The sequence below is a fragment of the Varanus komodoensis genome, unplaced genomic scaffold, assembly GCF_004798865.1.
Source record: "Varanus komodoensis strain SLA01 unplaced genomic scaffold, ASM479886v1 scaffold34_1, whole genome shotgun sequence".
NCBI classification, from domain to species: domain Eukaryota; kingdom Metazoa; phylum Chordata; class Lepidosauria; order Squamata; family Varanidae; genus Varanus; species Varanus komodoensis.
This window is the reverse complement of record NW_025335854.1, coordinates 4,920,361-4,992,449: the sequence shown is the minus strand read 5'-3', so window position 1 is coordinate 4,992,449 and position 72,089 is coordinate 4,920,361. Positions and strand designations below refer to the sequence as shown.

Genomic DNA, 72,089 nt, shown 5'->3' with positions numbered 1-72,089 from the left:
GAAGCTTTGAAGCTGCCTTCAGGTTGCTTAGTGACGTTTCTAAGGCCAGGCGTGAGAATCAGCCTGTTTTGGAAGGGAGAAAAGATTTTTAGGAGGGGTGGGGAGTGTTGCAAGACCTAGTCCTTGACCGCCTGGGGAGGCATCTGAAGACATGAGCTGCTCAGTCGGAGGGGCTTTGCTGTCCAGCAGCAAAAACCACCCTGAGAAACTGAACAAGAGGGAAGTTTCCACTTTGGATTGCACTCTTTCCATGAGCAGAGGCTTCCCTTTTCAGCTTGGGCAGAAGGCTCTTCAGAGCTTAAGCCATTCTGTTACCTGCAAAGTCTCGATAAAAGAACTGCACTATAAAGAATTATTTTGAGTTTTGGAACCAGAAGGAAGGAGGGACGTGACCAGCACACGACAAACCTGTGCCAATAAAATTAAAGTCTTGAAGCTTTTCCGCACTCCCGGCTGGTGATTCGGTCAAAGGCTGTTTCTTAGGCCTGTTTGGTGCAGTGAGGATGAAAAATGAATTCATCTCACAACTTGGAAAACTTCAAAGTGAAACAGATGAGGAAGAGGGTTGCATGATAGTGACCTATATTCAAATATGACATTGTGCTGCCTGCTTAATTCAATTAATACATTCAGCCATGATCCCATTTCCTCATGGTCGTTGGTTTCAGAGATTGGTTGTGCTGAAGGGGCTCTCGTCACGCTTCAGGAAGACGTGGGCTGTATCCTTTGCTTCTTAGCCAGTGTGTGTGTTCTCATTCTCTCCTTTCCTTTTCTCAAATGCTGCTGCTGCCCACGCAAAGTAATCAGAAGGCTGACAAGATGCTTAAAAAGTAGAACAAGAGCTTGAGCTTAATTTCAAATCAAGGAATAATAATTATGCCGAGTGCAAATTCCCCTAGTGACAGGGTTATGGAAGAGGGCAAGAAGCAAGCTTTCCCTCTTCTGCATTGGCTATTTGTAGGACTTGGCTGCAGATGTTTTAAACTACCAGCCTCAGTGGCCCTCATTGGTATGAGCAGCGGTCAGTATTGGTCCTCTCAAACATCTGGAAGGCACTGGGCTCCTTGCCCTGCCTACCCCTCGAGGAAGTGGTCAGAGGACACAGCTGTGAGGGCACTGCTGTAGAAGAGTTTTCTAAACCCCAAAGATGTGCCAGTTGTGCTTCTCAGCCCTCTTAGAGCCAGATGTTGGGGCAGGTGGCTGCTGTGCTGCTCTGGGCATTCTTGGTTGGCACCAAGAATCTCGTTCTCCTTCAGTCTGGGTTCAGGAGCGAGTTTGGCAGCGCCCAAGTTGCTTTGAACTGTCTGGAGTCAAAAATGGATTGGCAGAAGCCCAGTACACTGCAATTCAGTTTTGTCGGGGAAGGTAGCACAGTTGATAGGTGTTTTCAGGGAGTGGTGTTCACTGTTTGGGGTTTTGGGTTGCCTTCTGCTGAGGTGAAGCTCTCAGCCTGAGGATGCTTTTAAATCTGACCTTAATTTGGAGGCTCGGAAGACTTTCTGCCAGCCGTTGGGACTGCTCTTCTTCTGGACAGAGATAGGCTGGGCGTAGTTATCCCTGCTCCATCTCTATCTTGCTTAACTTACTGTAATGTGTTGTCTCTGGGACTGGCTTTGCAACTTACTTGCATTATCACATTTATCAATACAACAGGAACCTTTTTCAGCCTGAAGGTCAAGTTCAGCTTTCTGGGGTAGCGTTCCAAGGGGAAGTGGTGCCAGGCCCAGGGGAGGGACAAACTGCAAAAGAATATCTGCAAATTGCCTGGCAGATATAAAGGCTTACCTGCCAGTAACTAAGCCTTGGGGAAGCGGTTCAGTCTTTTAGCATGGGAGATACTGCCAGGAAACCACTAAACAATGTGGCTTGGGGGACAGAAGCCAGGAAGCCATTAATCAATAGGTGGTTGAAGGAGGAGAGATGGGCCAAATGAGGAATCAGTGTAGGCTACACTGGGGCCCCAGACCTTACAAGACTTTTGTGACACAGCGACACTCAACAGTGCAGAGGCACCCTCACAGAAACATGGACGAAGTGGGTGAGAGAGAACGGAAACACATCACACTAGCGGAAACTGTTCCACCCATGTTCTTGTAGTCCCACCAGCCATACTTGCTGTATGTTGTGAAATGTCTGTCTGTCTGGGAGTATGTCTTTATTTGAGATGCTCCATCCATACATCCATCCAGAGAGTACAGTACTGATGGGATGCTTTCTTGCAAATTTAACTCCTGAACCAGCTTAGCTAGTCCTGGTTTTTCTAATGTAGGTGTTCAGTACAAGTAAGTTAGAGATGTTAAAGGAACTTGCATAAATCCATATCACCGTTTTCTAGTATGCGTCCTTGATTTTCGGTATTGTGTATTTTACTTCACTATAACTAGCCCCATTTTAAATGCTCCTTTTTCTCTTTAAAGGGCCGTGATTACTGTTCAGAAGAAGAGGATATCACATAGTGCTGATTCCGCCGATCAAAACAGGAATGCTACAGTGTAAATATATTACGGTCCAGTTAAGATCTTTTTGGGAAGTCTTCTCCAGTGAACAGCACTACATAACAAAAGATCATTTCCACATTGTATGCTCCATTCAGTTACAGTATTTCTTAATGACCATACAATGAACATTGCTAAAGGAAAGAAGAACAGCTTGTATGGAACTGGCTTTGCTGCTGCTAAGCTGAAACTTACGGCACGTTTTCAATTATCTGGTGTCCAGGAACACGGCGACCCTTTGCCCTAAAACCTAAATGGCACTGTAGAGTTCACTTTGGCGGTTCGCCTATTTTCTGTTGGCCAAGGTAGTATTGTAAAAAAACAAAACCTTCCATAGCTGAGCAGTTGAATCTTCCAGTCGTCCCTGTTGCTCAGCCTGCCAATGGGTTCTGGAGTTCTTGTTAATACTGACAATATAGAGCTTTGGAGTTGCCATGACAGACCTCGTTTCTCTGCTACGAAGAAGTTATCAATTTAAAAAAGCATGTTCTCACACAAATACTGGATTTGGCGATGCAGGAGCAGAAATCTGTTTTTTCTTTTTTTAAACAACAGTTTCTTTGACTAGGTATTCAATCAAGGCATAAGCTTGCAGTACTTGCTTTGCTGATCGCAAATGGAAGTTCTGATTGCAATCAGTTTGACTCCCTCTTTTTTTCTAAGAAATAAACATTTTACTGTTTTTAGGTATTCTTGTCTTCTACCCATTCATACAGTCCAGCATATTAAGAACAATTGGATAAAGGGAGCGGGGCAAGCACCCCTTGGAATTATAATTGGGAGAGAATGTTATTTTAAAGCACCTGTGTGTCAGTCTGGGATGTCTGTAGAGTTTATTTTTCCATATTATAAAAAGATGATACTCTCTCGTCTCAAAGGCAGATGTAATATTTTTAAGAAATATTGTCATGAGTAAAAATAACCCTAAGGTTAACAAAAACACTTTGCATTTATTTTTTAAAACACCTTTTACAGCTCTTCTTCAGACCACTTGGTGACAGATTCTTTGCTGTGTTTCTGAGGGGTTTAACCATATATAAGCATCCCCCTCCCTCTGCAAAAAAGAAAAAAAAAATGCTTTTTGCAGCAGTGAGAACTGGTTTTTCTTTTTTTTTCCCCACCTTTGCCTTATCAGGGTATCAATATGATGTCCCATTGGTAGCACTGTACAAATGGAAAAAGCACTTTTTAGAGCAGTCTGTGGCATATGTAAGATAGTAAAGGTGAAGATTGTGCCCAGGGTCAAGAGAAGCATCACACACCGTCCTTTTGTGCCCAGCTAGTTAAATTAGTCTTTACTAACTTCTGAGAAGTCCTCAGCTTTGCCAAACTTCTATGACTCTGGCCTAATTGGCCTCTGCTTCGTTCCACTGGCACAGCGATTTAAGTACAGTTCTTCTAGCTGTGCATGGCCCTGTTCCATTATCAGCTTTAGGAGATGCCACAGGGCAGGTGGCTGCCAGTCAAACCTTGGCTTTGCGGTTGACCATTCAGGGGCATTTTGATCCCAGGGCCAACATTTCAGAAACTAACTAGTGCAAGCCTTACCTACACGCTACAAATGGCAAGCTTCGAGGTGTTCTTTTGCCAAGAGTTTTGGACACCTTCCACAGGAAATATGTAGCAAGGAAAGACATTCCTGTGGGAGATACACATTCTGTTCTAAAATATATTACAGCACAGAGGTATTTAAGGTGGAATAGATTCCCCCACTGTCCTCTCTTTGTAGGTTGTTCATTCACGTTAAGCTCCTGGGTTGGATTTCTCCAGCAGCTCCCTCTGGCTTCCGTTTTGCCTTCCCTGTGGCTGTCTTGCTTCTGCAGGTTTCAGTCGTCACCTTAGATCCCACCCCACCTTCTTCTAGGGCCTCTCCATGCCTCTCCATTCCCTGCCAAGACATCTTGTGAGAAGAACTGCGTTGCACTGCTTCACTTCTTAGTTCTTAGGATTTCTCTTGATTTCCCACACCCAGGCCTGTTGGCTTGGCACCCCGTTCCCTCTTCATTTCCCCTACTTCCTGGCACTTCCTTTCCTCTGTTGTCTCGTTTCCCACATATTGTAAGATGACAGATGGAGTAATTGATTTGTACAGGCAGAAGTTCGTGCAGGCATATAAACAACATGGGATCTGCCCTGCACGTCTTCCTTGTATCAGCCTCTCGGAAAAGGAGGTCTGAAACATGGCTCGAAGAAGGGTGTTTGGCAACATCTTCGGCCACTGAACTCTGTGCTGCTCCCCATGGAAGAGGCCCAGCTCCTTTCGGGGGCCCAGGATAGTCACCGAGGACTTGATCCCGTGCTGTGAAATGTTTTCCTGTAACAGTGAGGCAGAATACAGAACACGTGGAAGTCACATTCATGTTGCAGAAAGTTCAACGCAATAAGCCATGACCGTGTCTTCCAGCCCTCCATTTTTTAAACATCATCTCTTCCTTTGGGAGGTTTTGTACAGGGAGGGGGATCACCCTGCAAAGCAAAAATAACTGGGTGTGAAATTCATATATGAAATATTCTATACATTCCTGAATATGTGTATAGTCACCTCGGTACAAGTTTCTCCAAATTTATTGGAAGTTAAACTTGTTTTTCTGGGTTTCCTGTGTCTTGTTTGATTAGAATCCAGCTTATCCTGGTTTTTCTCAAGAATTAAAGCAGAGGTTTCTGTTCTCCTATCTGGTGTTGACTTTATTTGACAAGGGATGCCACGGTTGAAGACGGTGGCTTCCCATGCGAAGTGATGATTTTTAATCTGTGGGCAAAACCAGGGGACAGAATCTGCAATCCAAGGAATGCTCAGCCAATCAGGTGAGTGAATGGGCCCTGAGCCCAAAAGTTCTAGAGGGTTCCACTGAAGAGAGACATGTTTGTTTGCATGATTTTACAAAATGAGTAGCATACATTGAGTATTTGGGCCCCCCAAAAGTATGTAGTAGTAGTAGTATAAAGAAAGATGAGGCCCATAAAAGAAGAGCTGCTGTAGCCTAGCCTGGAACAGGAAACTGGTAGTGTTGCTCAGGGCTTGAAGAAGAAGAAGAATTTCCAGGAAGAGGTAAATTCCTCCTGTTTATCACCTGACAAAAAGTTTTCCTCACAGAGTTAAGTAGCACAGTAAGGCCTGATTGCCACATGACATGGTAGGGAAGGTTTCTGAAAAGGAGAAGGGAAGTATGCTTTTTCCTTTTCCTGAATCCTTCCTATGCATACAGCTGGAGATAGTCTCATGGTACAAACCTTGCTCTTCACCCTCTCAGGCAGTGGCTGGGTTGTGACAGCATGACTACATGGTGGCTTTGTACCATTGTTGGTCTGTCATGCTGTCTGAACTCAGCCATAGTGTTTCACCATGGTAAGCTTGGTCTTTAGAAACCACCATTAAAAACAATGGTTTGTTCTATGGTTTCTCCATACCAACTTGGCTTGTCCCGCTCTCCGAATGGCCATGGTTTCCACAGTCTTGGTATGCAACTACCACAGAGTCCCCTGGAAAGAGTAACAAATGCAGGAGGCGCTGCAAGCATCCAGCCTCTGTGTGGACCAATGAGGAAGAGGCATGCGACATAGCCAGGGAGCAATGCACCTTGGGATTGAATTTCAGGCACAGTGACCAATGGGATACATGCCAACAGCAGGAGGACGGAGTGGGGAGGATGGAAACCATGATAATGTAGAAACCACTTGATTGGCAGGTAGATCATGGTAAAAAAACTGAACCATGGTTAACCAGGTAGGATTGTATTTTTGGGTTGTGTGAATGCAGCCAGTTACTAAATTTTGAAGCCATTTATTTCTGTATTGTGCGTGAATGTTGGAAATCCATAAATTTGCAAAATAGCACTGATGGTTTAGAATGGAGGATCTTTTCTCTGTGTCTGTGTTTTCCTGATGGATAGAAGAATTAAACAAACAAGAGGCCACACTCAGGATAAAGAAATAGAACAAAAAATAATTCCAGCTAATTGCAGCTTCTATCTAGATTCTATCTTAAAAGACTGGCAACTGCTTAACAGTATTAAAACACATTTCTAATAATGGTTAAGTTATTCCCAGTATTGTAAGATGTAACTTGGAAGTAGCTGGGAACTACTTCACAGTATTAATCAAGCAGAACTACCTTCTGTTCACAGAACGCAGATCTTGGATCCAGTCCATATTGCATATATGCATTTGATTTGTAGCCAGGGCTTCACCAGGTTCCCAAAACAGCTTTCAGAATGTTAACACAGGCTGCATGTAGCATTCCTGCCCTTGGATCAATCATTTTCTTAGGCATCTGAAGCAACTCGTGTACATATAAAAATCAAATTGGTTGCCCTTTCAAACTCTGTCCAGTTATTTTGGGAAGTTACCATTTCTTTCCAGCTGTTATTTCTGTATAGAGTTATACAAATAGGTAAGAAAAATACAGAGGCTCAGAATAGGTTGCTTGCTAGGTGTACCAAAATAGCAAGAAAAATATTTCACAGGCTTCATAACCTCACCAGTAAGGATTTGATTTTCTATGCTTCGGGGAAAGTATAATCCCACCTGTGTACTTGTATTTTTTCATTATTTATGAACAGGTGGAGACCTGTTTGGGTGGGTGGAACACTGTGGCCAAGGAAGGAAGCATTGGAGGAGCCCATGGAAGAAATGAATAAATATGAGTGTAAAATGTATGATAATATTCAGGATGGCATCCAACTGGAGTGATTATCAACACAATAATCTGGGACCCATAACGTTAAGGCCCGTAAACAAACACCACAGTCATGTAATTGTACTCTCCTTGGAAGTGCACACACAACTGCTTTTCATCAAAGTTAACCTATTTTTATTTCTAGTGGAATCAAAATTCTGCCACCCTGAGGCTGCAGTCATATGTATGCAGCTGGAATTAGTATTGGACACAGTGGGGCTACTTTTGAGTAAAAGTGTATGGTTGTGCTGCAAGTCTAAGTGGACATAATTATAAGGGGCTGGATCCAGACTCGGTCAAGCTTAGGGTCGACCCGTTGGAATCAATGAGACTGGCATTTGCTTGGATTTCTTTTATATCAGCATGTTCTCCTAACAGCTCTAAGCAGGTTGCATAACTTGTCGTGACTTCCTTAGCCCTTTGATTTTATTAAGTCTGCTCTTAGCATGGCTGTGTGTGGCTCTAACCCAAGATATTTACATTGCTTATCGAGCATGTACACAGTAGAGCTGGACTAAACAAAGAGAAGCATCCACCCATAAAAGTCAACACCAGTTGGAGAGTGATGGGTTGAGTCTAAGAATCATGCCTAAGCTCCAGTTGAGTGGGAAGGGGTGTGTGCCCACATCTCTGCAGCTTCCTCTGTGGATGGACTGACCTTCTCCACCTTACAACAATAAATACGTGTTTTTAGCAGAGTTGATGCAGTTACTGCAAAAGATCATGCAAAGTTAGATGCCAAGTAAACCCAAGAAATAAAACTCTTCCCCAGTGACCTTTGTGCAAACCTATATTGTGTACGGGATAGGAAAATATACAGCTATCTAATGTGAAATCTAATTGTTAGTACATCATGCCCAGGGGCAGAGCACGACTCACATCATCCCTCACCATCAGCCATGTTGACTGGGGCTCATGGGAGTTGTAGCCTCATGACATCTGAAGGGCACAGAGTTCCCTATTCTTGCTCTAGTCCAGTATGGCCTCTTGCACCTTAAGGTGGTTCTCCACCGAAGTTACTTCTAATCAAGGATGTTCCACGTGGGATCTTCTGCATAGAAAGTGTACATCTTGCCGTCCAGCTGAGACCTCTCTCTGACAGGTCCACATTAACAGTTTCACAACTGTTCACTCAATTTCCTACAGAACCACTGTTGATCTCCAAAGATCTCCTCAGCTGCCTCTAGGGTGGAAACTGGGCATTTGAATCAACCAGTCCAGGCGCTCTGTTTGCTCAGAAGGCCCTCGTTGTAGGCTGAAAATTAAGGGAGTGGTTGTTTAGTTATGGTGAGTTGCAAAAAAGCCTCAAAATCCTGCTAATAAAAATGCCGCCTGGAAAGCGAATATGAAAGCTACCAAATATGCAAAACGGTTGTGTAAAATTCTAAAGCAATCTGATAAAAATGGCCCCAGGTAAAACAAGTTGCAGAGTACTGTGATGGACACATTTCTAATTTTGACTCCAAGCTGTGACTTGGCATATGTTTCTTCCAAATTCTGGCAAAAACTGCTGATGTGCTTGCTTCGGGTTTGTTGAGGGGCGATACAGCTTTTGTTGGTTTAGCAGTGCTTGGAAGAGCGGTTTTTCTGCCCCGTGAATGCCGATGGAAGCAAATGCTGACAACCATATGTCAGGCCCGCTCAGCTTTGCTCTGAAGCGAGAGTGTCGCTGTTCCACCAAGCAGTTCTTCTTGGCATTTTGGCAGTGGGGAAACCATGGCAGAGATGGGCTGGCAGATAACAAGAGGGAGACTGTTCTGAAGGCAGAGGGAATCCCTTTCACTGGTTACGCAATCACGAATGAGGAGAGATGGGAAGGCAAATGGAAATGTTGTGCCAGATTTTCCAGAAGAAGGCTTTTCTGAGGATACAGGACATGTCGTTTCCCCTCTGTTCCTCACTAGTCGGACTCCATCTATGCAGAAAGTTTAGAAAGGGTCCAGAAGAGGGCAACCAGAATGATCCAGGGTTTGGAAACACTATGAGGAGAGACTGAGAGAACGGGGCATGTTCAACCTTGACAAGAGAAGACTGAGGGGGGACATGATATCCCTCTAGAAGTACTTCAAAGGCTGCCACAAGATCTCTTCTTGCTGATACCAGAGTGTTGGATGGAATAACTCCAGTTGCAACAACCCAGATTCAGGCTGGACGTCAGGAAAAGCTTCCTCACTGTCAGAGCAACATGACCGTGGAACCAGCTGCCTGGAGAGGTGGGGGGGGGGTCCCCCACGCTGGAGGCATTCAAGGCGAAACTGGGCAGCCACCTGAGTGGTAGGGTGTAACGTGGTGTCCTGCAACAGCAGGGGGTTGGACTCGATGGCCTTCTTGGCCCCTTCTAACTCTACTATTCTATGATTTTACGTCTGTGCAGTTATAGACATTAACTCAGTGGCTTCTGGGTGTGTGCGCGTGTTCTTTAACGCAGGAAGTTAAGAAGTTAGCACAAGCACGTTCTTTCAGAACACTCTAATGGCTTTTTGAGCCAGGGAAATGCAATTGTCCCAGAACCTGCTGCGTGAAGATAGCAGTTGGATTTAGCTCACCTTGGCTGAAGCTCTGCAAGAAACAGCAAATGGAAAGCTGGGGCTGATGCCGTGACAGATGTGCTCAGTCATGTTGTGCAAGGTCACACATTGTACTAGGCTACTCATGGGCATGGACCCACTCACAAGAGTTCTTCCAACAATACGGTGAGCTTCGGACGCTTCCTGAGGTGATTCAGGACCTGGACAACATGAAGCCTCTTTGCTGGCCCTCCTCCCATCTGGATTCAGGCCAGAAGAACTAGGAGAAACATGTTGTGAGCAAAGTACAGTGTGGCACTCTGTGATAGTGTTATTGATCCTGAGCCTTAGCTTCTGGTGTCCTGGCTCGGAGATGCTCAAGCCAACATGAGCTTGCGTCAGTTAGAAATTACTTGTTCCTCTCATTTCTATACCACCCCTGGCCCAAGTTCTCTGAGCAGTTTACAGCAGTCCTCAACTCTGGTGGTAAAGTGGCAGGGACCGTCTACCACTGAATACAGAAACTTCTGAAACACTTGACATGTGTGCTTACCCTTCACTAAATCAAAAGCCAAAATAACAGGTTAGGGTAATAACGCTGCTCGGCTGTGCAGCTAACTGTATAAGGGACTGAGTAAGTCCACCTTACTAGGTGGTGCAAAGAGATCAAACCAGTCAGTCCGAGAGGAGATCAACCCTGACTGCTCTTTAGAAGGCCAGATCCTGAAGATGAAACTCAAATGCTTTGGCCACCTAATGAGAAGGAAGGACTCTCTGGAGAAGAGCCTAATGCTGGGGACAATGGATGGCAAAAGGAGGAGGGGACGCAGAGGATGAGGTGGCTGGACGGGGTTACTGGGGCAGTAGGCATGGGCTTGGGTGGACTCCGAGGCACGATGGAGGACAGGAGAGCCTGGAGGAATGTTGTCCATGGGGTCATAATGGGTCAGGCATGACTTTGCAGTTAAACAACAACTAGATGGTAGGCTAAATGGAGAAAATGTTTCATCTGCCACTCTGAGCTCCATGGAGGAAAGGCATGGATGCACATTTAGGTATATTTTTCCCCACTGCTGGACAAACAAGCGCAGCTTCTCGCGCTGGTGGCGTGAGAAGTGCATGCTCAGCCATGGTCTCCATTACTGCACTCGTGGGGGAGAAGCGGGCAGAGGAGGGGAAGTGTTCCGAACAGCCTGAGAAGACGGCGTTCTGCTCGAAAGGACTGCGAATAATTGATTGGCTTCTCTCTTTTTGATAAAATATACATAGGACTTGTCACGGGCAGGACGGCACATGCAGTCTGCTGGCTTCCCTATTTAAATTTAGGGGCCAGAGGGAGGGAACTTGCATCCCTCTGAAGCTGCACCCCATCTATGCATGGCAGGAGGCATGTGGCAGGCAAACAGGCATCCCCTGGATTTCGAACCCAGGACATCTACATGATGGGGGAACACAGGCACACAGAGCAGGGCTCCCTCCTTATAGACCGTTCTCCCACATCCGACCTGGACAGTGGGGCATGACCTTGAGATCTGAAGTGTAGGAAGAAAAAAGCCTGAAACTGGAACGGGCTTAACCATTCCAGTTCAAACTAATTCAATATGGCTTTGGGAATGAATTGTATTTTGACCCAGGCCTAACTGTGGCAGGAAGACCAGTTCTAAACTGCACGGATGCATGCACATGTGAGCACAGATCCTTGATCCATCAGGTAAAGCTTGACCTTGAGTATTTTAAACTGTGCCTATAGGTATATTTTATTGAACCAACTAGCACCAAACATGGTTTAAACTTGCTCTAATATGCAGAAAGCTGGCTTTTATGTATGAGGGATACATGTCCATTTAAAAGATACAGGAATGAACCTACACAGTTAAGCCTTTTGATGTTCCATTCATTTTCATTAGAAGCCCAGAGGGAGGGTGTGTGTGTGTGTACATAGTGGCAACAGGCTGCACCCCACAACTTGTGTGCATTTGTCTGTAGGAAGGTAGGGAAGTTCTAATGAATTAGAGCAGGTGGGTGAACTTGCCTGCCCCACTCATACCTGTTTCTTCTATTCAACCAAAGGCTTCCAAAACAGCATAGTTAAAAATCCATGCTAACCTGCATTATGACTGTCAAAATAAAATCAATTGAAGAATCCACCAACACTATCATTTATAAATATTGGTAGTCAGCAGAAATGACAGAAATCCAGTGGAGATGGTGGTACAGGAGGAGGCACAGAACATCTTCCTTATTAAAAGCTTGAGAGAAAATTATGGCCTTCACCATCCATGAAAACAAAGCAAAGGAGGAAATAGGCGCACCTGTTGGGGGTATTCCATGCAGCAGCAAAACTGCTGGGGGTTAAACAGCCCCCACCCCCAAATGCCAACCTGATCCCCTCCAGCGCCTCCTGCCTTTGCTTTCCATTTGGGGGTTTTTGTGTTTTGGACCTCTGCCTTGTCCTTCCTTTCTTGGTCAAGTTATTTCAGTCCCATCAAATTGCCTTCTGAGAAATTGGTATTTTGTGACCAAACTTACCTGCCCACAGTACACACGACAAATTGGCCATGTGCCCATCTCCCCAGACAAGTTTGGGATCTGTCCTACATACTGATCACCCTGGACTGGGAATCGCTGGAATGCCAGCCTGAGCATGCATTGACTCCACATGGAACACAAGACAGAGCAGGGATAACATATCACACCTGCACTTGGACTGAAATTAATGAAACCTGCAAGGTACAACAGAGGTCCTCAGGCCTTGTTCAGATGGAAAGAGGTTCCTGCCCAGAGACCCAGCTTGTGAGTTCAGGAGTAATGTGAGCCTTCAGTTAACAGCAGCACACCTTGGTCCCTGGTTGCCTTTCTTCCTACACAGCTGAACAACATACCGAGCGATTCCTTGGGCCCCACAGCTCTGAGTTCCCCTTTCTTCTTACCCTCCCATGTCTTGGCAACCAGCCCAGCTGCGAAGGAGAGAACTGGCCTCCACCCACCGTGTCTCTTATCTCAGAATGGCACTGATCCCAGGTGAGAGTGAGAAGCAGTGATGGAAAATGAGTGAGGCCCATCTTCCCTTTGCTTTGCAGTGAGCCCAGGGACTGGTAAGAAAAGAATAATTGTAATTCAACAAGGAGGGGAAGGGCCAAACAGTCCCCTGGTGTCCTGGGAATGCTGCCTCTGACCTGTCCAGGTGGCAGTGGGTTGGGAACTGGCAGCCCCAGACTGGACTTCCCCTCAGGTCAGGAACCTGTTGCATATTCAGCCACCTGCAGGTTCAGCAGAGGTAAGCACTGGGCAGTGGTGGATTTGGTCAGGAGGCTGTTGCTTGCACCTGGGTCTCTGAGAATCCACAAAGAGAGGCTTGGAGCAAAAGGTTAGAGGGCTTACCTACTCACAGACAGTCCATCTGTGACCTGCCAGAAGGAGAGGTGTTGGCAGAGGAAGGAAGGTCCATTGTCCGATGGTTAGCTCAGATGGACAGATGGAAGGAGAGAAGCATCCCTCTTCCCACAAAGCAGGAGCTGGGGATCATGTGACCCTTTTGCTTTTCCAGGTGAGGTGAGAGGAAGAGGAGACAGGAAATACACAGTTCAAGCACAGAGGTCCATCTTTTTTTTTTTTTTGTCTATGGTGTTAACCCTTCCATTCTCTCTCTGGTTAGCCGACAGAACTAGGCAATGTCAATGCAGGCCGTATTCCCAGAACCTCAACTATTTTTCTCAAAGTTGTACTGTTATTATGTGGCAGGCTAAATAAGGAAGCCTGTACACCCCATTTTTTGGTGGAGGGAAAGTTTCTTCTGCAAACTTCAATATGGGAAGAATTCAAAACCTAACTGTATTGTTGTAAGAATTGATTGATCCTGAAGAATTTGTTTGGACAGTGAATGCCAGTCTTGATGGAGCACTTCCAAAATGGTGCATTGATTCATGACTACCACTGGAATTCCCTTTCACCAGCTGCTACAAACTCTGTATAAACAACTGCGAGTTAAGAGGCCTTTTTTGCACAGCCAAATAACTCTGTAAGGCTCTTTTTAATCCATCATACTTTTTTATGGTAAGTTTTATTCAAAATAACCCTAAAACAAAAGAAAACTAAAAACAACATCAGTCATCAGAAACATCGGACCTGCTGGGTCAGCCCCCACATTTTTTTCTATTTATGATAACTCAAAAACATATTTAAATCTATACGAAGTCCCGTTTCTCTAGCCAATAATAAAAAGAGTCCCAAGTTTGATAGAACATCATACTTGATCTTAGGAATGAAGCTGATGGGCAGGACTGAGGGAAGAGAAGAAATCTTTCTATAACATGCGATTCATATGTGGGTGTTCATGCTGAACAATCTGGGAATGGGCAAGATTTGGGATAGCTAAACGCAAAGAATGAACCCAGAATGAAGGGTCATTCAACCGTTAACAGCCAGGCAGGCAGAATTGAACCGCCATGTCCAGAAGCAAGCGACCTGACTATCAAATGCTGGGGAAGACAGAAAAGCAGGTTATGTGCCCCTCAATTCATGAATGACCACACTTCAAAGCAGAATGCTAGGCTTCAGTGTGGTCTAGCCCTGTGATTCTCCCTCCCTCGAGTTCACCAGCATTTAACTCCTGGTCTTTACTGCCATCTACTGCCAGTTTTCCTTAACTCTTCTTTAAAGCAGCAAAACCAGGGTTTAAGGGGATCACTAATCCCAGCTGCTTATTGTAAACAAACAAACAACTCGAGAAACAGCCTCTGTGTCCTGCCCTCCCCCACCCCCCAAAAAAACCCATTATTTTTTTCTTGGCATTTAACGAAGAGTTAAAGCCAGACTGCAGTTGTTTGCCTTGAGGTGCCTATTATTGTAGGCTAATTTACAGTCTGATCTAAGGAGAAAGCAAGCACCCTCCAGACCGGACACTAACGTGTTTCTTTATATTCACCTCATCAATCTGAAACAGAAGCTCTTCTTTGCAGTAGGAAACTCCCTTGTTGGATGTTTCTGCATTCTTTCCCCAAGCCTAGGCATTTCTTGAGGAGTTGAGATTTGACAAGGACTGGAAAAGACATACAGTTGCTTTTCTGGAGAGAAGTTTTCTCTTGGGCGATGGGAAGGAGAAGAAAATAGAAGGAAAGCAAAGTGGGAAGGAACAGAAGAAAGAAAACTGGGAAAGAAGTGACTTCGTTAGTCCATTCCAATTCCAATCCATTTTTGTGTTACCGACCATACAAATTGCTACACTTCAGCTGAAAGCCTTAAAGGGGAGTTTAGCTGTTTGATACTATAGAATCTCAGCTCCAGCAATGTTGGAATTGGTTTCCTGCTACATGAAAACTGCTTCCCTGTAGGTGCTGATATTCTTATGCTTGCTTTACTGATGGATCATCAAGGAGCGGCATCACTCCAATTTTACTGTGCATGCAACATTATCTTGCTTCTTTCCTGGTGTTTCAAGACTTGCCCCATAATTTGCAGACCTCTCCCCTCTCTGTTCTTATGTGCCATCCAGTCACCTCCCACTTATGGCACCATGACAGCCCTGCTCAGCTCTTCTAATTTCAAGGCAGTGGATTCCTTCCTGGAGTTAGTCCATCTCATGGTTGGTCCTCCTTTCCTTCTTCTGCCTTCTGTTTTCCCTAACAGATGGATTGTTTCATTGATTCATTCAGACTTGCTTAAGGCTGCTTGTTAGCATCACATTCTCTTATAGGGTTTTCAAGGTAAGAAAATTAGAAGACATTTTCCGTTTCCTCCTCCTGCGCCGTACTAACCAGCGTTAGCTTGAGCATCACTGCCGTTGTCTGTGGTCTTCACTTCTACCTGCGTTGTCTTCAGCTACGTACCTCTGCTGCCCAGTAGCTGTCCTTCAGGGGTTCCTCTGCCCCCATCACCATCCGAGACATCCTTTCCATCTGTTGATACGACTGCTGCTCCTGAAGAAGCCGGATGCATCGTTGATGCCTCAGCTTTGACCATTCTGTTTGGGTGACCCTGCTGGGAGATTCGCCTAGTGAGAGAGTCTGGCCTCCTGGTGGAATTACTCTCAGCTGCTCTGATGCTTCCAGAGTCACTCACCACATTGAGGTGTGCAGCCAAGAGGGGCACTCTCTGTGTCCTTGCGTGTGTATGGCTCTACCAACCCTGCATGCCCATATTGTGCCTCCCTTAACTCATGCACAATCTCACAGTTGTATTTTATTGCAGACCACAATAAAATGAGGAGCTAAGAAGTTGCATGTCATGCCACAGATGAGAGGGACCTCTCAGCAAGAAACCTCATGACCTCCCCAGCAGATGCTGGTAAACCTCATCATTCGAAGGCTTAAGAGTATCCCGGGGAAAGCAAAAGGTACGGCAGTCCTCTCTGCATACCGCATACCCTGTATTTTTGCCCATCTAGATTTCATGCACAGGAGAGAGACAGTGGGAAGCAGGTGTGAACCAGAATTGGCATAATTCTTGTCCCCTTCCTGCCCCAGTGGGCCCCCTTTTCCTCCCTCCAAGACCCTGCTGCTCTCTTGGGAGAGAGTAACAAGCGTCGTTTCTTCCACAGTGCCTGCATGAGGAAAGAGAGGGGCCCAGCTTTCACTGCACGAGCATCGCACCAAATTACCCTATGGCCTTTCAGAGAAGGTGGGGAGGCCATAGGATTGCGTGAGATCCTTAGTTTTTTAATAGTGGCACAAGGAGTGTTTATAGGGTTTCTAGGTCTTCAACTGATGAAAGAATCAGACTGCTCATCAACAGAAGTGGCACAAGGATTTCTGTCCCTGCTAGTTAAGATTGGGCAGTATCCACCACTGCCTATGTGCTTGTAAGATCCACAGCAAATGCAAGAAGCCAGAAGAATCCTAAGGAACCTAAATTGCTGGTTTGAGGAACTGGGGAAGTCAGCAGAATTCAACACAGAGTCCCTGCGTACTTAAGCATGTCTTTGGAAGATGCTCGCCAGTGGCTGGGTCCATGGATGCAACACAAGAAGCAGGAGTGCTGTGGCAGGACTGGAGGTCGCACTGTTTCAACTTGCAAAATCTAGGTTTGTTGGGGAGCATGATTAATTCTGATGCATCCTAAGATCTCTGCCATTATTACTGCATCTTTTCTGAGACTGGCTTGACCGCCAATGGTGCTCGTGTGCCCCTCTCTCCTGTCTAATTCTGAACTCCGTGGCACACTGCAAACTCAAGTGAACTCGTTTCAGGATGGAATTCTGTAGAGGCTCCTTCGCAAGAAATCGTGTCTCATTAAAATCTGGTGGGTGTTTTTATTCACTCCTTGAGTGGTTGAACAGCTTTTAAATTAATGGATAAAAACTGCAATTAGCATAATGCTTAGGCTGTTCTGCACTGAAGAATTAAGGTAAAAATGGATTGCACCTTTTTCATGACAGCCAGCTCAAAATCCTCAGAGACAAAGAGTTTTAAGAGAATATAAATGGCTGTGAGAAACCAGAGATGGAGGCAGTCAAGAAAACATTCCCTTGCCACAGACTCCTGATAGCCTGGTTATTAATAGCTTCTTTGAATGAGTCACTGGGAGATTTAAGTATTCGGTGTGGCACAGAGACGTGCTACCTAAAATAGCATCTAAGTAATATTTTACGCTACTCTAATGTCAGGGTAGCTCACACACACCTCTTTGTTAAGGTATCTGTCCAGTAGTAGAAACATAGAAACAGAGTGAGTCAGAAGGGGCCTCCTGAGCCATGTAGTCTAACCCCCGGCTCCACCCGGCTCCGCTCATGACATGCCTACCCTGTGCATGCCCAGCCTATCCTTGAACACCCTCACAGACGGGGCTCCAACCACCTCCCCTGGAAGCCCATTCCATACCCTCGGGGTTCTACCCACCAGGAAGTACTTCCTGGCATCCACCCTAAATCTTGGTTCCCTGAGCTTTGCTCCATTGGAACATGTACCTGTAAGTCTCTAACAGGTCCCCTCTGAGTCTCCTCCTCTCGAGGCTGAAAAGACCCAGCTCCCTCAGCCTCTTCTCGTATGGCTATCCTGCAAACCAGCCACCATCCAGTGACCCTAGTAAACAATACTTTGGGTCCAATATCACTGGCATTCCGCTTATATTGGAGGGCTTATTAGCTCCTTTCTTCTGCTGGAGCACAGCGCTTTCTGTGAACAGGAATTGCCAGTCCAGATGCATAACAAAAAGGCTAATGCGGGAACAGCTGTCCATTTCTTTCCAACGTAGTAAAAACTCACTGCTGAATTCACCTCTGCATATGTCATTCATAGTAATCCTCTACTTGTTGACTCTTTATATATTAGCACTGAATCCAAAGCACTTTGATATTCCATGAAGGATGATTTTTAAAAAGCCATGGATATGCAAAGGAAATGTTTTATGCCACAAAAGTAAACCGTTCATAAGTGTTTTAGACTGCATGTAGGTCCTTCTTCAGTTACATCTCTAGAACAATGTATATATTAATATTACAGACTTAAAGAGAACTAAACCACTCAGAAGCGACTTGTCTTCTAAAGAGAACTAAACCACTCAGAAGCGACTTGTCTTGCCAGGAGCAGATTGAGGGCTTTGCAAATTTTGTGAACATTGCCTAAGGTGGAAACAACTTGTAAATCCTGTAGGAAAAATAATATGGTGAGGGACTTTACAATACTCAATACTAAGTATGTGGTATGTGCTATACTTTGTCCTTGCAACAAACTGTACATCAAGAAAATCTCAACAAATCTCAAAATCTGGACTGTGAGAAGACAGTGAGAACCTCATGGAAAATATTGATGCCTCAGAGTCAGGAATCCTTTGAGCAACAGAGATAAATTGCAAAGGTCTTTTGAAAAAAGGAGCAAGGTAGATTTTGAGCTACATTCCATGATTCCCTTTGGCCTTAATCTCTTTACTCTAAAAGATGACTTTTCAGTCAAGATTCATGCATGTTATCAGCCTGATTCAGATTAGCAGAGGGATTGTAGTTAATGAGCAAGAATGAGCTGATTTGATCATACTGAATTAATCTATTTATTCTTGAGATGTGCCATCAATTGATATGTGTTACTGGCTATGCCATTTGGAATGCTGAGGTTTGCTTTGATCAGTTTTTTTTATTTGAGAAAGAACTGGATTGCTGCTGTTTTGGTTATGCTGGAAGCACTTGTTTTTAAATACAGGGGCATGTTTAAAGGCGGCAATGAAGATTTTGTACAGTGTTATTTTTGTTTCCTTGAAGGAGGATTTAAATTTGGTCAGACATGTGTTGAGACCATTTATTTCTGTGAAATAAAACTCCTTTTGCACATCCTGTTGCTTTTTGGCATTCTTTCTGGCCCCATCAGAAAGGAACAGAAGTGGAAGCCACTTTCTCACATCCTATTGCAAAACGGTTGGCCCACACACAAACCCGAGCATTGCTGTATATTGTAGTGGTTTTCTTCCTCCCTTTGTACTGGTGTCTTCCTTTTCCATTGCTTTTGAAACTGACGCAATAGCTCGACCTAACAGATCATTTTGACCTGTAAGTTTCACAGTCCCGTAGTAGATGCCTGATTTCCCACTGAATCTGACTCTGCATCAGAGGTCTAGTGAACTAGCTTATACTTTTCTTTGGCTCTCCTATTAAACAGCATCCTTTTCATTCATTCATTCATTCATTCATTCATTCATTCATTCATTCATTCATATATATATATATATTAATGAGGTGCATTCCATCACTGAAGGAGTCTTACGGCAACAGTTCACATAAACGATGAACAGCGAACTTGTAACAGCTGCACAAACCTGTTTTGTTAAATTAGGCAACCTGGTACATTTTAAAAAACAAAACTGTTTTCAGTGGGTACTGCAGGCAAATACCCCTGGAGGGAGCCTTCCAAAACCTGGTGCTGTAACTGTAAAGCTCTTTTCTCACCTTGGGTGGAAGGAGCACCAGGAAAAGATCCTTTCCAAGATAACCTGAGCACGATTTTTCAGAAAGTTGATTTCCTGCACATTTACGTTGCTCGGAGACTCTTGGAGCAGCCCATGCATCACCGCTAAAACTAGACAATCCGTAACTGCATGCTAAGCAAGGAAAATGGATTAGGAGGAGGAGGACAGCCAAGCCTTTCAGCCTGGTGGCTGGACTGCTTCTGCAGCTCCTTCTCATCTCTACTGTTGGAATGGCTGCTGATAGGAACACTTGGGTGCTCTTCAGCGGGCCTCCAAAATGACTTGGACCAAGGATTTGGCTTCCTTCCAAGAGGATCTTTTCTGGCAGCATGGGAAAGCATTCTTGAGGAAACTTTTTCTACTTAGGCACTTACCGAAATGTCTACTTCCATTTACCTGTAAATGCTGTATGAGCCCTGCTTTCTTTAACAAGCAAAGCTGAATTTCAAACAGCTTTGGAGGTTTTCAGCCAACTGAAGTACAGTTCACTCTTGTGGCACCCTTGCATCAGGCTGACACACAGCGTTTATTGTGGCCTGGCAGAGAGTTAATAGGATTTGAGAGGTTTGAGGAAAGCAGACCAGAGCGAAACACCAAGAAGTGCAATCTTCTTCCTCCGGAGCACAAGTTGTTGAGCAAAGTTTCCTTTGTGGCAGCCTCTTAGATCATGCCAAGTTTGCCCTTGATGGGAGTGCACTGGTTTCTGATTGCGACCTCTGATTATAGACTTAACTTTCAAAGGCAGAGTGCATTCTTAATATTTTGGATTAATTTATCAGTAGGAAGATTAATCTCCCAGGATGGGGTGAGGCAGGGAACTCAGGAACAACAAAGCTTGCTTGTCCACCTCAGTCATTCTCCATAGACAAATAAAATTAGCATTTTGACCAGAATATTTACATGTTTTATTAAATCTTTACAATCAGCAATTATAATCAAATACACAATTTTATGTACAAAGATTATGTACACATTGAGCTCAGACTTTTATCACAGTACATAGTTGCCCTTGGGAATATTGGATACACCTAAAATCACCAGACAGTACAACCCAACTACAGTACTGATAAAGCACCCCTTGAGACTTTTCATAAATTACATCATAAGAAAATATATGGCTGTAAATTGGGCTGGTAAAAAGTCTTATAAAATCTGGATGTATGGTTTGCATTCATAGAATGTTTCCTCTACTGTCCTGCCTGTAAGGTAATACCATCCTTTGGATCTCTGTTGAACCTGCTAAAGGTACAAGAGAAACAGCTTCGAGAAGATCCTGAGTCAAGATGCATCTGCTCTTGTGCCAACTCCGCTTTACCTTCTCCTAAAGAATGGAGGCATGTGTGAACTTAAGACATACACAATTCTCCTAATAGGTACAGGAATGCTTGTCCAAAAAGGGCTTCTGTTATGATATGAAGAAATTCGTAATTTGTAAGTAACCTCTCTCCAAAAAGCATTTTTTCAAATCAAGTTGATAACATGTACACCTCTTATTGTCCAACACACTTATGGCTGTGATGAAAAACTAAGATATATATATATATAAAAAGGGCAACTTATATCTGAGGTAGACGACCACCTTTCAGATGCTCCTTTCTAATGGCAAGGGAGTCTTTCAATATTCCCTGAATCAATAAAGAAAACTCAATCCATTTGCAGATGTTTAATGTCAGACACAACCTAAAATCCATGTTACAAACTATGTACAAGTAGTAACAGGTAGTGCAAACTCTTAATAAATAATTTGTAGGAGAAAATGAAAATTTAGTGGTTGCTGTATGAAGCAGGAATATTTCTGTTCAAAATGTTTCATGAAAATACAATGACTAAAGAATCGATTTACCAGAAACCCAGAATGAGCAATTTATACTGAAGGGCTAGTGAAAATTACAGTTTGATTGGTAAGTTATTCTAGATCAGAGTTCATATAAAGATGTGGGGGGGGGGGTTGTTTATTTTTAATCAGTGGCACTAGTACTCGTGACATGCAGAATATCCATTTACTTTTTACAATTCTAGCTTAAATTTAGTGCATTCTGTAGGCTTGGCCCCAAACTGCTAAAACTCTTTTCTGGGCACAACCAAACACACATTCTCCTCTGGATGAGGGCCAAAGTTACCAAAGGACACTTGAGCTAAGACTCCATTCAGAATCCCTGAAGAAATATTCCGCCCTCCAACAATCAAGACCTAAGCCTAAAGACAACTCAATGCGAGATACTTCACCCAAAAGTTGAAAGCCCCACTTCTAATACTTCATGTGCAAATAAAAACATTTGGGGAAAAAGTTAAAGGACACTTATTATTTATTAGCCTGCTAAGATTTACCACCATGGTTTTCACTCAGTTTCTGCACAATCACATTTTCACCCAGCTAGGATATTCTTAGAAAAATGCCAAGGCCTGTACATTGGAAGGTGCTTTTTGCACTTTCTGGCTTTTTGTATTAGGACCTTTCCACTGTTCAGACTGCAAACACATATAACTGACTCGCTGACTCTTTCTCTGTATATACATACATGAAGGATAAACACAGAAACAGACAACTTCTAACAACTTGTGTCACACCGTTTGACCAAGAAACAATCTAGAAAACAGGAGGGAGGGAGCTAAGCCAGTTCAACGGAGACGCAGAGTGGAAAACAAGGCTGGGGATACCCCACCTACCGCTCGCTTTATTTGCATACTGAGAAACTAATAGTTGCCATTCTCTTCTGCTGGGAAGGCTGGTGCCGCGCTAAGGGTTGCTGCTGATGCCTTTTAAAAACATGGCCTCTGCTCCATCTTGAGATGACCTGACCTCCTCTGACAAGATCCCCCTTTCCAGGTACCATTGCAGTGTGCAACTGGACCCTTCCCGCACACACAACTCTGCACCTCGTTGTGACAGACATTTTATTATTAATTCTCCAACAAAAGTCAGTTATAAAGTGGCTGAACTGAGTGCAGTTTCTTGAAGTTTCTTAAAAGCAAATAAAATAAAAAAATAATTTTTAAAAAACTAGGCAGAAATCAAAACTAACAAGATGAAAGTAATGAAGACTGGATATAAAGAAGTAGTGTATGACAGTCTTGCTTGTATTACTCTTGGAGTGGGAGGTTGGGTTTTTAGAAGATTATCCTCAGTTTCAACTTCAGACGTTTGCAAAACATGATTGCTCTCGTATATACTAGACCTTCTACTACAATTTAAAGAGAATGTACACATGATGCCAGTCTTTCATTGACTTCATCCTCTGCTGTGGACATACTGTCTCTAGTTAAGATACTGGCCTTTTTGCCCAATGGAAAAACACTAGAAATTTTAAGTTGTCTACTGGAATAGAGACGGTATCAATGTAAGGATGACTCCACTGGATGAGTCACAAAACCAAACAAATTCCACCTTAGTTTTAAGAGATTTAGTACATTTTCCAAAAAGTGGCAGTTTCTGCTTATTTTAAGCTCACCATTTGATGTGGAAGATTCAAAATGAAAGTGAGGGGAGTGTAGAGAAGAGGTCTTGCCCTGTTACTCAGATTCCAGTTCCAGATTCTTCTGTGATTTTAATTAATTAATTAACCTTTCAAACCTTTTGCTTTTTCCTTCTCACCAATAGTGCCCATTACCTTTGGTTTATAAACTATCTTGGCTTGAATGAGGAACATTGGGGGGGGGGGAATCCAAGTTGTCTTGGTCATTCCTCAACGTAAGAAGTGGAAGAAGCAATTGAGGAGTTACAACGCACTTACCATATTAAGTGGCAAAGGACAAATCGCAGCTGCTGCTGTTCGGCCCTCAGAGCCAAGGCACAACAGCCTGAAGTACCTTCAGCCATTTGGCTATAAAGGCCTGGGTGCCAGTACTGACCCGTCAAACAGTATCGTTGCAACAGCCCAGCCCGTGGTCTTCCACTTGCCAAGACTCGATGCGCCTGCTGGCCACCCTGACGCAGCGAGGATCAATCCCATCGCATTCGTCTTGGCCTCCTCAGACTAAGGCAAGCTAACCCACAAGAACCTGGAACGCAGGAGGAATCCAACTCGTTCCCTGAATGAGCCTCCTGTGTTACAGCACCATGCAAAGGAACCCTATAAACGGGTCGATTGCACATTCCCATTTTTAGAAACAGGGAAAACAAAAGGAAACAGCAATACACGTTATAACACATGCTGGCTTTTGCCATAAAACCTGGCTGTTTGCCACAATACTGAACAATTCTTTCATTTTTCAGATCTCAGGGCCTCCACGAAGTTCACGGTTGAGCAGTCCCACACGAGTCACTTGAAGTTATAATTCGTCCTTTTCCATCATTTCAAATGCTTCTATATCTTCATTCCAATCTGCTAAGATTGATTCCATAGACTGGCCTTTATTATCCCAGCTATTACTCGGACTGGAATCCATCTCAATCTCTGATTGTTCCTTCGGGTGATTTTCCAGCTCCGATGTCTGACTGCTACTACTACTTTCTTGGAGTTTAGGTATACAAGAATCCTGGTTTGCAGGAGAAACATGACTGCCATCCAGCTCTGTGAGTGCATTTAAACCTCCTTCTCCTTCAGGTTCTTCACTGATCAAGTTCAAATCTGTTGAGATCTCTTCTGACCTCTGGTTATGAGAATCGTTATCAGATGACTTTTGATCCATGCTTTCCATTTCCAAATCTTAGAAAGAGAACAAGATAGGAAGAAAGAAATATTATTCCCAAAACCCTCACTTTGCTAATTGAAGAGAAGCCTGGATTCTGTGTTTCATATTGGCTCACAATAAACAAGGCTGAAACACATCCATCGGCCAGGTATTTGGCTGAGGCTATTAAGAGATGATCATAATTAATTAATGGCAACTGTCAGTAACTGTTATTGGAAGATAAAGGGTGCGCATACTATTTATAATGTAAAATAGGCTGCTAATTCTGTTATGCGTCTGTATAGTCATTCTTAATTCATCTTATCATCTGTTGTATTACATGATCTGTTCTATTTATTTTACATTTTTTAAAAACTTCTGTACCACCCCACAGCTGGAAATTGCTGGATGGTTTACACAGTCCATAAAAACAGATGTTAAACATACAATACCTGTATCATAGAATCAGGAAAAAAGTTTTAAAGTTTTAAACAGCTAAAAACAGACTATAAAAACAGAGATGAGAAAAGAATAGCAAAAGAATGACCCTGCCAATATATACCAGTAGATCCTCGTGTCAGTGTTCATTTGACCAGTGGATTCATGTATTGATACAGTATATCACAGAAGTGAGTACACCCCTCACATTTTGTAAATATTTTATTATATCTTTTCATGTGACAACCCTGAAGAAATGACACTTTGCTACAATGTAAATTAGTGAGTATACCGCTTGTGTAACAGTGTAAATTTGCTGTCTCTTCAAAATAACTCAACACACAGCCATCAATGTCTAAACCACTGGCAACAAAAGTGAGTACACCCCTAAATGAAACTGTCCAAATTGGGCCCAAAGGGTCAATATTTTGTGTGGCCACCATTATTTTCCAGCACTGCCTTAACCCTCTTGGGCATGGAGTTCACCAGAGCTTCACAGGTTGCCACTGGAGTCCTCTTCCACTACTCCTCCATGATGACATCACGGAGCTGGTGGATGTTAGAGACCTTGCGCTCCCCCACCTTCCGTTTCAGGATGCCCCACAGATGCTCGATAGGGTTTAAGTCTGGAGACATCACCTTTACCCTCAGCTTCTTTAGCAAGGCAGTGGTCGTCTTGGAGGTGTGTTTTGGGTCGTTATCATGTTGGAATACTGCCCTGCGGCCCAGTCTCCGAAGGGAGGGGATCATGCTCTGCTTCAGTGTGTCACAGTACATGTTGGCATTCATGGTTCCCTCAATGAACTGCAGCTCCCCAGTGCCGGCAGCACTCATGCAGCCCCAGACCATGACACTCCCACCACCATGCTTGACTGTAGGCAAGACACACTTGTCTTTGTACTCCTCACCTGGTTGTCGCCACACACGCTTGACACCATCTGAACCAAATAAGTTTATCTTGGTCTCATCAGACCACAAGACATGGTTCCAGTAATCCATGTCCTTAGTCTGCTTGTCTTCAGCAAACTGTTCACGGGCTTTCTTGTGCATCATCTTTAGAAGAGGCTTCCTTCTGGGACAACAGCCCTGCAGACCAATTTGATGCAGTGTGTGGTGTATGGTCTGGGCACTGACAGGCTGACCCACCACCCCTTCAACCTCTGCAGCAATGCTGGCAGCACTCATACGTCTATTTCCCAAAGCCAACCTCTTTGCTGGCAGCACATGCACTCAACTTCTTTGGTTGACCATGGCGAGGCCTGTTCTGAGTGGAACCTGTCCTGTTAAACCGCTGTGTGGTCTTTGCCACCGTGCTGCAGCTCAGTTTCAGGGTCTTGGCAATCTTCTTATAGCCTAGGCCAACTTTATGTAGAGCAACAATTCTTTTTTTCAGATCCTCAGAGAGTTCTTTGCCATGAAGTGCCATGTTGAATTTCCAGTGACCAGTATGAGACAGTGAGAGCGATAACACCAAATTTAACACACCTGCTCCTCATTCACACCTGAGACCTTGTAACACTAATGAGTCACATGACACCGGGGAGGGAAAATGGCTAATAATGCCCAATTTGGACAGTTTCACTTAGGGGTGTACTCACTTTTGTTGCCAGCAGTTTAGACATTGATGGCTGTGTGTTATTTTGAGGGGGACAGCAAATTTACACTGTTATACAACTCACTACTTTACATTGTAGCAAAGTGTCATTTCTTCAGGGTTGTCACATGAAAAGATATAATAAAATATTTACAAAATGTGAGGGGTGTACTCACTTCTGTGATATACTGTATGTGAAAATGTCTATGGACTAAACTAAGGAAGTGTTTGGATGGTGTTTTCAAAACTTCTGTAATTTTGGTCCCATCTGGAAATACAGCATGACTCTGGAGTTTCAATCTTTATTTCCTTCCCTCTTTTTAACGCTTTTTTCAAGTAACAGTGCCATTAATCAGTGAAGTCATAATTGGCTTCCCTATGATACTTTCAGCTTATTGCAGGTTTGGTGCTATTGGTCATTCTGGTTGCTACAGTCGATAAACAGAATCTGCCACCAGTACTCTGCCTGGTCCACAGACAGAGCCGACCAGTAGACCTAAATTTGCATACAGTCTTTTTTTCTTAGTCTAAGCATGTATACCACACCAGAAACTAATTTTTATACAATTGAAGCACCTCTCTCTCTCTCTCCAAAGCAGAAGTTGCTCAATGCAAAACAAGATTGTAAGTCTATCTGAGTAATGCTGAAAACTTCTTAACTTCAGGAAAAACTCCCACAGAGTTGCCTGCACAGGAATCCATGAGCAATACAGACTTCACAGGGCTGTTCTGGCTCCACACAAACTGGGTGCACCTGGCACCTGAGCAGTGGCACAGCCACCTTCTGAAAGAAGAGGATCAGCTGGACAGGTGTCCCTGAGGGACCCGAAGGGTTCAAGGTACTCAAGAAAATCTACCAGGCTCTAGAACTACCAACCGTAGACATTTGTGGGACTGACATGTCAACAGCTTCCTATTTGAGGTCATTCTGGTCAATTGATACAATGTAGTACAAAAAATAAATAAATACCCCAGTTAAAAGATAAACGTCTTTTTAAAAACCCTTTGCAAAGGCATACAGATGTTTGATACTTACTGCTATCAATAATGTAGTTTGGAATCATTTTATCTTTAAATATAGTTGCTGACATTCCAGGGATAGCACAGAGAGAAGGGAAAAAGCACGTGAGCATTTCAAACCCACAGATCCACTGCTGTACACATCGTAATTAATTCATTAAAGTAATGGCTGCTTTCAGGAAAACAAAACAAAACTGAGGGGGGTTGTATTTATCATGGAATTCAATTCAGGATACAGAAACCTGTGGTCTGAATGGAAGTATTTTAGAAGAAAGCCTGTCAGTTTTAAAAAGCATTGCCAACACAGCTGCAGCTGCCTAGAACCAGAAAGGATTCACAGCTATTTAAATGCAAAAACTGGCATGACAAGGCCGCAATCCAACTCAGGTTCGACCTGCATGTCCAGTTGGCTTCACTGGGAGAGATTTAAGTTCATACTTAAAACTCTCCCACGCAATCAGTAGTACTCTGCTTTAGTGCAGAGTAAATTTTGGGGTTCACTTTTCAAAATAATACATGAGCGAGTTGAAAATCTAAATCATAGATGTGTTCATTCCCAGCAATTTTTGGGTTAAACAAGTCAGCAAGTACAGTATAATGAGAAAGAGAGAGAGGGAGAGTGTACGCTTAGCCAAACGTTTTGCTCATATAAAGTGGATATACGATTGCCTGAACTTGCCTAGTATGCCTGAAATAGTTTAGACAATGTTTCTGCCACGCAGCAAAACAATTCACTTGAGAAACTGAGACATCCTTTTAAATCCTGCTAATTTGAAAGAAGCTGGAGTATTTACTACTAACTGTCCCAAGACACCACTGCCCATGCCTCTTTCTTCCCCTTTTCTATACTCTCCAGAACAGCTGGAATTTAGAGTGCACATTCATGGGAGAAAGGGCTACTTCTCAGTTTTGCTCCACAGTTTCCCTCTTACCTCTGTCTTTTGCTTTGTCTGACAGCAGCACTTCTACCGCCTCATACTCCTGGATGGCGTCAAGGATAATGCTGCCTTCCTTGTTGAACAGGAACAGCATGGGGATGGTGATGTCGTCTGTATTCTTCCCATCTCCCGCCATTTGGAACAGAGGGGCCGTATCACTGCTGCTTCCTTCATTGTCATCTAGACAGCACACAGTCAGAATAAACAGTGTTTTCACTATTACATCCCTTCTACCCAAATAGCCACTGAACGTTTTACTTCTCCAATAACAGAGGCTTGTTTCGGGGTGATTGAATAAGCCCATTAATTTCCAGGCTTGCATGGTGCACACAAGCCCTTCTGCTTTGCATAATTAATCTCTGATCAGCCGTTTCACAGGCTGCTTACAGTTTAAATAAGCCAAGGTTAAGCTAAGAATGTAACTGTAGGGTAACTCTGGGTTATTGAATCTGCTGAAAACCAGTTTTAGGTATCAAAGAACAACCTATGATCAAGCTGATGGGAAACTGATTACGGAAAGCAGGTAATTCACACATGGCACATAGGCTAGCGAACCACAGATTAAGTACCCCCTTCTTTGCTTCTATTATTCGCCAGCAGGTGTTCTAAAAGACTTGTCTCTGTTGCAACTAGCCATAGCAGCAGCCTGAAAGACAGGCAGAACATTCAGACACTATTAAAAAGGAATCTAGAATATGACTATAGACAGAAGTGATGATTTTGTGGATTTCATAAATTTAAGCAGTTAATCCTAAATTCCCAACAAATGGCAGAGGAAGGATAATGAAACTCTAATTTGTGATGCACAGCAAAAATAAAAAAGCTGTAAGGCCCAGTTAAGACCTTTTATATACTTTGATAACTACCTACCCACCCATTTGTGTGCATGCACACTAAGATCCAACGAGCTATGACATCAGTTTAGTATTTAAGCTTGTTTTTTTCCCCAGCAGATCATCTGTTGCCCTGTCAGTCTTTAAAAATAACCCCATTGTCGACTATTTCATCAAAAGCTTCAGTGGAATTCCAATGTAAATTATATTCCTGTCTGTTCAAATACTAAATGATCTGTTGTCCACTGGAAGTGGCGGAGCTATAATCTGCACCATTAAGTTTAAAACTATGGGAGTACATAATGCATATGTGCGTTAATGACTGAAATATCGTGCAACTGACCACAATATCTTTGTAGAACTTTTGCCATATTTACCGATAACGATGCCGCCTATGGCCCCTGCTTTTTGGATATTCCGTGCCTTTTCAGCAAACATGCACTGCCCTCTTTGCATCAAAGCAATTTTCTCCTTCAGTGCTTCCGGATTGGTGATTTCAGAGCATCCATTATATGGCTTACTGACTGCAACAAATCCTCTTGTCTGTTGAAGAGATGAGAGGCTTCAGCACACAAGATGGTAGTCTGCAGAAGGCATGCATCACCACCACCACCCCACCCCGGTAAAACATATGAACTGCATGTTACGGAATCTGCCTGTCTATCACGACTCAGCCCATCGGTAACTACACCTAAACTCACTGAAATCAAGCAACTTCAGCACTGCATTCAACTACGGCCAGCAACTTTAGTACAGACATTATTTTACAATGAGCTCATTTCACTACTTGCACTTTTCATGCTAATTTAGAGTACTGACAGAAACCTTGTTGCATTTTTTAAAGTGGCTAAACTTTACACAATTTATTTAAAATAAAAAACTGGCTCTCATATGGGCTGCTAACCTAAATAGTCTAAACAAATTTAAATGCCTTGAGCTATTGTATGAGTTTTAACTAAGGCTGGCTAGGAATTAATGTTGTTTGCCTCTTAATGCAAATGTACCTAACTTCCCCTTCCTGAATCAATACTGATATCTAATATCAATAGATATGAATTACCTTAGTAATGAGGTTTCACAAACCAAAAGCTGTGCAAGCATAACCAAGTTGGACAGCATCATCTACTCCTAGTTTTAACTACCCAACCCATAAAGTTAAAAAATAAACAGCTTTTGCCATTGATTATGACCTTGTTAACAGCTGCTGGGTGGATCCAAGATTGAGACACGTTTATTTACATGGCTAAATAAAACAGAAGAGCTGGAGGACGAAGCAAACTGTATAAAGTGTCCATGTGCCACTGACTGCAAGCAAGATCTCTCGCTTCCTTTCTTGCACCATTAAGTCAGACACTGGAACTGCTCTTCCCCTTTCACCCATAGTTTGGATTGCTTTCTTGACCTAGAGAGCTTGTAGGTGAACTGCTGCTGTAGGTGCACTGACTCCTATACATGACTTCTTCAGTCCTAAACACGACTACTTTCCCAGCACACTTTCACTTCCACACAGCAATAAAAACTGGGTGATCTAAAGATATAAAAATGGCACAAAGGCCTACGCACCCCCGACTTGTGTTTGGATAGATCTGTTCCAAATTGTGCTGGTCCAGCGGTCAAGACCACTCTGCCAAAGAATGGGTGAGAAACAATCTGAACGGCACGAGGAGGCAGCTGCTGTTCCTTCTGCTGCTGACTGGAGAGCTCAATCATTTCTTGCATGAACCGTAAGCCGTCTTCAGCGTCCAGCGAACTTGCTGCCTAGTGAAGAGTCGAGCAGGAGAGTCCACATACGCTCATTAGCATGTTCCAGATGTTATGTGTTTTTCACTCTAACATTGCAGACAAAATATGGTAGGCTATCTTTGAGGAAACTTGGTAATTAGTTGTTCTGAACTTCTTGATAGCTACTTGTGTTTGGGGAATAGCTATTCATTAAAAAGACATAAGTGTCTTAATGGACATGTGCTAATGCATCAAGATATTAATATCCCATGTTTTGTGGGATGAAGCTCCTCAAGGGAGTTTTCACTTTAAAAACCCAAATGCATACTAAAGCAAAACCATTAAACAAAAATGAGCAAATCACAAGCAGAAAGGAGCAAATGCCCAGTAAAAGAGTTCAGAGGACCAGCAATGCCCTCTGAAATGAAAGCAACAACATTAACAAAAACCAAAAACTTAACAGTTCTACTCAATGCTAGCAAGCTACAAAAAAGGAGGAATGTACCTCCCTGGGAACAAATTACAGTGCCACCACCAAAAAAGGCCCTGGTATTCCCCTCCCCACCTCACATTGGACCACACATATGAAACCTACTGCGTTCAGCTTCAACATATGCTGTCAACCAATCTTTTTTGAAAAAAAGAAAAGGAAACAAAACAAAACCCATCTGTCCCCAGACATCTAAACATGTTTGAATAGACCACCTGGATTACCTCAAATTTATACAGACTCAAAACATAAGATGGTGTTGTCCAACTGCTGCAAAGACCTACGGACAGATAGCAGTTGAAAATCACCGCTTGTGTACCCCAGTTTTAAGAGTGGTGGAATCACCCCACACCTGTCCAGAATGAATGCTATGTAAAAGAGGGGAGGGTGAGGCGGTTGAGAGGGGCAGTTGCATTCCCATACCATGCTGATGTGGAGGAAAGGGAAGAGCAGGGGTGAGGAGCCTGGAGCAAGGACCAATTCCAGACATTGAGATGAGAGAGGAGGAGGTGTTTATCTCAAGGCCAGACTCCTCAGCTGCTCTGTGAATAACCAAGACGTACAGCTGGCGGGAGGTGATCTGGAGCAAAACAGTTTTGCAGAGACAGACGAGACAGGCTGGGCTCTTGAGGAGCGGCATGCGGTGAGGAGACACACTCGTCTTCTGAGAGCCAGTGTGGTGTAGTGGTTAAGAGCATGGGACTGGGACTCAGGCGATCTGGGTTCTAGTCCCCGCCCGGCCATGGAGCCAACTGGGTGACTTTGGGCCAGTCACAGACTCTCAGCCCAACCTACCTCACAGGATTGCTGTTGTGGGGATAAGATGGAGGAGGAGATGTAAGCTGCCTTGAGCCCTTTGTAGGAAAAAGGCAGGATATAAATAGAAAAAAAAAAGGCATGGGGCCCAGGCATGATCATAAGGAGCGCTCCTGGTGGTGAATACTAGATTGGGTCCCACAAACCACTGTCTGCATGCTCAGAGATCCCTTCTGGGTGTTTGTGCTTCTGGAAACTCTTGGGTCAATGAAGAACTTTTTGCAAGAAAGGTCTGTGGCTTCGACTGCATGAAGGGAGGAACCCTTGCTCATGCCAGAGGGCCACACGAAGGGCAAGATCTTACTTGGATCGCATGCTGCACCAACTGTACTCTTCCATCTTTGAGATGAATCAGGCTGACCCCCATCTTCTTCAGTATCTCCAAATGCTCAGGATTGCTCGCCATGAAATCCCGGGCTCTCAGAGGAGGTTTTGGCCCACTGCCCAAACTCTCCTCCCTGCAAGAGAAAGAGAATGCTGCTACCTGTGCCTAAACAATATGCAGGAGGTGCACATAACTGAAATTATGAGACACATTATCCCAAGAGGTCCCTGAATTGCCCAGACATTGATGGTAATGCTCCTGGAAGCTGGCTGACAGAAAATGTGCTGCAGAATCTCACGGGACCTTTTCTAAATCTCACCTCTCTCGCTGTACTGATTGCCAAAGCAAATGCTTAAATCCAATTCTTTCTTGGCCTCGTCCAGAAATAGATTTCTTGTCATGTCCTTCTGCACCTTCTTAAACATTCCTACTCCTCAGCGTACGCACCCTTCTGAAAAGCACAGGCCTGTGCTTTCCAAGCCCTGCTGCCTCTCCACTCTTTGGTCCTTTCTCAACCAGGACGGTTTCCCCAGCAGGGCAGCCCCAACAGACACCACCACCCACCACCCATTTCTGCCACACAGCATTCCCAATGCCAGATGTCTCCCTTGAAGCACATTGCCTTGTCTGGGCATGTGACATCCGCATAAGTGACACTCTGTGAATGCAGGCAGGCAGGCAAGCAGAGAGATGCAAACAAGCACAGCAACACCTGCCCTCTTTCCCCCTCCTTGTTCTCTCCACAATCCAGCCTTTAAGCTTTGGGATGCACTGAGGAAATAATGGGGGTTTAGGTACTGTTTCCAGCCACTGGGTGGTATACAATGGATTAAATCAATAATAAATGATACAAACATTTTTCCTTACAAACAGAAACTGCTTTTGATTAACTGAGACCAAGATCTATTGATAAGCTTATTAAATCTGCACAAACATTTGGTCAGGCCAAAAGGAAGCAGGGTCAGGTGCCATTTCTTATATAATGTGAAAATAAGATAATGTGGTTTAGCTTAGACATATGCAGAAAGCAAGTGCTCAGCAAAAGCTGCTTTTAAGGTTGGATTTTCTTTTAATCGGGATAGAGAAAGTACAAATTAATCTTACGCTCTGGAAATTCCCCTAGGACAACTCTTGTCCACCACATTTTTCAGAGGCTCCCTGATACTCTGGGCATACATGGGGTCGTTGGGAAAAAGGATTTGAGTGTTGGGGCACGTCCAGTCAAAGTTACTGTCATCCAGCTCTGTGTACTCTGTAGTCTGTAAAGGAAGAAAAGGCGGGTAGAATTTGCTGTTTCTCAGTTCCGTGGCCAGAGGTGACCACACTGAGCCAACAGCTCGCTTTCACTTGTCAAAGCGACACTTCGCAATGCCCCCCACCATTTCAACTCTCTGAAAGCGTTACTTTGCTCAAGGGGTGATCCTGATCCTCCTGCTTCCAGAGTACCTTGTCTGCCTCTTCTCCTGCTTTTCAAACCAGGCAACAACTGACAGCCAGGCAACAGTGTTCAAATTTGCCTATCACTATTACATCACGTGATCTCCCCTTCCGAGGAGCTTATACAGTCCTCCTTCGCTCCATTTTTTCCTCACTACAACAACCCTAGGAGACAGGATAGACGAAGAGTGAACGAGAGGTCTAGGGAGGTCTAGGGAAGGCTGAGTGGGACACGAACTTGCATCTCCCCAAGTCTCACAGCGACATCACACCAGCCCTTCTACATGTAGCCTCCTGTAGTCAGTCAGTTGCCCACTCCTTTCAACTGTTGAAACAGACAAAGAAATTGGCCAAGAAAGACGATACCGATGGGACATATTGGAAGACCAAGACACGATTAACAGATGAACACAACTGCACACTTTTCTGAAGCCAAAAAGCAGGTGGCAAAGTGGAAGCAGTCACTCCAAACGGTTGCTTGGGCACCCACAAAGGGGCCCACTGGCAGTGGGACAGGGAAGACATGAAGGAGAGCAGCGGAGATCACTGCTCTTGCGAGCCAGACCCCACAACCCACAGTGAAGCTCCTTTCCTGGATTTGGAGGATATGACAAACGACCTGTAGAACAAGGTATGGGCTTTCAGGTGAGTTGTTGAAAAATAAACCACCCTGCAAGAAGTAGCCTCAGGCTGGAGGACATAATTAATTCACCATGGCTAGTTAGCCATGACCAGCTGTCATGTCACGCAAAACTAACCTTTGAGTAACATCTTAAGAATAATGGAAAGGATATTTTAATTTTGGAGTTAAACAACTCAGATAGATTCAACTGTAGACTAGGATTCAAGATATTAAAGCAGGACTTACAATATTTTTCTTAGGGCCTGTTTGGTTTGTAGTAGATAGCCACAGAGGTAGCAAATGAGCCTCTGTAGTAAAGATATAGCCTTCTATATCAAAAGGCAGGTCTTCCTTTTCAGTAAAGAGTAAATATAAGTACTTGAACATTTCAGCCAGGAAGAAAGAATCCATCCTAGAAAAAGAGGAAAAATGTACTTTGAATATTATTTTCTCTTCTTTATGTCACTGCGGTAGCAAAAGGACAGACAGGATTACCTTTTAAATAGTGAACTGAGAAAGCGAGTGGTATAAGGATCCAGTTTGGATAGAAAGGAACTTTCTGTGGTCACTTTGAATATTCAAAGTATGATATATTTTATACATATTCAACCTTCCATTGAGGTGATTGGGGATTGCTATTCGATGCTCAAACTTGGACACTATAGATGTATTGTGGGTCAAAATCACCCATAGTTGAGATAAAATTAGTAGATTAACTGTGGATTGTTTAACCTATGATTAATTTATAGTGTCTGCGTTCTGACATCACAAGGCAACCTGTGATTGGAGATGGAATCTTTAAAAATACCACTGAATGCACCCTGAGTTAATTAACCTATGCCTTGTCATTGTTACATGAAAACAAGCCTGGTAATTAATAATATAAACAAAAGAGACTTCAGTGTAGTTTTTTTTCCCCAGAGAAAGTACACACATTCCAGAGTGGTGATAAGGACAAGAACAGTGTGTAAAGGACCACCTGTTCCCACATGATCTGGTCTACCTGTGCTAGGTATGTCCTCATGATTTGTTTGCTACTCTAAAGTTGCCTCTTTTTGTGTTACTTAGAAAGGCTTGGAACAAAAGGTGTACTTCTATGGGCAGAATGCCTTTCTGCCCACAGAAGAGCTATTTCTAGAAGAATGACTTCCTTTACACAAGTTCCCTCATGGGATCTCTTTATGGTCCACTTGAGTCTATATGCTACAACATTTATCTTGCTTCTTTACATGTGTTTCATACATAACGCACTCCAAATGCATGTACTGTAAGAAGTCTTCTTTTAGCTGGTACAAGAGTTCATAGAACAATGCTAATACATTTTCTCTTTCTGCTCCTGATTCTTTGGACTCAAGTCCTTGTTTTCAGGCAGCTCCATTTTCTGCTGTACAGTCTTTACTTAAACCATTCTTTTTGGTTTTAATAGATAAATAAAACAGGAAATATTTCTTGTTTTAGTAAAGGCTATGTAGTAAAAAATTATAAGTGCAAAGAAAGTTCATGAACATCAAATCATATATGTATGTTCCAGAACTTGATCAGTGACAAAATAAAGTTTAATCAAGTGATTAAACTTTTAAAATTGGGTTTTGCAGACATCTGTTTTAAGAGTTTAGAAACATTTGTCAGCAACTTACCTGTCTTCATGGCTTCCAGTACGAACATCCTTCATGGCAGCAAATCCACAAGGTACTCGTGCATATTTATTTAAGTTTTCAATTAGTGTTTTTCCTACTTCCAGGTAGTAAGGATCGCCAGTTGCCTGTTTTAAAGGTAGATGTTTTACATTTGTTTTTGGAGATAAATTGCCTGTTGATACATTTACCTGCTAATGCTCTCTGGACTAGTCGTTGACCTAAAGCCATAAGCAGTCCTAAAAATATAACTATTTGATTTGAAGGGCAATCTCACTGCATTAACTGGAGAACACTGTTAGAGAGAATTGCTTAGTGGACGCATTCAAGAAGGTTCAATGGACAAGCACTGCCTATCTCAGTGAAACTGTGTGCTCAGGTACATCAACTTTTTTAACCCATTCCTGTCTCTTCACAGAAATATTTCAGATGAACCAATATATTTTGCATATTTATTTAAAATATTTATATCCTGTCCTATATCCAATCAGGATCTTTAGCCAGCTGACATAAAAGATAGAACAATAACAAAGATTTAAAAATCCACAACGGCACTTTAATAAAAGCACAACCTACATTATATGTAGTAAAATGATTCTAAGCATTAAAATACTGGGCAAATACAAAGGGGTTGGCCTGGCACCAAGATGAATAAAGGGTCAATGCCAGGTACCCCTCTCTGTGGAGCAGAGACCACAGTTGGGGCGCTACCACTGAAAAGGCCCTTCCCCTAGCAGTCACTCTTCTAGCATCTTTCAAAGAGGGCTCCCTTAGATCTTACACATTAGTTCTGGCCATGAGTAAGGAGGTTTCAACCTGGTTAGACTCAAAGTAAGGATCCCAGCACAAGAAGAACGTGCCTGCTGTGCTAGAGAAGACTGAGGGTCTCTGAAGCATAGCGTTCTCCGGGGGAGATGCTTGTTTTCTCCTGTTTGTTTCCAGGGTCTGGTAAAATTCTACCTCTAAATGTGAAGGTTGCATTTGGCCATCACAGCTCATAGTCAGTTACAGAGCTTTCAACAAAACCATTTAAGTTACAGGCCATCCCCACCTCCTGTGACAACACCTCATCTAATCTGAGCATCAAGGAGAGAAGTCTGTATAGAAGACACGTCAAATACTTCAAGTGTTAAATCTATCTTGTATTTCAATGTATTTTATCATGTTGTAAGCCGCCCCGAGGTTTCGGCAAGGGGCGGCATAGAAATGTTATAATAATAATAATAATAATAATAATAATAATAATAATAATAATAATATCTTCTAAGATTTAATATGCTTTGAATTAGAAGACTGTCTTACTTTATACAAGAAATAGGTACTCTCTGCAAATTCTGGCCGTAAAGGATGCTGAGCCCAATGAACTCGGAAATCAGTTGTGAAAGCCTGAAAGGTAAGAGAGATAAAGCATTAACTTATTATCTTCCCCTCAGTTCTCTCACTTAAAATGAAGTAATTATTCTTCCCTTCTTACAGGCTTGGAGGCAATGCAGTTTGCATAGCTGTCTTAGCTGTAGACTTGCTGTGTTGCCCTAAGTCAAGATCTCCAAAGTCTTAATCTATTTACTGGGACCACAAATTGTAACATGAACTGGCATGGAATGTACAGTTTTAGGTATAAGGATATAAAGCTAGCCTCCAAGGTAAACCAATTCCAACATTTAGCCAAGCACCGAAAGTAATAAAGTGAGTGTGCTGTACGGGATGAAATGCTAGCATGTTAGTCTTGACTTCTCAACCATAAAACCCCCTTGGGTGATGGGGTTCCCCGCGGGACAGAAACGGGATAACTTTCACATACACCACTTTGAACTCCTTGGAGGGTTGTGGTGGAACATAATGTAAACCAACATGCCAATAATCCGTAACATGATTAGAACCACTGTGATTCTGCTACTTAAGTAACAGACAGCAGTCAAGTAAGGCAAATACTCGGAACTAATACAGCTATTTTCAGCATCCCAAGTGACTAATGGTTTGTAGCATATCATGAAAACTAAAGCTGGGGCACTAAATGGGAAAAAAGATGGGTCAGTTTTAAGAATGGCAGAAACGTATACACATCAGATAGTTGCATGATTCCACTAAAGGCCAGATTTAATATTTCTATATTGTATAAAAATAGATCACGTCCTTTACGATGCAGCCACAAATGTCCCTTTAAAGGCACAAAAATAATCCGAAACTGCCTTTTATTCAAGACTGTATGGTTCACTAACCACTAATCGTAGTATTGGACTATAATCTGCAACAGAAGATTCCCCTTTTAGTCTTTACTTCCTCCACTTAGCCACATTGGGAAGTAAACTACTCTTGTCCGCTCCAGTGTAAGTTACGATTCACTCTATCATGCAGTGTGTGAACAATTAAGGAATTCAGGTACATGCAATAATACACATGAAGGTAAATGTCAAGCACATGAATTAGAAGGAAAGCACTAGTCCCCAGTTTCCATCACTATCCGAGGGTTTGTAGAAAGACAGTTAAAACATGCTGCTAGCTGTGTATGCATTAATAATTTATTTATTTATTTTATTTAGAAAATTTCTAATTTTCTAAATAAATAATTATTATAATTATAATCCCTGACAAGAAAAACAATTCTCCCTTTAGTGCCAGATATAAACATCCCCCAGATAATATTGAATGTGTAACACATGCCTTCTGTCTTACCTCAGGAAGAAAGTTATGCTTTTTTATCACCTGATACAGCATTTCATGAGTTTCTATAGCTGGCCTAATATCACCTTTCAGCACCTAAAATCCAAAGAGAACAGGTAACATTTGCATCTTGTCTAAGCAAGGTCATTTTGATATGACAATTTCCTGTCTGGTCATGACAGGTTTTTCTCCAGTCTACAATGCAACTAATGTTCCCCCCCCCCCCCAAACCCCAACATACAATAGAGAAACTTTATAGTACCAGAAGACAATCAGGTAAAACACAATACTCCTACTGAAGATGCCATGTCTGTTCTTCTGCTGAAAAACTGATAATTCTGGTGCTCAAATATGGTAGGACTGGTCTGTCAAATAAGCTGTATATTTTTATATTCTTAATGTTACAAAGCAGTTAATACTAATTTAAGTCTTGCTATGAGGAGGTAGTTTTCTGAAAATGTATCTGCCAAATGTGGTTTTTCCAATGAGATATACAGAGCAATGTGACCACTTAAAAAAAAAAGGTACCAAAACGTATGCTTATACAGTTTGGCAGCTGGATAGTTTTTTAACGTATACCAATTTAAAACCACATACAAGAGAGAACTGGATAGGATATCCTATCCAGTACTGTCATTCCACCAGGAGGAGGGAATCACTGTTGAAATGAATTTCCCCCTCCTCTCTGAAGCCTTCCACACCCCAGACATATCAGTCCCAGAGGCTTGGGGGATCCTTCAGAGACATGTGGAATGTGTACAAGAGCAAGTGTGGTACCGTGGTTAAAAGTTTTAGACCGGGGCTTGGGAGATCCAGGTTCTAACCTGCACTCAGCCATGAAGGTCACTGAGCGACTTTGAGCCAGACTCTCAAGCCTAAATACCTCATAAAGCTGTTGCTGCAAGGATCAAATGGAGAGCAGAACCTTGTATGCCACTTTGGGTTCCTTGCAAGAGGAAGAAAGTTGGGGTATCAATGTGCTGCAGTAGAAGTAGCAATGGGAATGTTGATCTAAGGGGATCAGAGGACAAGGAGGAGGTGCAGTAAGCCCCAGTCCTGCTGCACAAGCACACTTCCCTGGCACGAGAGCTGAATCGCACCCTACGTATCAAGTCAACACGATATTTTTATTTATTTTACAGGGACAGGTGATTTGGGGTACATCATAAATGGAAATAATGATATCAAATACCAGAAAACTGGAAGTGGCTATTTATGGAGAAAGGAATGCACAGGGCACAGAGAGACACCCATATATGGTGGAATTCAAAAATATTCTAGGCAGCATTTAATTTCGGACTGCATTCTGTGGCTTATTGAAGGCAAAGGGAAAGAACAGCTGGCAGGGCTGTGCTGGGAGTTGTGAAGCAATGCATTCGAAGGGAACCGGGTTAGAGAAGGTGAGCTAGGCTATGGCTGGATTCTGCCACAATGAGAAATACGTCAGGTGTCCAGCACACTTTATAATATAAAGATGAAAAAGACATGTGGTCTCGGTTGGTTTGGGCTAGAACAACATTTAATGAAGTGTTAATTACACACTAATACAACCAGGAGAGAAAGAAAAAGTACAAGACTGTACTTTCCTAAGACTCTGCTAATTTCCCTTGGCTCCCTGTTTCAGACTGAAAGATTAAACTAAATAAATTGATCATTCTTTGTTTTTTTATAAGCCCATACTTCCCATTACTTGCCTTGAAACAAAATCTTTAAAAAAGAACATCAGTCACTGGGTGGATGGGTTAAACATTCCACACGTGAAAAAGAAAACCTACCTGCAAACCTGGAAAAAATGCGAGCAACGCATCCATCCACGTCCGGGCATTGAGCATTGGCTTGTGTATGTGCACATCGAGCAGAAGGGGTGGCTGGCTAATGTATCTCATTATGGCATCATAATGCTGGAAAACATCAGGCCCTTGTGAGCTCAGGTGGAACCAGTTAGTTTAAGTTACATCTAAAGAATGTGAACACGGTACATCAAATGATGGTGCAGAGGCCTCGGAAGAAACCGGTGCCCTACAAAGCAGCTGGTACTTCTTATTTAGCAGGGACCTCTCCTTAGCCAGCTTGCAAAGCTGAAGAACACGGGATGAAAACACTCAAACTGAATTTAAGTGGCATGCTAATGTCTCTTTGCAACCATCTTAAATGCAGCACAAGCCATTAAGACCGATATACATTCAAAACCCAAGCAGAATAACACTGTAAAAGGTTCTGGGTTTCCTCTCATTCACCTTAACCATAGTTCACAGCACTTGAATTTATTATGCTCCGGGCAAGACAGCTCCCTGCCTTAACCACTGCTTTCTTGTGGTTTCATCCCACCTCGCTATAGCAACACTTGAGCAGGCAGAGCAGATGAGCTGGGTGAGGCACACAGATCCTTCTTGAACCAGCAGCTCTGAGGAAGCCTTGTGCAGGTTTCCCTACCCACAGGGTTTGGGGCCTTCAAATGTTATGGCAGATGTCACTGGTCTTCGCAATTAGGAGCATTTCTTAACCCTCTTTAAAGGATTTAGTGTATAGCTTTCCAGATCTCAATTCTGCTACAACTCTACCTACTTCATCTTATATGCATCAATGTCTTTGACTTCCATTCATGATTATTTTTGAGTCACAAATGGCCGGAATAAGTTACTCTGACTTTAGCACAACTGCTACTAGATGATTCTTTCAGGCCGCAACCTTATTGTCCCTGGTAGAGCACCCTAGTGTCATAGGATAGACACTGAGCTCTCTCTCAGCCCTCAGAAGTATCCTTACTGAGAGAATGGAAATCTCCACAGCCCTCACCTCTGTGACCTTAACTGCACAAAGGGGGCGCTTGCCAAAAACAGATGGGGGAAAGACCGGACCTGTGCAGCCCATTGGCTGGACCAGACCCAGATGGGCAGCAAAACTATGTCAGCTGTGGGGCTCGTATAATTAATTTTCCTCCCACTGGAATCAATAGGATGTGGTCAGTGGGTGCGATGGCCAACAAGGGGTCCTGAACAGGTTAAAAGCTGCTCCCCTGTTGGAGCAGGGGGAAAGGCAAACAGTCCACCTTGGATTCTCCCTCCAAGGATTCCACTTAGAATTAGTTCAATTACTGGAACTAGCTGGAATTTGTTCAAGTATTTTAAAGCTGCTACATTTGTACTTAGCTGAATGAAGCAACTTTTCAGCTGAAAATGTGTCTTCCCCTGCTCCCAGGAGATAGCTATATTAGTAGATTATTGTTAAAACTAAGCAAGTCCAATAACATGCTAAGATTAGCAAATATACTGTGCTATAAATGTTAGTAAGAAAGACCCACTTACTGCTTTTGTCACCTTCTGTTTCCAATAGAGCTAACTTTAAGGTTAGGAACTCTATTATTAGTCCAAACACAGCAACTAGATTCAAAGCAAATCCCTTTATAGTCTTTGCTATGGATTACTAAGGTCTGGAGGGAGATTAACTCTGATGCCAAATAAATACATCAAACAATTGTGTTTTGTTAGTCAATGGAGGAGTAGCACCACAGAGCTATCTCGGATTCTGCAACAGCACATTATTAAGTGAACAGCAACAGATGTAAGGCTTTGTACACTTCTTACTACGTATTATGAAGTACATAGCAGGAATCCAAGTCTCATGGAGAAAGAAATATAAGCTCTACTCACTGTGTTAAATCTTTCCAGAAAACTGTCGTCTCCAAGCAAGACATAGGCCTTTAATAAATATTCATAATAGGAATCTATTCCTGCTCCAACTCCACTATCTAAAATCAAAATAAACATATTTTAATGTAATTAAGTTTAATTTCACAGTTTGTTTCTATTTTTGTGAAATGAGTCTGTGACCTGGCTCAAGTGATTTGAAAAGCCATGGTGGGTTGTGGTCTCAGTCTGTTGCAGAGTGGCTTGTCATGATGCCCAAACCATGGTGGGCTATGGTGGCCTTATGTGGTTTGACAACCGCCTGCAAGTCACCTGGAGAACCCAGGACTTTCTGATGGGCTGGCACCTGACAATCCATGAAAGATGGATAGATTTAACTAAGTTTTTACTGTTTGAAAAAAGCTGTGCCATACAATCCAATGGGATGTGTTTAGGAACACATGGAAGGACCATGTGGGAAATAAGCTATGGCAAAGGAAGCGGGGTCCGATTATCTGACTGCAGCAGCATGGGGTGAGTGGTTTGTTCTCAGGATAACTTATTATGGCAGGCAAACTCACCCAGAGAACATTTTGGCACCATATGTAGCCAACTATCAAATAAGAGGGGCTGCGGGAAGGCAGATTGAGCACATTGAAGTATGGATTCTTTCCAAAGAGTTTTATCTATACGCATGTCTATGGAATCTTTCCAAAGATATGGGTATAGATAAAACTCTCTGTCGGCATACAACTCGTGCTGGGACCCCCCCCCCCCGCCACGCATAAAACGCTTGTATCTGTTGGCACACAAGGTCCGCTTCTTGTGTATGCTTTCTGTACTTGCAGGAGCTGTGGCTGAAAGCATTCAGGGAGGGGGGCAGGCGGCAGGCAGCAATCACATCCGGCTCAGTTTATACATAACAGACACATCTCAGCAGTGAAATAGCCATTCACCAGGATGCCCGTGGGCTTCCTTATGTGCTCGGCCCGGTCTTCCAAAGCGAGCCAAGCTGAAGAGAAGCCCACGAATGCTTGTGGAGCCCCAGTTGTGCAGGCTGCTGTAACCTCCTTCCACATCGGCTTTGGGTGTGCGGGCAGGCACAGCCTGAGCCGTGCATGGGCTTGAGTCTTAGTGAGCAGCCTGGAAATGCGGGCTGCACTCGTCAGGAACTCTGACTCTGGGCTCCACAAAGCAGACTGGGAAGCGGAGCCCAGTGGATTGCCACCCCAGATGGATCCCTCACACATCCCTACTGGTATCGCAAGGATGTTTCACAGCATAAGTCAATCCATGCCAGCTTCCTACCTTTGCGGACCCAGTCACCCGTGTGGATATTAATCGTGACTCCCACTAAATTGCTGCTGCGTTGCCTTTTCTCCCAAAGAAAATCAAGCGCCTTCCGTGCATATTCCTGTAACAAAGTTGTGCAGCATTTAACAAGAAACCGATCAAATGGAGTGCCTGAACCCATATATGCCTACCCGGCCATTAAGGTCAATGCAGGGGAGCCTCTTGCGTGAGCCACCCTTTCGGGAGGTGAGGGGGTGGCAGCTAAGGGGAGGGCCTTTTCTGCTGCTCCTTCCCACATTCGGAATGCTCTCCCTAAGGAGATCTACCTGGGACCTTCTTTATACTCTTTTCTGTGTCAGGCAAAGAGCTACCTCTTTAAAAGACATTTTAATATTTATTAGTTGCTACTTAACCCTCCACTTGCATTGATTCTAATGTAATTTTATCCAGTTTTATATTAATGTATGCCACTGTTTAATTGTTTAATAATGTATTTTAATTGTTGGCCACCTAGAGATGCCATGAGTGAAATACGTGGCATATGCATGTTTAAATAAATCAATAAATAAACTGATGTTGAGAAACTGATGCAGATGGCTTGTGCGTCCACTTCATTACAAAACAAATCCACAGGCAAAGCTAATCATGGGGCTAACACTGAGAGAGTGACTGGCTTGAGGCAATTTTAAGTATTGTTGAAGCAAAATCTGAACAGGGGATTTCTACAGCCAATTTGCCACACTGCTGCACTAAAACTCACCTACAAACCACTGGAATGGCACAAGGGGTGCATCCCATTATCAGAGCACCCGGCGTGTAAAATGCTTTGTTTTCCCTTGTTGCAAATGTGTGTATGTAAATGAATGCTCATAAAAGCGACCGATGAAAGACTGACAGCCCAACATGGTGGAGGGCTACTGTTATTGCCATCTCTGGTGTCAAACGGATCTCATGCTACAGTGTTTAGTGTAGCAGGTGCCACACTGATGATATACATAACACTGTTTTGTTACATAGTTTTTCAATTTGCAAACAGATAATTTCAAGGACATTTAAAACTAGACCTCCAGCTAGAGAAGGGATTTACTATCTTGCTGTCAACATTAACAAAAGATACAAGTGGCACATGAATTCATGAATTAGTTATTAAGCAAACCTCAAATATTGATGCTCCTGTGAAGCGGCTGAGAGCAGCAAACTCCAGGATCAAAGTACCAGCACAAGCTGTGCAAGTGTCTGTCTCCGTTCCCGTCCGTGCTTCGGGACTTCTTACTCCAAATTTCAAGTTAACCTACAAGAAAAGGTGCCCAAACCTTTAATTTTTCCTCAGATTATCTAAAGTATATACTTATGAGTTAAGTATTTATGAATTCAGATTAAACGAATGGTTGATTCTTGATAAAACACAAGTTCAAGAATTTAAATTCATTGCATTGTGGCAAGAAAAATGTGTTATATTCTAACAGAGTTTAAAGGCCAAGGAAAAGCATCATGAAAAGTGAGTAAATAAGCACTGGGAAAACACCGGAATTTGATCCTGTATTATGCGTATTGACTGAAAAACCATTTAGCTACCAAATTAGCTTAAAAACAAAGATTTCCATTACCTGATAGCTCTGAAAAGGCATCTGAACAACTGCACTACTATCACATTAGAAACATTTCCTTACTGATGTCACAGAACATGCATTGCACTTACCAGAAATTTTTAGATCTTTGCATGCCCGTGGATGTTTTATGCAATTTAATTTACTTTATTTCCAGTTTTTTGCCAGGAATGGTGCTGGAATGTGCACATTAGCAGTAAACTGCCAGATGAAAATTTAGAATGACTTTCAGCACTAAACTTTGTGAATCCTAGAAAAAAATGTCCAGACTATGGCCATGATCCAATGCAACTGAGATCTGTGAGGCCAAGATCATGGAGCTTGAACATTATTTGGTAAAGGGCGCAGAAGAAATGGCGGCAAACAAATGTTTTTAAAAGAAATTAAGCCACACTGTTGGCTATTCCACTCTATTAAATGAACATTACATACACACAAAATATCTAGTATTAGGAGCAGAAATACTGTGTGTTGTATCAACTGTCTATAATTAACTAACTATATAACAGGGCTGAAGAACCTCTTTCAACTCAAGGGCTGAATTCAACCTCTGAGAACTCTTATAGATCACTTTCCAAAAGTACGTAGGACCAAAAGCAAAAGGGGTAAAGCCAAAGAAGCAAAAATGCCAGCATATATTTGCATAATGTTCTTATTGCTAGCAATAACCCCTAGGAGAAGAATTTCAGCCTTTTAGAACTGGGAGAAAACTGCACAGAAGTCAGGAAACATTTGAATTGTCAGCAGCTGAGGAATTGCTGATCCAGCCAGTGGCTTTCTGGGAAACTTTGGAGGGCTCCATTGAGAGCACCAGATGGTTGGTTTTCACCAACCTGTACACCTGAACTATACCAAGGGTTACATTTGTTTAGTTGCAAACCTATGCAATAACCTATCACGACCCCACGGACAACATTCCTCCAGGCTCTCCTGTCCTCCACCATCCCCCGGAGTCCACCCACTCATACCCACTGCCCCATATTATACTTACTCTTGGAAATGGGAGACCACTAGTCGTGTTAAAAGCGGGCAAAAGCTTGTAGCCCAACTGCTTTGCCATGTGCAGAAGTTCCCCATTGTACCACTGCATGTCGTCACCCTTCTCTTTCAGCATGATCGCTACTGAGTGCCCACCTAAAAGACCACTAAATACACAACAAAAATACAATTCAGGAGCTACACTCAATTTATGAAAATGCTTACTCTAACATAGGGAATGCTTAAGGGCTGGATCAAAGCAAACCAGGAGCCATCTACTCCTAGGGTTGAATGAGGGTTCAACAACAGCTTTAGCCAGAAGCAGCACTTCCTCATCTATGGAGGGCAATGGCCAGAAGTCACTGTATCAGACTAGAAGAACAAGGGTGGGAATGTTTGGGTGCAAGGAGGAAAGGATGTGGTGGAGGGAACATGAGATCCCACTAACAGCTTCAAATCCTTAAGCTATAGTTAATGGTTACATCAGTGCCAGCCACGAAAGTAACACAGCTGCGGAGAAACTAAGAATGAAGCCAGTGCCCTTCACTAACATAACCGTGGCTGTGCTGAGGCTGCCATTTCACAGAACTGCAGAGAATCACAGACTGCAGTATAAAGTACAGAATTTAGCACCCTGAAAACCTCCAGAGCAACATTGCATTTTCCATAGCAGTCCAATGAAAGATATGAGAGCTAAAGCCCCTGATCCTGCTATCCATAGCTTTATTTCCCATATATTTCTCTAATCCCCTTTAAGCAATTTCAACTGGTGACCCACATCCTACCTTATGAAGTCTGAACTTTAATTTAGGGCTGCTGGTACTGATGCAATGCTATTTTTAGCAGCAGGCATCAACACCAGCTAGATACTTATAATGAACTGTGCAAAATTGTTACAAATTAGAGAGAAAGGCAGCCCAATATAAAGCAGAAATATACACTAAAGTAAATGCTACAAAAGTGCAACATATTTATCAATCCTAGTAACAGCTTTGCAAACTGTTTTATGAACTGTAGCTTCCTGCTATGTTTAAATACCTGCAAAACAGATATGTTTAACTCAGATTTAACCATACACTTTTCCTCAGGCATAGCACTTACCCAAGGACTCTTATGTTAGTTTCAAACACTGATACTACGATGTCGTTGTCTAAATTAACATCTCTAATCACTTTTCTGACAGCTTCATCAAACTCTTTGGTTTTATTTAACACCTGCAAAACAAAGACAACCTTTAAACAATCTGATCTCCTGCTGTGAAACTGAGTTACTATAGGAATTACTGTGGGCTTCATAGTAATACAGCAAAATGTATTACATCCAAAACAGACTAGGAAAATATATATGATGGGAGATTAAGGGTTTTATGATGGAGTAGCACCCACACCATATAGCACTAACACTACTAACATCATCTGTAGTCTACATAAACTACAAAAATCAGAAACTCTTAGAAGGGCATTTTTCTAAATAAAAAAGGAGAAAGAGAAAAAAGAAGGGAGGCCATTCTCCACCACAGCCATCAGTTAAGAAATACCATCATAAGTTAAATACCAGTATCAAAGAATGCATAAGGATAATATTAAGCACAGAATCTCACACGTAAGATGTATGTCAGAACATACTAAACCTACCACAAGAGTGTCCAATGTATCAATAAGCGTCAGCGAAAACCTGGGGATGGGAGAGAATAAGAAAAAAAAAAGCCTGAGTATATTTGCAGCAACTTCAATCATCTTAGAGACAGAGCAAAATATGTGTCACTCATTACAAAGTTTCAGGCATCCTAGTCTGGAGAATGAGGCTATCACAAAATGGATCATACACTGCTGTGATCAAGTGACATTCACCCATGGCTGTACTAGTTAGGGGATAGTATAAGCTGTGGGATAGAGGTAGATCCTTGCTCCACTACCTATACAAACCTCAGCCTAAGGCAGGGCTTATGTGCATACAGCAGCACCCCCCCTCCCACACACACACAAATCTGCCCTGTTTATGTCTCCCTCCCATGACAAAGAAGGGGCTGAAATGCTGCATGGGCAGGGCCAATCTCAGAAATGCAAGACTCTATAAGTGGGGTGAAGGGTGCAGGAGGCAAAGATTTTGAAACATTTTTCACTCTATCTGTGGGTTTATTTGTCGATTTTTTTTAAACTGTACCTAATTCATAAAATACATAGAGATGGCTGCTAGGAAGAGGGCTTTTTCTGCAGCTGCTCCCCATATTTGGAATGCTTTCCTCAAAGAGATTCGCTTGGCACCTTCCTTATATTCTCTTTGGCACCAGGCGAAGACCTCCCTTTTTAAAAAATATTTCAACAGTTAATGCCACTCAACTTTCTGTTTTGTATTTTTACCCACAGTTTATTAACATTGTGTTGTAATTAGTATTTTTATTGTGTTTTATCTTGTGATCGTGAGCCACCCAGAAGTGCTGTGGCACAACTGGGTGGCATACAAATATTTTAAATAAACAAACAAAACTACCCCATAGGGTTGTTGCTCTGAGCAGAAAATGCAGCTTTGTAAGTCACCCTGGGTTCCTCAGAAGAGGGGAAACGGGAGCACAAACAGTGTAACAATAATTATAGCCTGTATAGCACTAAGCAATACCACACAAAGATTTAATGGCAAAGTATGTGGGTATTAAATTTTGGCACTATAATATTTACTGTGTTACCTCCGGATAGAGAAATGGTATTTGCTGATGGCTGCAAGATTGCCAATGTGTGGCTCCTGGTTAACACCCTATTTTGGATTAACAACTTATGTGAATTAGAAACAAGATCAACACAGTACAGTACCTAATTCAGCTCTACCAAGAAGCTGCTGACCTGCACACATTTTACTGATCTACTTGACCACACGCAACTATGTTAGTCACAGGTAACCTAGAAGGCAAACTAGCTTTTGTATCACTCTTCTTCCCAGTCAGGTGTGCTTTATTCGCCACAGAAAACCAAGCAAGGGGTAAGGGCCAAATCCAATGTGAAGGAAAATGCATGAATGCGCAGTATTGTTATGTAAGCAGCAGCCAAAATCAGACTGCACGGCATGGCCGGGGAGGCAGGGTGCTAGCTTATTTCCCTCTTCCGTGAGCTTTAAAAAAACACTTTTTTTTTGGCAGAACCATGGTAGGATGTGAGTTAAACTCTCCCCACCCCATCTGGTCCTGAGGCTGTACAGGCTTTCCCGCGATTGCTATTTATGAAACAGAAAAGCATGTTAATCAAATTTATGCAACTTATGTCATGCCTAGTTTGGCCTTTATTCTATCCTAGAATGTTGTCTCATGTGTTTTCCTATCCTGTAATCAAATTCCCTTCCACAATTATGTATCCAGTATTTATACTCAGGGCAACATAGCTTTTAAGGGCAGACCTGTATCACGACACCTGGAACAGCAGCAGCAGCAGCTGCAGCAAACAGCGACAAAAATGTGGTTTGCAGAAATGTGATTGTTTCAATATACTAACTTGCCCAAGGCATCATCCACATCCCCGCGACTTGGTTCTTGACCGCGAACTCTTCCCCGGCAGGTTAAAGGCATGAGCTCGTCAGCTGGGTAGGCATGTTCCTGTCAATCGCATAAGAGGAAAAGCACATGGGTAAACTAAACAGGTGGGTGGGTTGAAATTTGTCAAGCTGAGGCCATATTGTTCCACACACACTGTTGCAAATGAGGGAAGTCAGGAGGAACACAATTTCTAGGACCCTGGAGTAAAACATGCAAACATCTCTATGTGGAACATTATGCTTCTTCACGGACTGAATTACCATTTTGACTAGGAATACAGCCACACAAACTTTCCACATATTTAAGAAGTACGGAAGGGAAAAGATAATCTGCAGGGCAGCTGTCACCAAGCCACTGATGTGGATTTATTAGCAGTAGCGGAAGATTTTCTGGGTCTGGGATGGGCTCCTTTACCTACCACACAGGTTGCCCTTTCCCATCCTCTGGCCCATATGGTTTTCCACTGTGATTGTCGCCTTATTCTGTGTACTTTGAGAGTTACTCAGAATTGGCTGCAAAGCGTTTGTAGCAACAGCTCCCCATGCAGCCGCTTGGTGTGGCACACCATACCGATCGCCTTCACTTACTGCAGAACAGGGCGCATGAGTACGCACAGAGGAGCTGCACGTATGTGTCGGAAACAACAGATGCGTACACACAGGCGTGCTGCACAAGCCTTAACCAAGTCAGGACAACTTCTTTCTTTAGGTTCTTAAGGAAGGTGTGGCATTGCAACTGAAGCACTGATTGCGATTCAAGTACTGCTTACCAGGATGTTCCACAGCTGTGGCCACTGCTCCTTCAGATTAAAGGAAGGCATTTGAAGGGAGATTTGCACATTAAAGAAAACTGAATTGCTATCCTGACGGTCTAGTCAGCCAGTTTATTGTCTTTTCTGCTTATTTGTCTAGGCATCCAAAAATGCCAAGATAATATTTGTGAGACCAAGGAACCCCTAGCTCCGAAAGAGTAACAGAAAACAGTCATTAAGCACATGGATCTAAGGACAATGATAAACTATGAAAGGGGGTATGTCACTGATCTTTTCCACATTAGTCAATGTGATTCAGTGCTGCAGGATTACAAGAAAGTCTGCAGTGAACACAGATAAGCCGGCTGGGAGCTGCAGTCAGGTGCCCACGAATACATGCCTAGCAAACACTGTTACAAGAACCAAGTGCCTTAATAAAAATAACTGTTCGTGCCTTGTGAACGGAACGACGGTACACGAAGCTGCTGGGGGACCAGGTGATCCAGAGGTGTAGGCTGAGATGTTATCCATAAATGGATGCCACCCAATAGTATTTCTTCTTTTCATCAAATCCAGGTGAGGAAGCAGGTACTCTGAATCAGTACCTGGGCATGGGAATGAACTGGATGAGGGCCAATATGATAAAAGTCAATCCAGACTAGACCGAAGTACTGTTAGTGCACAGCTCGCTTGCCCAGAGGAGTGATATTTAACCTGCTCTGAAAGGGGCTGCATTCCTGCCAGTTCACAGGCCAGGTGTGCTCTTTGGGTGGACTCAGTGGCACAGAGCATCTTATGTCAGCTAAGGCTGATATACAGGGATAGTTCAGCAACAGTTATTAATGTGCTGGTAAATTCTTGGCTGGATTGCTACAATGTGTTATACAATGGGCCACCTTTGAGTAAGGTCCAGAAACTTCAGCTGATCCAAAGCAGGGCAGCAAGATGGTTGAAGGGGACTAGAATACATCTTAGGCCAGTACTCTGCCAGCTGCACTAGCTGCTAATCCATGTCTGGGCATGATGCAAGGTGCATTCAAAAGCATAAATGGCTTTGGACCAGGTTACCTGAAAAATTGTTTCCTCGCCCATAAACTGCTCTGGATTCTAAGATCATCCTCCATGCCCCTTCTCTGGGAGCTCCCACCAAAGGAAGCAAATCAGCTTCGAAGAGAAGCACCTTTTCTGCTGTGGCACCTGGCTGAGGAATGACTTTCCTTAGAGGATCTCTTGACACCTATACTGAATTCTGTTTAGTTCCAGAGCAAGGCCTTCTAATTTTCCTGGGAATTTTAGTCTTTTTGTCTGTTTTAAATCCTTACTGTTTAAAATCTTCATACTGCTGCTATGTTTTATTTTATTCACACAGTGGTTTAAAATTTTTGAAGTATATTTTCTGTTGCATTTTATAGCGTTGATTGTTATGAACTATCCAAACAACTTTGGCTATTAGACAGTATATAAATGGGATGGATGGATGCAAGCTTATAGTGTCAGGAGTTATGTCTGTCCATCAGAGCTGGCCAAATAGAATAAGCTACCTCCTGGACAAGAGGGCAGTAGTACTGAAGCTGTATTAAGCAACAGCTCGAGTTTCTGCAAAAGGAGTTTAAGTCCAAGAGCAAAGGTCAGAACGGAAGACTCTAAGCAGCAGACAACATCTTCCATCAGGGCACAAACACACCATTCTAAGTGGATGGTCAGGCAGGGACTGCAGCTTAGCAACATATTGAAGACAGAGCTGTTCAGAATGCAAATTCAGCAGCGGTTCCTGTGCTTCGTTACTGAAACTACGTACGGAAGAGAAGACATATGCTGAGACCTCTTGAAAGGAATAGCCTGGACTGGTCTTGCAGAATTAAACAATACAGAACTACAGTTCAGTTTTGAGCAAATCAATGCCCTGTAATTGTGCAGGATAGGTGTGGAGTTAAACATGTGAGCTGGTTTTCGTATAGTGTAAGCAAACTTCTTGTCCAAGATTAAAGTAAAAATTTTGTGATGAGGGTCATTTTCATTCCAGGTCAGGATGTAAATTCTGCTTTTGGCCAAGGTGCAGGTAGTTCTTGACTGAACAATCTGTAGCCATTCAGGAAAGCCCATGGAGAAAGGTACACACTCACATGCACACACATGTGGATGTATTGAAATATATAATTCATGTTATTCTGTAGCTGCATTTTAACAAACTGCATATTCAAGGCTTTGCAACTTAGCAGGAAGTTGTCTACCTCTCAGTCTATACCTACCTATAAGCAATTATGAACTGTGAGGTGCAGACAGACATAAGATGATCTTATCTCAGAAATACTTCGCAAGCTACAGGGAACCACTGCCTATGGAAAAGCACTGGGTATTTATTATCATGTTATCCGCTGCAAGAATGCCCTACAAGGGACTTTCACAAGGCAAAGGCGAGGGGCAGAAGGCATCCACAGTTCCTTGCACACCATCTGGCAGCCACTGGAACTACTTGCTCTCCATATTACCAACAAAACAAAAGCGAGAAAACGCAACAGGACAGCTTTCACTGCAAGCCTATGAGTGCTCTGAGTACCTGATGAAACTTTGATGGGAAACAGTACTTCTTATTACTAGCAAAAGAACTTTCTAATATATAACAAAACATAATGGAGTTCTCTGTATAAATACAGGAAATCATATACCTTCAAAAGAAAAACTTGAATGTCAGAACTCTGCAGGAAACTTTAAAACGCTTTGCTATCTTACTGTCAAGTAAAGCTTAAATCCTTTATCTTGCTCACCAAGTTCAGCAAGCACAGAAATGCAATTTGTTGACTTAAGGCCCTAGTATACGTGGCAAGAAAATATCCTTTTGACTTTAGAGTTTCCAGGATGTGCCAGGTCATACTTCCTTATAACCCGAAGATATTTTTTTTGCTGCAAATGTAGAAAAAAAGCCACCCTTTTCCAGTCAATAAGAACTAAGATTAAAATCACACTCAGCTTAATACGCTTCATCCTACAATAGAAAATGCCCTAAACACAATGGGTTCAAATTCCTACCAATCTCTGAAGGCTGTTTCACACACTACATTTAATGCATTTTTTAATTCCAGGTATAAACATACAAGCAGACAGCAACATGTATGAATGTTGTGCACGGGCACGATATGCTGTTCACAAACTGTGAACAAGCAGTCCAATAACAAAGGCGATATTAACCTGTAACCTGTTCCAGAGTTTTTTGCAGTTAAATAAGCAACACCACACACTTTTACTTTGTATTGCTGAAGCAATTTGTGCTATTCTTAATAATGATAATAGCAGTGACAAAATACATTGTTTCAATAACCTGTACTGCAGATTTATCAGAAGATCTGCTTTACCGCCCTCTTCCGACAGAATCACAATAGAAAGAATGCTGGGTTTCCCAGCCACCAGCTGAATTTGTGGGTAGGGTGAGATTTCAGTAAGGAACATCCTGGCTCATAGCATGCACTCCGACAGGGCCAGAGGGTACACTAGAAAAGAGCTCCAATCTTGGAGCTGGAGACCCACACTCAGCTTCTCCTACCCCCCCAACCAGGTTAGCTGCTTCTCTGAGGTCGTAAGAACAACCTCAGAGAGGGGTGAAGGGGGGGAGAAGAGGAGACTCTGTCACCAGACTCTTTCTTCCCTGTCCCAAATACCTCAGCTAAACAGCCAAACCTGGCCATCTGGGCGATTTGCAGGGCAGGAAGAGTGTGGAGGCCCAAAGATTGCCTCTGTGCTACTCCCACTTTGCGTAAGATACCCATAATCCTCCAAGTTTAGAAGCTTAGGGGCATCCCCACTGGATTACACCCTTGGGCACCAACACTACACAACTCTTCACAGCACTTAAAACATTAAGCAGCCCCCGTGAGGCAGGGTTTCTGCCTTGCAGCTCCCATCTGCAAAACAAGCAGTGATCGTCTATATCACAAGGGGTTTGGGTGGGGAGGAGGGGGAACAAAATAATTTCTGATGTGTCAAGAACTCTACTATTTTTAAAAGCTGCTATTGAGGTTAATGTTTTACTGCACATTACATTCTGAGGAAAAGAATGAACAGACCTGAGAATTAGGCATGTACACAAAACTCTCAAGAGACAGCTGTTTGCTCAAGGTAAGCAGCTGCTGGTTTCATCAGGAGTGAACACACCTTTCAAAGCCCCAAAGTAAAATAAATCATTGCATTCTATGTCTCAGTTCTATCATCACACCAAATCATGAATTTTACTAACCACAGTTTACAACTTAAACCATGGTTTAGGCAAGCTAAGGTTTAGAGCCATTTGTCTGCTTTCAGTTAGTATTTTTTCAATGGGTCTCTAGTGCAATAGCCTCCAGCAATGGAGTAAGTCACATCTACAACTAAAAACAGAATTTAGACACTATGCCAGACCATGTTATTACTAAATCATGTTCCTGTGTTAGTTTGTAAACTGATGACAAACCATAATTTATTAATTCTGATATTAGACCAAACCACAATGCAGTTTTCTTTGCCCTGGGGGTTGCGGTATCTACCAAGTCAAACGTACAGGTAAATCAAACATTTGGATACAGCTGTCTAAACATTAGACAAACGCCATCAGAATTAGAAGTACTACTTGAGATTGATGGAGCCTGCTTCTCACCACATTTACAATTGGAATTCAAGAGTATACTCTTCAAAAGACAAACATGAAGGTCACCCAATCTACTGATGGTGTGTATGAAAAATACACGAAAAGTCTCAGAATGCTAGTTTGAAAATAGACCAAATCTATTAAAAGCAGCCTGTTAAAAATAATTGTGCTCATTGTACTTACCATATAATTACTATAGGCATGATCAAACATTTCTACTACTTGATTCCTGCAAAAGAGATAAAAATAGGATGATTTGGTTGGTAGCTTCAAACCTCCTCTGAATGAGAGATTTAAACAGACACACTCAATACCAGAACATTAAGAGTGTCTTCATGCAGGTGCAGCTCCATGATCATTTGGGTACATTAACAAGCTAAACACAAAACAATACATAATACACGTGTCATCTTTGGATGTGAAAAAACTGCTAGCAGATTCTATCTGCCTTCTAACCACTGTTCATTTACAGACACTTCATTTATCATCATCCACTTAACTGACAAGAATGACAACCAAAATTTTAACTCACGTATACCATGACCATAATGCATAATTACTGAGAAATAAGTCTTGGTGAGTCCAATTAGATTAATTTCCTAGCATGTTTGCACAAGATTATAACTTTAGGCTGCAATCCTATACATACTTACTTGGAAGCAAGCCAGACTAAGTAATGATCACTTCCAAGTAAATGTGCAGAAAACTGCTATACAACAGCAACAGATATTTCTGATTTTTTTGCCAATAGGATGCACATGAATGTGTTTTCATACTAAATAAACAACTTCACTGGTTAGAGGACTACAGCTGGTGTGATACCTGAGAGATTGAGCTATGGACCATAAAAAAGCCCAGCTGTACCAGATCAAAAGTTCCAATCCATATTACACAACAGTCAATCAGGTGCTTCCAGGAAGTCTGCAAGTAACATATAAGCACAATACTATAACAACTTGTTAAACCTTGCCTCTGCCACAGAATAAGGGCAGCTCTATAAACAATAGTTGAGAAAACCCATACAGAAATGTACTTCTAGACATATGTACACTACTATTTAGAGATGCATGCAGCTCATGTATGACACCCACATATCGTATGTTCTTGTTGGAAATACCACTGTGCAGAAATCCCTCAGGAACTCAGGACGACTTGTTCAAGGTTACCTATCTGAGCTGTTGTAGGAAAAGAATATATTCTATTCCATTAGAATACTTCCTATGTTTTCCACCAAAGAACTAAAACAGAGCAAACATACAAGATTATCCATTACGAGTACATTCTAAACCAGTGAAGAGACAGTACAGCAACAATATGCTCAGTACTGGAACTGAGATGGTCTGAGTGCCACCCAAGGAGACAATGCTCTTTTAAAATGCTAACCAGAAAGAAAGAGAGAGAGAGACAGAAAGACAGCCAGCCAGTCTGAACTTATAACATTAAGTGAAAAGCACACTATTATGGGATATTATATAATGATCATAATTAATGTGCTCCTACAATCAATGTTAAAGAAAACCTATGGCCCATGTTCATTTTTGTCCCAATAAACCATAAATATTTGACTTGAAATGTCTGAGGAAAAAATTAAAGCACACTTGTGGCTCAATCCTATGCATGCTTAGACAAAAGAAACTCCTCTAACTCACAGCATTCCCCAGCTATGGCTATGCTGGGAGTTTCAGAACTTTCTAACCATGTACAGGGTCGCACACTTACTGTATCTTCATGGCACTTTATGTAGACATTTTTACTTGGAATACTGATAAAAATTTGAATAGTATGTACTTCCTTTATGCTGTCTGAATCTGAAGGTGGAAAAGATCCTAAAAAGTGTTGATACACTAATTCAGAGAACTCAGAGAAACATGCAACATATGTTGACAAATCTCCCTCTACTTCAGCGAAGCATAACTCTCTTCCACTAATGTCAGGGCTTCTTTACCTTTGTTGTCGTGATTTATTACTCCCACTTCACTCTGACACACAGCTGAATTTCAATGGCATATACATATTCTCTCAATATAATCACCTGAAAAGCATTAATTACCATTTTAAAACTGCCAACCTTGCCCAGTGTATTTGTAATACATTTTTTCTAGCAAACATATGGAACTGAAAATTTTCTGCAGAAAAAATAAGCACCAAAAAATGTTCTGTTTTCAAAATGTTCACATCTCTTCTCAAGATTTTTAGAAGCATGTTTGCCTGGAATATGCATTTGTTCAAACCCTATTGAACATAGAAACATAATCCTACTGTACATTCAGATCAAAACCATTAGTCCATGTAGACACCATGTAAGGTGCATCAAATATTTTTCATCAATTCCGTCACGAACATTTTAAGCTCTCCATAAGTGATCACAAATATGCATCTGAACCCATAAATATTGCCCTCTAAAAATGTCAGTATAAGCCTAATTTAATTCTGCTTCCAATAGATGGTATTCTCAGGCATTATGTAGAGTGATCTGTGAGAAATGGCGTCCTGTGCATATAAGTGAACTACTATCCCACAGCTTATTACTTTTGGGTGAATTGCTGTATGTCTTCTAGACATAAGTCAGACAAGAATAAATTTAGATAGATACCTATTAATTAGAAGGCACCATCACCACTATGAATCTGACATAATTATGAGTTTTGGGAATACGAGTTTCATCAAAACAGCTCCTTCATGTGTAGCTATATTTCTCCTTCATCTTATCTTGAAGACTGAAAGCAAGAAACTATTTAAATCAGTCAATCAAAATGCCTATTAAGCAATGAGAAGGCAGCCAAAAGCTTTAGCACCTCATTCTGTTATAGCTCCAATGTACTATCATGAGTTCAGAAACAGTGGCAGATACTTACAGACCAGCAATATTGATCTCTAAGAATGTGAGAAGACAGCAGAGCTAATATGAAGGAAGCACATTTTTTATTTGCTGAAGTAAGGCGGGACGGATAGTTAACACATATTTCCTACATGAATATACATGCCTATTTTCAAGGTGTCATACTGTTATAGCTCAGCAGCCCTCTGGAATAAACAGGCCAAGGTTTTGCCTAATTCTTGAAGCAGCAACCATACTACTAGCACCTGGAAGAACACCTTTGCAGAAGTAAGAAACAGCATCAACATTTGAGTAGAACAATATTAATCTTGTCCGAATTACTGAAATGGATCAAGGGAACAGGGCTGCAATCCATCCACAAAGTGCAACAGAGCACTAAAGTGAAAGACGAGTTCAGTGAGATCCATACCTGCCAAGATATCATCTGGAGAAGGAAATGTGTACTCAGAAAAAACTTGCTACTTATTTTATATACTCATTATTAGCCTTAAAAGTTTAAGACTTTCCTCCTCCTCCTCCTCCTCCTCCTCCACCACCACCACCACTACCACCACCATTTGTTTATGTATCACTATATTCCAACATACTGCATATTTCCTGAAGCCTGAGGGTAGTTCAGCTTTCAATTTACCTACACAGAAGCATTTAAGGAAGATACTGATTAATAAATGTATGAAAAAATGAATATTATGAGTTACAGTACTAGTTTGCCAGTTCCTGCTCACTAATATTTGCCAAACAAATTTCAGGAATGACAAATCCAGAGATTTTCAGAACAATGCCTCCACAGGTATACAAACGCACAACAGCAGAAGTAGGATTATGTCAAAAGTAGCCCCGACTCTTGCTGTTTTATGCAATCTTATTGCAGACTTCTTGAGGGAACAACATGACACCTCTTGCACAATGGAAAGACCATAAAGACATGGTCCAGTTGTATATAACCGACATGCACAGATGTGCCAACTGCCAAAGCAGATGGATGGAGCAATCCTATAGTCTCCAGATACTGCCTGATGAATTCTCAGCTTTGAGTTCAGAGACAATGCTCTGACTTTAGAGCTGGGAATAGGAACCCTGTTCCCCCTCTCATGCTCACTCATAACTGGCAAAGAAAGAACCACATGGACTGCTTTCTGAGGCTGGAAAAGCCATCCTGAGCAAGAGTAAAATGGGGCATTTGGGGGAGGGGGAAGTTAGTGGAAAGACTAGGATATGCGGTATCTTGAGACTGCTCCAGCCACCTTTCCAGCTCCAAGCCTATCCAGCCAGATGAGCACAAAGAATGGCCTTCACTGCTTCTCCCACTCTGCATCAACCTTCAGGTTCAGAGACTTACAGGCATCCCAACAGGATGAAGGCTAAGGAGCCTTCTACGGGTTGAGAAATTTTCCAGCTATGAACAATCAGCTCTCACCTATGCACGCTCTTTGCCTACCCCCTGTCCTAGTATAGGCACACTTACATTTGCATGAGCAATTGTCACATCTTCAAAACTCAGGCAAAGTAGCAAAAGTGTCATCACTTGCTTATAATCTAGACTGTCTCATCACTGGAGAATTCAGTGCATACAACAAGAAAATCATTCTCTCCACCATCCTCCCTTTCTCCTTTTCACAGGCAACCACTTCCTGGGTAGTTTCTCAGAAGTGACATTCCTTTTCAAAACAGAGCAAAAAATCTTAACAAAATCGATGCCTTGCGGGTCACCTTCTTTGATACATCAGCTCCATCGCAGAGGGGCCAAGCATCATTTGTCTGGTCATCGGTAGCAAGCACTGCCTCCAGACAATGAGGAAGCGAAGGTTTGCGAAATAGAGTCACGCAAAAGAGCTGGATGAGAAGAAGGTGTGTAATTATGCCCGGGAAAGGGCGGTGGTGCTGGTGGTGGGGATAGCAAGAAATATTTTTATAGGCTAATTAATTCTGCGAGGTTGTTTGCAACATTGCTCTATCAAGAGTCAACATACACTCTGAGACCTGTTCCCGGGGACCAGGATCCTTACGGCCACTCAGCCAGCTGCGGCCAGCTCATCTCCCGCTGCCCCACGGGCAGCAGGGAGGGCCGGTCGCTTTCCGGGTGCCACATTAAGGGAAGCACCGCCACCTGCTCCCCGGGCCATGCCAGGGCGACCTCTCCGGGCTCGGGCCGCGCGCGCCTCCCACTCCCCGGTCGGGCCTTACCCGAGGCGACGCTTCTCCTCCCTGCCCATAGCCTGCACGGCCGGGGCTGCCACCAGCACCGAAGAAGCGGAAAGGAGGCCCAAGGCGAGCAGTTTCCAGCCAGGCCAGCGGCCTGCGGAGGCGTCGCCGCTCCTTCCCTCGCCACCAGCCGCTGCTCCGCTCATGGCGGCAGCTGCCCCGCTAGGCCCGGCTCGGTCCCATCCTTCTCAGAGCGCCGCCGCTGCCACGACCAGAGCAGGGACCAGCCCTTCGCGCTCTCCCTTCGCTCGTCCCCTCCTTCCTCTGGCGTAGCCAAGGAAACAGCGATCCTGCCGCTGGGCCGCTTCCGGGTTTGACGCACACGACGTGCGACAGCCAATGGGGACGCATGGCTCGGGCCACCTGACCTGACGCCTCACGCTCCCGGGTACAGTGAGACGTGGAACGAAATGACAACCCTTACCCTCCGCGCGCATGCCCAGGAGTGGCCTGCACGCACAGAGATAAGAAGGGAGGGAGTCTCCGAGCGTTTCTCGGGATGTGGCATTTTCGGGTTCGCAGGCAACCTTTAGATGCGCTCAGGGCAGCCAGTCCTGCGAGGGGCGCGGCGCGTCGCTGCGAGCCGCGGTCCGGGGCTGGGAGATGCACGAAGCGTCATCTCGCTCGGCACCTAAGGCTCCGTCGCGGGTGGAGAAAGCAGGAAATGCAATGCAGAAAGGGCCAGGCACAGATAGGGTAGCAAAAGAACAGTGGCGACGCGCCAACCCTCCCTGAGAGGAGAAACCCGTGACTCCACGAACATGTGGATGAGCACCAGTGTGACTTGGCCCTGAATAGGAAAGAGCTTGGAAGAGCATGGAAAAAGCATGAGAGCATGGACAAGCATGCTTGGCCTTAACAGAAAAGAGTATCATACTAGGCTGCTCTCAGTAAGATCAGTGGTTTGATTGTGCAAAAGGAGTGTGTGTGCTTGTGTTCTGGGGAGAGTGTCATCACTTGTTGCACCACCTTGAAAGAAGGAAATGGGTCTCCAGTTCCTGTTAAGCTTTGTTAGATCTTGCATGAAACAGGCCGAAATAGATGGAAGAAAAGCAAACCAGTAATATTTTCAAGATGGCGTGCAAGGCTTTTGACAAATGCGAGAACACTTTGGAGCTGTGCAATGCACAGTGAGAACAAAGCTTTTATAGTTTACCTCATCCTCTGACAACTTTCTCATGGGCTCCCTCCCTTCCTGAGGCAGGGAATTTTCCTCCTCCTGTTCATTCCTTATCTAAGAAAGACCCTTCAAAATGAGGCTGGAACACTCATCCTTGGCCTGATTCCTTCTTGTTCTCTCCTACCTGGCAGTTCTCCTAGAGCAACGTGCACAAAACTTTTCTCTTTAACCTTGCATTTGTCAGAACAAAGGAGGCACCATCTTCTCCAACAACTTTGTGGTGGGGGGGAGGATTTTGCAGACATTTTGAAACGGATACTTTATTTTTAATATGCACGTTGATGTCCTCAGGACCACATTCCAGGTACTGTATTTGTGTACAGTTCCTGCAGTGTGCAGGCTTAATGAGATTTGAATTTAAAAAAATAAATTTCTTGATCACATTACACAACCTGTAAAGGTATGTTGCAGCTTCCCTTTATGGAGAAATGATGAAACAGATTTCTATGAAACATTGTCTAAGAATGACAGCTGAATGGAGAAATGATTCAGGTAGTCAGAATAAGCTCCAAGCAACGGGTATATATCTTGTATGCCTTTTGCATGGAAATTATGATGTGTGAAGCCACCTATCCATGTATTCAACCACAGTGACAGCAATATCTGCCATTACAGTATCAAAACAAGGGTAGAGAACAGTACAGCAATCCTGAAAAGTGTGAGAATTTACTGTAGGAAATTGGCACCATGGAATTGGCCGTTTCATCTGCCAAGGCACAAAAATGACAAAAGCAAAGATGTCGCAGTTTGGGCACATCATGAGAAGGCAAGACTCCCTGGAGAAAAGCATTGTACTAGGGAAAGTTGAAAGCAGAAGAAGGGAAACACAACTATGAGGGATTGACTCCATAAAGAAAGCCACATCCTTGAGCTTACAAGGGCTGAGCAGGGCTGTCAAAGACCAGACCTTCTGGAGGGCATCCATTTATCAAGTTAAGATGACAGCACATGCCAACAACAAATAATCAGTGTTAACACGCTACCATAAATGGCTTCACACATGGGAAATAGCCTGAATGACTCCCTTCGAACTCTGAAAGAATGTATTGATATTCTTTAGGGCAGCCTTCCCAAATCTGGGGTGCTCAAGAAGTTTTGAGCTTCAGCTCCTATCAGCCCTAGGCAACATAATCTGGAAACCTGGGAGTCCAAAATATCCAGAGGGTACCAAATAGGGGGAAGCTGCCATGCAGCATGGCTCAAATTTAGTAAAGCCCAAAGTCAGTTTTGTAGAATTCTGAAGGACAATTCAAACTTGGCTTCACCATAACCATTCCTAAAAGAGCCATATGGAGGGTGCATTGTATGAATTAGTCAACCTTGGATACAGTTGTGACTTGGCAGAGATTTCCACAATCCAAGATTGTAATTTTAATGAGTCCAAAATGCGCTTCATATGAAGCACCCTGAGCAACTCCAATGACATTTAATACATAATATGTACGGTATGAACTTTTTTTGGCCAACCACAGATAATGGCTTTAGTAATCAGAAACCCGTTTCTCAAATCAGAGCACAGAAAAAAACTACTGTGCACTCCAATTACATATTACTTTCTCCAAATAACTATAGGTGTATATACATTTGTAAATACCTCTGGACAGAACACATGGCATCAGTTCTGAACATCAGCTCTGCCCTGATCGTGATTACTTTCCCTGCAGAAATATGAAGGTTTTTGTAGAATGCTCAATCTAGAAATCCTAGGATATCACGGACAAAATCTACAATATCATACATTCCTCATATGTACTACATCACCTATCAAAGAAATACACAATGAGAGGTTATTATGTGTTTATTTTGGCACAAGCATTTAAGAAAGGTTAAGCACATACTGTGTTTCATAATTCTCTGCTCAAGCTGGTTAATCAGATGAAGAATCCTAAATAACCCCTGGCCCATCCTGCCCTTGAGAAAGCAATTACTGATATATGTAGCTAGTGTATGTTGGTTATGTTAGTTTGATATTAAGAGAATGAGGGGAGAAACTTAACATCTGATGTCTGTTAGTCAAACACTGAACAAACCCCCAACAAGAAAAACAGGAAAACAAAGGAGTTGACTTCTTAAGCCTACATCCCTCAACAGACTTACTCAAAGCCCAACCGAAAGCAATGGGACCTGTTTCCAAGTAAATAGAGTTAGGATTTAAGTATGAAAAAACTCTTTGGAACTCTAGTTCAAGGAAGCAAAACTGTAAAAAGCATGGTCCTATGTCGCTGACAAAAACTGTTGTATGAATTTTGCCTTCTTTCTGTACTATCTCATACAGCTTCTGTCTGGGTTGGCAGCATGGTGCACCTGGATACTTCTGCCAGCACTCACCAGTTCAAATGATGATTTTAAAAAACTTCCCTATCCCCCAAATTTAAAATATCCTTTCAATTATGGGTGGTACAAAAGTGGCAACACTTCAGCCTCCAGCTCCACCTTTCTCCCTTCCCATCCCCAGCAGTCCTCCTGTGGACAGCTCCCTAGCTTGATGTTCTCTAAAGGTCTACAAATGCTTCAATCCCTGACCACTGTCGATTCTGATGGGTTATGGGAATTGTCCAAAGCATCTTGAGGGCATCCAGGTAAGGAAGGCTGAGCTGAAGACCAGCCAAATCTGTCAGAAGAGACAGCTGCTGGTTGCCCGTAAGAAGAATAAGAAAGGCAGAAAGGAATGGCTAACGAGAGAGTAGAAAACCAACCAGAAGCAGGTAAGAACTGACCCTGGGACAGTTTGGTGAAAGGACATCTGTGCGTTTGAGAGTGCCCAAGTACGAGAGTATGGAATGAAGGGGAATGGACCAGCCAATATTGTCTGTTGGTAGCATGTGTTTTTGCTATCACTGAGGGGAAATTAGGATGTAGGGTTACCTTATTTTGGGAAGACAAGTTTAAAAGAGTTTGTTTAGAGGTGATGCAGAAAAATTGATCTTCCTTCCTCTGAACTGAGTGCTGTGTTGGAGAAGATCTCATGGGTATAAAAGAAGCATGTTTGTCTTGACTTCATTTGTTGGCTTTCATGAAAGGGGTGCTCTGTAGCAATCAGGTACATTTCGCTAGATAGTACACAAAGGAGGAAAGACCAGGCTCCAGTTTTTTGCAGCAGTGCTGTTTCTTGTAATGTCATTCTGCCCAAATGCTCCAATATGTGATCATAGTCATTTTTTGGAGTCTCCAAATGCTTGTAACCGTTTCACAAAGATACATATCTAAATAATCTTCTAGCGTTCTGCTGACACAGAAGAAGCATCTGTTTATCTCATTAATCTTAAATGGAGTATATGTTCAATCTAACTGGGTAGTGAAGGGGTTGTACAGAGAAACTATTACATGAAAGTACTGGAATGAGAATGTGTCTTGTCTGTGCAGATTCCAAGAAACAGTGAAACACTGGGACAGAGGAGACAACTTTTCATCTGTACAGTCCATTTTGTGGCAAGCTTTATGTTTTGATTTCCGGTTTCGGAAGCAAAGGGGACTATGTTTAAAATTAGTATTTCTGAGATTTTTTTTAAAAAACCCTTGAATGCATTTGCTCATGATACTGCATACCTAAATCTAAATGACCAGTTTTAGATTTTCATCCACAGCCATGAGGACGAGCATGTTCAAAGATTATGGGTTCTTTGGATCCTAGCAGAAGTCTCTGAGTTGCACAAAATGTCTCACAGGTGCACTGCTTTAGATTCATTGCTGAAGTTATGGCTGCAAAGAGAAACCATCATTTCAGTGCTGACCCTTCCCTTTCCCCCAACTCTTCCCAATTGTCAAATTGGGGGAACATGATTGTGTGCGGGGAAGAGCAGTGCTCACTGCAGCAAGTGTGAAGTTTATTGCTGACTAGGATTTGCACTTTTCTGTTCAGCATTGGCAGCCTGGGTGTGAATCTCTACTGTGTTGCATTAGGATCATGTCTTAGATTTGCAACCGAGGCGTGCGGAGGACAGCATGTTGGGAAAGCCACCCTCGACGTATTGTTCCTGCTCTACAACTTTCAAGAAGAAGAGATCTCCGTTAAGCTTCTTTGTGCTCTGCACATGTAGAAAATTGAGGAATTTAGCGATAGATAATCCTTTCAGTTCAGAAGCTCATAGGAAATGTTTTGCTCAAATTCATTACTGTCACAATATCCCATATAGTTATTATTTTGAAAGCATTGCACAATAAATCTAAAGTTAGGTTGCAAAGGAGACTTTGTTCATACTTTTCTTTTTCTTCCACACTTCCAGTTTATGTCAGAGGAAAGACGGCTGAGCATCATAGCAATAACTGCAAAAAATTTATAGGAATATAAAAGTGAACCATTTCTGTGCAGCTCAGACTTCTGTTAGAACTCAGAGCACTCTGTTTAGAACTCAAAATAGGATGTTGAGTTATCAAACACAAAGAAGTATATGTCTGTGATGGTCATCTGTAATTATTTTGACCTCCATATCCATGGCCCCTCAAGACAATGGTATTCTCCAATTCTTCATACTTGATCTTAAGTGTACAATACTGTAGCACAATTAATCTGATCACTAATGGCATCCTTCTATTTGCCATGCTGAAGAAAACTGTATACAAAGTTGATGTGCAAAGTTGTTTACAAGTTATTGGACTACAGAAATTTAGCCAGATGGCTTATGATGGGCTTGCAAAATGGGACTATGCTGTTAAATCAATGTTGCGCCCTGTGTCCTTAATGTTCTTTCAAACATATGCTAGCATTCTGAAGCAAGTGTCAACTGAAGCCACTCTTTAATGGCCACATCGTGAAGTTAATATATCGGGACTACCTATTCATGCCTCAATATGCATTTGCCCACTGCAGAAGGCTCCTTTACAGCTAATTCCATCAGATTCTGGCCTAGGATTCTGCACTTAAATTAAGGCAGTGATGGCCAAGCTTTTTAGTCTGTGTACCACAAGCTAAGGCCAAAGAACAAGGAAGGGTTACCTTCCCATATACAGGCGTGCCCTGATCATCTCTGGGATGAACCAAGATGCAACTGCGTAGTATACGAGAAACAGGACAGAGGGCAGCTCCAACACTTCTGCCTTGGTGCAAGCACGTCACAAGCTCCCACAGCCCTACAACTGGTGGTGTTCTCACTCTTCAATGGCCACCAATGCATTTAGGGGATTGACGTCTTTGCCTGGGCCATACTGCTGGTGGGGAATCACTGCAAAGTAAGCCGAGGTGTACACTTACATTTCTCAATCTATGCTAGAGCTGTGATGAGTTTTGCCATTCTTCTGGTACAATTTTTAGGTGCCTTGTTCAGACAGCATTGCAATGACAAGAGAATGACAAGAAGCTTTGATGGCTAAAGGCTATGCAGCACAGTGGTTGAACCGTCAGGTGTGACTCTAACAGTTTAACATGTTAATGGTGTTAGTTTTAATGTAGTTGCAGCGTATGATTCACTGAGCAGATGGACTGATGGTGCACCTTGATTTTCAAAGCAGAATCATCCTATCAGCCCAGAGAAGCAATTTAGGCATTTGTGGTTTTGTATCTAATGGTGTTAATCAGGCGGCAGAACAAAGGAGCAGAAAAGGAGTCCTGAGCGTTGGATGCAGCCCTTACCTGTAGGGTAACTTGCAGGGCAAAACATCTGGAGGATCAGTCCTAACCAACACAGCCCATCGTGAAAGATGAGAGGGAGTTCTGCCTGTCCATATATTTTGGCCTACAAGTTGTCCAAATTTGCTTTCCATGTGCTGCTGCTTATGAAATCATAAGCAAGGGGGGAAGGGTTGTGAATGCCCAAGCCCATTCTGAGATCATTCAGGGGTCTTCCCTTATCCCTTGTCTTTCTGAAATAAAAATTGCAAATGTTTAGCCTTTTTTACCTACGGAAATACAAGAGAAAATGTGTAGGCAAATTAAGAAGTTGACCCTGATTCTGGCGAAGTTCAAAGTGATGATGTGTCCGCACTGCTCCTTGTTTCTCTCCATGAGTCGAAGAATCAGAATAAATTATATACAGTAAGGAATATGCAAACACCCTTGGTTTGCCTAATGTATACAGGTTGTATAATGAATTTTGAATATTGGATGTTGCTGCTTCTTTTATCTCTTAGAGCTAGCCAAGGTATCCTGGAACAAGCAGAGGCACACGTCACTGTAAACATTTGTCATTCCATTCAAAAAAATGGGTATAAAGTGCTCTGCAAAAGGTGCAGAAAAATAAGACAAAGAAACCTGCTCCAACTATCCCAGCAGCTTTAAATATAGCAACAATATCGACAAAAAAGAGGAGTGGAATCAGATCACTCCCCTGTCAAAATTTCTGCAGAAGAAACGATCATTCAGCTGTTAAGGTCAAAATGATATGCACAATTACGCTGCACAAAATTTCAACAAGCAAATCCCTTCGCCCTTTCCCGCGGAAGATTTCCCATTATCGTCATCTTAGCATACTTTGTGCAATTTTTATTATCTCTGAATTATTCCCTATTTTAGCCCTTTTGCCTAAATTCTAGCCACTTATCAACACTACCCTTATCAATATGAATGGGCTGTTCATTGTAAATGGTTGACTCATGTTTTTAAATCATTTCAAAGTTTTTAAAAGAAGCTTGGTCATTCCAACATTGACCAGGTGCACAAGGGTTCACAACTTTGGTGAAGGTAAGCAATTTTGGATGACCCTCCTCCAAGTGGCTGGACTGAATGAGTTCCCAGAAGCAGTAACTCGCAGAAGAAAGAGATGATAAAAAAAATCAAAATTCTCAAACCCCCCCTGCAGATTCAAAAGATACGAGTGCTTTCCAATAGGATTTGAGAGTTTGGCTCGTTCTCTCCATTCTCATTTTGAAGAACTCTGCCTGTAATGACTACAAGGCTAAAGCATTTGATTGACAAGATAGCCCTTTTAATTCTCAAATTGTGACTGAGGACAGCTGTCCTCCACATTTTCCTGTTTCTCTGTTTCTCCTTCTGTGGAATTTGCAGCCTCCACACTTGACAGAGATGCCTCTGTTTGACCAGGATCATCCCCCTGAGCAAAGGTGAAAGCTGTGGAGTCCATGTTAACCAACAGCTGCCGAGGGCTACCCTCACTTTCTTTTACCTCTACAGAAACAGGAAGACCTGTCGGCTCGATTGTCATATTTGCAATGTTCAGAATGGACTCTTGCATTTCCTCAGAACGGCCCGAGAAGGATGGAGCACCCACTTCCGCCAGGACTGACTGCAGAAGGGAGAGTTCTGCTTCCGGCGAATCTTCTTTGTCCTTTTGGCCTGCTTGGAAATTGTCATCCCTTAAGGCAGCCTGAAGGGAAGAAGGACCTTCTTGCCCACCATCAAGGGCTTCCCTTTCAGCATGCTGCTCCACTTGTGGCTTCTGATCAGGGAGACCAACCTTGAGAAGGGAGGGACCAGCTTCTCTCTGGCCGGATGGTCCATTTCCATCAGGTGACTTTGTCTGGGATGGGTCATCAGGACTCACATCAGCATGGGACATGCTTGTCTGGGTCTCCAATTCTTCCCTTGAAGTTTGACAAAGATCCAGCACCTCAGAAGGAACTTTGTGAGGTATGTACCTTGCTTCCTCAGAGATGCTCATTATGTTTATTTCATCTGGTTTTTCACTGGGTGGAAAGAGCACGGGCTCCTGCATCTCACATGCTTGACGTTCCTTTGCTTTGTCCTCCTGATCCATTTTCTCTGCATGTTCCTGGACCTCTGAAATCTCACATTCATGTAAAACCTTTTCTTTATTCTCAGGTGGAATAGCTACTGGCACTTCCATTGTCAGGGTCAACAAGTTTCTTATTTCATTCACATCACCACAAACTGGACGGTTTTCCTCTTCTCCTGGTACCTTCTCTTCTCTTCTCGTGCTTCCATCCAAAGTACTTTCCACTACATCTGAAGGCTGAGGAGTGGTCTCTTCTGTGAATACCCCAGGTAGCACCGTGGGTGATTCCTGATTGCCATGGAGATCAGAAATGATCCCCTCTTCCTTGGCTTCAGTTGGCATATCAGACACAGAAATTTCTTCTTTGAGGTCCAGTAGCTTACTAGTCTCATGGGCCTTGTCCTGAACACTGTTTTCTGCTGTGGGCACTTCACTACTTTGAGCGGCGGTGTCCGATGACACACTGGTGATTTGCTTCCTGGCAGGGCTGCTTTGTGCTGACCCCAGAGGGGTCTTCAGATCACTCAGACTGGACACACTTTCAGAAGGCAGGGTCATTTCCTCGTAGAGGTTATGCTTCTTCAGATGGGCAGCCTCTTTTATCACTAAGGAGAGGGACAGACATAGACACAAGTAGATTCAGCTGTGGGAGCGTTAACAAAAGACAGCACAGGCAGTGGGACACAACCATTCAAAATCTAGACAGAGAGGATTATCCCTTTGTAACTGGATTACCACAGGAGTACTGAATTTCTTTCAGCCCAAGGCTGAATCTGAACTGGGTTCTCCTCTATTTGATACTGGTTAGGCCCCATCTCAAGTCCCGTGTCCAGTTCTGGGCACCACACTTCAAGAAAGATGCAGAGAAACCGGAAACAGTTCAGAGGAGGGCAACAAAGATGATCTGGGGACTGGAAACAAAGCCCTGTGAGGAGATTGAAAGAACTGGGCATTGTTATGCTTGAGAAAAAAGAATGGGAGGAGAAATGGTAGCACTTTTCAAATACTTGGAAGGCTGTCACACAAAGGAGCACCAAGATCTCTTCTCAATCATGCCAGAGTGCCAGGCACAGAAAAATGGGCTTAAGCTATGGAAAGCCAGATTCCAGCTGGGCATCAGGAAGAACTTCCTGACGGTTAGAAAAGTATGGCAATGGAACCCATGATCTAGGGAGGTAGTGGGCTCTCCCACACTGGCATCTGGCATTCAAGAGGCATCTGGCCAGTCCTCTGTCAGGGATGCTTCAACGTGCACTGAGAAGGGTTGGGCTCGACGGCCTTCCTGGCTTCTTCCCACTCAACTGTCCTGTGAGTCCAGCCCTCCCCACCGCTGCCAGCACGCGACCTTCCCTCCATGCCTGTACCAGCCCTAGCTCAGAAAGGTGCTGCACCACAGAAAAGCCTGTGGGCTCTCCAGGCTGGGCTGGCACAAACAGGGATGCAAAACAGCAACAGCAGAGGAGAAGAGAGGGTTGAACCACGATGGCGGAGGAGGGATGGTTCTGTGGCTCAAGTGTGTTTTGCTTCAGGTGGCAAAACAGCATGTCCCAATCCTGCTTCTTGGACACTGAACCAACATGGGAAAGGAATATGAGTTCGATGGCATCAGGAGCTACGTCTCCCCCTCCACCAGGATTCTCAAAGCCCATTGAGGTTGTTTGTCTTGAACCGGCAGACCCAACAACCAATGGCAGTGATGTTCATATTGAGAACCCTTCAGCTAAATTGATTATTTAAAGATCCCCCAATATTTGGTGGAATTCCAGACTTTCTGGGCTAAATGAAATGGATTTGGACAAAACTGTTACCTTGAGGGAACTCAATTCTTACATCTGTGACAAGAAGCCAAGTTACCTTTTAAGGTTTCCTTGAGCAACATTTGAAGTAGAATCTCTTCGTACACATTTTCAACTTGTATCACGTTGGTTTGCTCAGCGAAGATGTACTGCTCGTATTCCTGAAGGACCTTTGGAAGACACAGTTGAAGAAAATAAGAAGAGCTTTTCAGCCAAGGATAAAGGCGCCAGGCAAAGACCTTTTTATTCAAATGTTATTTTAATTGTTAATATTATTTATTCATTTTACTCTTTGGCCAGGGCGACTTAATTTATATTGTTAATTTATATTGTTCTATTTTGAAGTTTATTTACGGTTGTGAGCCGCCCCGAGGCTTCGGCGAATGGGGCGGCATAGAAGTCTCTAAATAAATAAAAATAAATAAAATAAAATAATCGGAGCACTTGAGAATGGAATTTCAATCCAACTGTAAACCAAAAAAAACATCACTGGGAGGGTGCATGAGGGCACAGGGAGGCTGTAAGGTCTAGGGAGCAGCACTTTACATGGCAGCAAAGACCTGGAAGCTAGTAGAAGAGATAAAAAAGGAAAGAAAGAACAGCCGCTCGGTAAATAGAATCATAAACAAGGTCAGCTCAAAGGAATGCTTAGCTGTCCCAGGAGCAAGATATGGGTGGAGTGAGGTCTGCAAAAGTTGTTGGACCAACCAACCGGCTGTGCATTCTCCCACTCCCTTTACTGTCCATTTTTCTGCTTCCTTGGCAAAAGTAGCTGCTCTTACAGTGTCTCTATTTATTTATTTATTTATTTATTTATTTATTTATTTATTTATTTAAAACATTTCTATGCTGCTGCCATCGCAACAAAGCCTCGGGGCGGCTCACAACAAAAACAAACAAAATCATTTAAAAATTTATACACTAAAAATATTAAAACCCGGTGCATCTCGGCTTATTTTTTTTTTAAAAAAATCCTCCATAATAAATTAACACTTAAAATAAGTTTTAAATAAAAAGGTCTTAGCCCGGCGCCGAAAAACAAATAACGACGGCGCCAGGCGGACCTCTCTGGGGAGTGCATTCCATAGGTGGGATGTTATTTCATAACATTCTTGCTGGAAGGATCTGTGCTATCAGAAATCACTCTGTGAAGGAGTATGGCATGTATTAGTTTGCCGAGCCACATTTAGTTTAAGGCAAACCAAACACGCTGGATAGTGTCCGATGTGAGTCTGATAGAGAGTGGATCCACCAAAATGAATGGGACTTAAGTTAATCACTGCTAATTTGCATCCTATTCCCGGCATAGGACTTCACACTGGATGCTACCTATCAACTATATTTTACTCAC

At 43.0% G+C, this 72,089-nt stretch overlaps 3 protein-coding genes across 5 annotated transcripts in view; 1 reads left to right on the top strand and 2 right to left on the bottom strand.

Moving 5' to 3' along the window:
• The window catches only part of CUNH1orf21 (chromosome unknown C1orf21 homolog), a 141,859-nt gene extending 136,692 nt beyond the window's left edge, over positions 1–5,167 (top strand). Inside the window, exon 6 of the mRNA XM_044439106.1 lies at positions 2,418–5,167. Coding sequence (XP_044295041.1) covers positions 2,418–2,456 — 39 coding nt within the window. The 3' untranslated portion in view covers positions 2,457–5,167. The remainder of the gene's footprint in view (positions 1–2,417) is intronic.
• A 15,279-nt stretch (positions 5,168–20,446) lies between these two features.
• On the bottom strand, positions 20,447–60,411 carry EDEM3 (ER degradation enhancing alpha-mannosidase like protein 3). 2 transcript variants are annotated; one of them, XM_044439172.1, is made up of 21 exons: positions 60,120–60,411; positions 55,280–55,325; positions 49,690–49,790; positions 47,845–47,884; positions 47,312–47,424; positions 46,224–46,377; positions 44,782–44,916; positions 43,641–43,746; positions 42,357–42,454; positions 40,482–40,607; positions 38,719–38,802; positions 37,348–37,431; positions 36,049–36,173; positions 34,658–34,823; positions 33,457–33,611; positions 32,332–32,485; positions 30,563–30,757; positions 29,377–29,542; positions 28,161–28,346; positions 27,245–27,292; positions 20,447–24,211 (listed from the first exon to the last, which is right to left on the bottom strand). In XM_044439172.1, the coding sequence occupies exons 1-21, from the start codon at positions 60,281–60,283 to the stop codon at positions 23,835–23,837; spliced, it is 2,823 nt and encodes a 940-aa protein (XP_044295107.1). In that variant the 5' UTR covers positions 60,284–60,411; the 3' UTR covers positions 20,447–23,834. The 2 variants fall into 2 exon arrangements, with proteins under 2 accessions (XP_044295107.1, XP_044295106.1); XM_044439171.1 differs by lacking the exon at positions 27,245–27,292 and having other exon boundaries at positions 60,120–60,410.
• Positions 60,412–63,100: 2,689 nt separating this feature from the next.
• The window catches only part of NIBAN1 (niban apoptosis regulator 1), a 72,172-nt gene continuing 63,183 nt past the window's right edge, over positions 63,101–72,089 (bottom strand). For both annotated transcript variants that reach the window (XM_044439199.1, XM_044439200.1), the window contains exons 13-14: positions 70,797–70,908; positions 63,101–69,547 (exon numbers count right to left, since the gene is read on the bottom strand). In XM_044439199.1, the coding sequence (XP_044295134.1) occupies positions 68,175–69,547; positions 70,797–70,908 (1,485 nt within the window). In that variant the 3' untranslated portion in view covers positions 63,101–68,174. The remainder of the gene's footprint in view (positions 69,548–70,796; positions 70,909–72,089) is intronic.

Coding starts and splice junctions, on each gene's coding strand:
- EDEM3 (XM_044439172.1), bottom strand. CDS start 60,283: ATGAGCGGAGCAGCGGCTGGTGGCGAGGGAAGGAGCGGCGACGCCTCC. Junction 55,326..60,119: donor GAGGAGAAGCGTCGCCTCGG/GTAAGGCCCGAC, acceptor TCTCTTTTGCAG/GAATCAAGTAGTAGAAATGT. Junction 24,212..27,244: donor AAACTACATTATTGATAGCA/GTAAGTATCAAA, acceptor TCTCTTTCTAAG/ATTTGGAAATGGAAAGCATG.